At 40.0% G+C, this 62,664-nt stretch overlaps 2 protein-coding genes across 2 annotated transcripts; one reads left to right on the top strand and one right to left on the bottom strand.

Moving 5' to 3' along the window:
- Positions 1–4,540: 4,540 nt before the first annotated feature.
- Positions 4,541–38,910, top strand: LOC123626719 (putative coiled-coil domain-containing protein 144C). The gene is made up of 12 exons (XM_045535952.1): positions 4,541–4,597; positions 7,066–7,135; positions 9,329–9,402; positions 12,712–12,875; positions 20,501–20,534; positions 20,810–20,882; positions 23,390–23,760; positions 29,815–30,102; positions 31,027–31,229; positions 32,239–32,488; positions 37,647–37,692; positions 38,878–38,910. The coding sequence occupies exons 1-9, from the start codon at positions 4,541–4,543 to the stop codon at positions 31,192–31,194; spliced, it is 1,299 nt and encodes a 432-aa protein (XP_045391908.1). The 3' UTR covers positions 31,195–31,229; positions 32,239–32,488; positions 37,647–37,692; positions 38,878–38,910.
- A 12,056-nt stretch (positions 38,911–50,966) lies between these two features.
- On the bottom strand, positions 50,967–54,276 carry LOC123626405 (cystatin-C-like). Its single transcript, XM_045535340.1, has 2 exons — positions 54,001–54,276; positions 50,967–51,008 (listed from the first exon to the last, which is right to left on the bottom strand). The coding sequence occupies exons 1-2, from the start codon at positions 54,233–54,235 to the stop codon at positions 50,989–50,991; spliced, it is 255 nt and encodes an 84-aa protein (XP_045391296.1). The 5' UTR covers positions 54,236–54,276; the 3' UTR covers positions 50,967–50,988.
- Between the last annotated feature and the right edge of the window lie 8,388 nt (positions 54,277–62,664).

The raw sequence follows: 62,664 nt of genomic DNA, 5'->3' as shown, positions 1-62,664 counted from the left end.
TATATTGGTTTAATGAAAAACAAACAGAAAAGTTAAGGGTGGCTATAATTAATATATTGTACATTTAAAACTAGCTATAAGAGAATAATTCAAATGATTCTGCCATAAAGAACAGATACTATTTAACATGATGCGTATCTCAAGTACACTGATAAGATTCTAGAAATGTATCAAAATTTATGTCCCTTCAAAATTTGTACATCTATTATGCTCAAATAAAAACTATGTAAAAAGGAAAAAAATGAATCCTCATTTTTAAAAAATTATTAAGGTAATACATTTAATCTAGTAAATTATTAAAGTAATATATTTAATCGAGTAAAACCTATGTTCCTGGATAATGCAAAGTGAAATATATTTCAGGCCTTATCTGATATTATGAATTATTAATTTTTGACTCTTTCATTTCTTCTTTAAGGTTTATAACTTATCTTTTGCATATCCATAACTTACTTAAATAATTTGTATGACTGTTTGGTATAATCTTGACAATCATTTTAGATCTGTTTGAAAATAGAGAAAGGAATAAACATTTTATTTGATCTTTTTAAAAATTTCAGGTTATATAAGGGAGGTTCTTAATTGGTATTCATTAAATAAGAATATAAATTTTGAGCTGCAACCCTCTTGAAGAAATAAATGCTACAATTATTTTTTTCTGGACATGTGATTTATCTTGTGCCAATAATTTCTACATATACCAGACACACATATGTATACATCACATGAATGCAATCATAATTGATTACTGTTCCCTAGAATAAACTACTTATTGTCATAGCATTATAAAGAAGAGGGGACTGTCAACAGAGCATACACATTCATCTCTGGAAGATGGTTGTTTACTTTTAAAAAATATTTCTAGCTTTGGGGACATTTTATTTTATTCTTACGAAGCTTTATTAAGTTTAGTATTCATAGTTGTTATATCTTGCACATAAATTTTTTCATCTGCAAAACTCAGAAATCCTGTAGACTTGATTTTGTAGTCCTCTCTCCACTCCTTATGTGAATATTGGGGCCTGTTTGACAATTGTGGATGTATTTGAAGATTCTTAAATCTTCAATTTGGGTAATCACAGCTTTATGTTCTTTATAGTAGATGCTCTCTCCAATTTTTAACTACTGTCCTATATGATGGAAATAGGAAATTAGAGCTATGAGTATGTTGCTTACATGGGAGTAAGAAAACAAGGTGAAATTTAATGGAGGGCTTTATGTTTCTTTCTTACATGATCACAGTACTTAGAAATGCATCATAATTCTGCATCACATAAGCATTTCTCTTCTACAGTTTAAAATTTTAAGATTAATTTTATTTTTTTTAGTGTCATTCCTTTTTTATTTTAATTTTTTAAATTCAGGATATTTTGGGGGTGCAAACATTTTGGTTACATGAAATATTGTTTGCCTCACCCTAGCTAGGGCTATAAGAGTGTCCTTCCCCCATACAGTGTACCCCATTTCCATTAACTGTGGGTTTACTCCCCTCAGTCCTCCACCCTCCACTTGACCAGCACCCAGTGAGTATTACTACCCTGTGAGCACCTTAGTGTTTATCAGTTAGTACCAATTTGATAGTGAGTATATGTGGTGCATGTTTTTTCATCCTTCTGATACCTTACTTAAAAGGATGGGCTCAATCTCTATCTAGGATCACATAAGAAGTACTAGATCACTGTTCTTTTTTGTAGTTGAGTATTATTCCACAGTATACATGTATCACATTTTATTAATCCACTCATGTAGTCATGGGCACTTGGGTTGTTTCCACAGCTTAGGAAAAGTGAATTGTGCTGCTATAAACATTTGATTGCAAATGTCTTTGTTCTCTTCCTTTCAATAGATGCCTAGTAGTGGGATTGTGGGATCAAATGGTATCTCTATTTTTAGCTCTTTGAGGTATCTCCAAATTACTTTCCACATGGGTTGTACTAATTTGCAGTCCCACCAGCAGAATAAGAGTGTCGCAATCTCTCGTATCCATGCCAGCATTTGTTATTTTGGGCCTTTTTATTAGAGGCCATTCTCACTGGAGTTAGGTGATGTCACATTGTAGTTCTGATTTGCATTTCCCTAATGATTAGAGATGTTGAGCACTTTTTTATATGTTTGCTGGCCATTAATCGTTGAGCACTTTTTTATATGTTTGCTGGCCATTAATCTGTCTTCTTTTGAAAAGTTGCTGTTCATGTCCTTTGTACATTTATTGATGGGGCTATTTGATTTTTTTCTTGTTGATTTTCTTAAGTTCTATATAGATTCTTGTTATCAGCCCTTTATCAGATGTGTAGAAAGCAAATATTTTCTCCCATTCTGTAGTTTGTCTGTTTGCTGTAATGATAGTTTCCTTGGCTGTGCAGAAGCTTTGTAATTTGATCAGGTCCCATTTGTTTATTTTTGTTGCTGCTGTGATTGCTTTGGGGGTCTTCTTCATAAATTCTTTGCCTAGGTGGATGTCTAAAAGACTCTTCCCAACATTTTCTTTCAGAATGCTTAAGGTTTCGTGCCTCAGGTTTGAGTCCATTATCCATCCTGTGTTGATTTTTGTAAGAGGTGAGAGGTGGGGATGCAGTTTAAATCTTCTGCACATGGACATCCAGTGTTCCCAGCACAACTTGTGGAATAGAGATTCTTTTCCCATATGTATGCTTTTGTCTGCTTTGTTGAAGATTTCATGACAATATGAGGATGGTTTTATGTCTGGGATCTCTGTCCTATTCCAAAATTCTATATCTGTGTTCTTGTGCCTATACCATGGTGTTTTGGTTACTATAGCCTTGTAGTAAAGTTTGAAGATACTTTCAGACCCAAGGTCAAGGGCTGGAAAACAAACTTCCAAGCAAATGGAAACCAAAAGAGAGAGGCCATAGAGATTCTGATTTCAGACAGCATAAATTTTAAAATAGCAAGACTAAAGAAAGACAAAGATGGTCACAAAATCATGGTGAAAGGAAAAGTCCAACAAGAAGGATTAACAATTCTTAATATCTATGCATTGAACACAAGAGCACCCAGATACATAAAGCAAACCCTGTTTTATCTAAATAGCATGATAGACAGTAATGCCATATTAGGGGGGGATTTCAGCACCCCACTGACTCAATTGGACAGATCCCCAAACAAAAAGTAAGCAAAGAAATAATGGACTTAAACAAAGCTCTAGAACAAATGAGTATAACACACATCTACAGAATATTCCACCCAAATAAAGCTGAATATACATTCCTCTCATCATCTCATGGAACTTTCTCCAAAATTGATCGAATGCTAGGCCACAAATCAGACCTCAACAAATTTAAAAACATAGAAATTGTACCATGTATCTTGTCAGATCATAGTGGTATAAAACTAGAGATCAATTCCAACAGAAACACTGCTTCACAAGGTCATGGAAATTAATCTCTTGCTGAATGATTACTGGGTCAAAGGAGAGATCCAGATGGAACTTAAGATTAATTTAAAAAATAGTCTTCTTGCAGCATCTTTAATTGGTACTTTAGAATTAAATCTTTTTATTCAATTTAAAAATGTATGTTATGATAATATTCCAGAAATAAATATTTTCTTATATTAGTACTATTATATCTCACATTCTTCAAATTTTTAAAGGTATAGTTGAAACAATTGAACCATATTTTTCCTCCTCTTGTTCTCATTTTCAAAATTTCTGAGTTCTGTATAGAATTTCATTATTAAATTCTACCATTTTCATATACTTTACAAATACTCATCCTTTTTCTCACATTTCCCTGTCTTGAAATGCTTCACACCCATTCTCAGCACTTTTTCTATCTTTCATAATGTGGCCATATATCTTTGCAGTATTTCCTGACCTTCCCAGGCAGAACTCACTGCTCTCTCCTTTGTGACCTTACTGCCCTTTATTCACTTTAATTGTAGAAGCAGTGAATTATTCTTTTCCATCTTTCTTTCATACATCTCATACTCCTCTTGAATCTAGGGCAAAATCCATCCTTTTTTTATATTATCAGCTTCTGCCAGAATAGTGCCTGTGCTTTGATAGACAGAGTAATGTTCATTGTCTTATAGACTAATTGAGTGAGTGAGTGAGGGAATAAATGCAATGTTTTCTGAAGTTGGGATTTTTTTTTTTAATAGGAAGGAGCAACAAAGCCAGCATCTGGACAAAAGGAAAATGGTATTGGTATTATTGAACATGCTCCATGAGAGCAAAAAGTAATGTCAATTTTATTTATGTGCACAAAAATAACAGAAGTGGTAAGTTAGCGAATATCTATGATACTCTTTAATCCTTAAATTCCATCACAAAAAAAGACATTTAAAGTATGCAGACCCAAATATATTATCCATTTCTTTTAAATATATTTCTTTTGCTGTCTTTCTTCATACTGTCTACTTTTTTCTTCCTAAAACTGGTTCAACCTTGAAATTATTTTTGCTATTAGTTTTATTTTATTGAAATAAAAATGAATGGTGATAGACTTGTATATGTATTTAAAATGTATGATAAAAATGTTCTCATGAATGTATCTGTGAATACCATTTTATAGACAAGATGTCTGCATTAGAGTCTGGAAAAAATGAAGATGCAGAATCACCTCAGGATTTGGAGGTACTGTCTATTGTTGTTGTTATTTTAAAATATAAGTATCAAATGATGTTAGAACCTAAAAGGAAATGTTTAGACTTTATGTTCTCAGCTCTGTTTATGCCCGTAAAGAGTTATTTTCTTGTATTTTCAGCTCACAATTAACAAATTGGTTATTATTGCATAGTACAATTCTTCTCACCTGTGGGATTCATTTAAGAAGCTACTATAGTATAGTGCAACAAAATAAAGCTTAGAAAAGGAATCAGTTTGGGTTCCCAAGTTAGGTTTTTCTACAACAAAAGAATTATTCCAGGTCAACTTATGATCAAATGAATCATTCTATGTTATATGTGGGTGTGTAAAAGTCCTAATGATAATCAGAGAGAAACTGTTTGAACGATTGTCTTTTCCAACGTGGAACTTAAAAAGATAATATCTGCAACTTGAAGGTGTTCGTATAATTGGTTTGTTAAGTATAGATCTGCAAACAACATTTCCAGAGAAGGAAAAGTGTGGGAACAGTAAATATGCAGGACTATAGTAACAACAGTTCAGTTTAGTGGAGTTTTAATAAGTAGAATTCATTTTTAAAAATAGAACACATTGGATATTTTTGTGGCATCCATGTTTGTACTAGTGTCAGCATAATATAATGACAGTGTACATTGAAGTGACAACTGTGGAAAGATATGGGAAGGGTCTGATGATAGAACAGCTGCTGCACAGTGGTACCAGCACTGAGTGGAAGCCAGAAGACATGTTAGTGTCCTGGTGCTGTCGCTTAGTAGCCATGCAATCTTGAAAAAAATGAATGATGTATCCTATTCAGATATCAGTGACCTTCTTCATAAATATGGTACTAACATCTATTCCTTAAGTACACGCAATGAACAAATGTGGTAAGAAACATAAAAACATTTTGTAAACTGGAGAGAGTGTTTATACCAATGAAGGACCAAATGATTACACTGATATTCACTGACTTAATAAACGCTGAAAGTACTTTTTGCAAACCAGAAGGCAGTAGTCCTAAGAAAAGAATGGAAGTTATAGCAAGCATATGGATTCCTAATTTTGGTTATGTTAAGTTTCCCAGCAGACTATTACCAGAGATGTCCTGTAGGAATATAGTGATTTGATGCTTGAGACCTTCCTGATGGGATTTTAAATGTTTTGACGTTGATTAAATGTCTGTTATTGAGTACCAACTACATGCTGGGAAGTAAGACACTGAATATACAAGATGAGGGAATATTCTATAGGGGTAGGAAGAGAAAAATAAATAAACAACAAAGACCTATAGGTCATTATAAGTTCTGCATATAAAGAAAACCGAGACTGGTTAGAAAATATTGAGGTAGTTTGTAGTTAGGATGGGGATGGAAATGTGAATAGAATTCTGTAGTCAGAGAAGATCTTTCTGAGAGTGACATTTACATCACCGACTTTCACATGACTAGGAATGAGCAAGCCACGTGAAAGTCTAGGAGGAGGACATTCTGGACGGAGAGATGAGTGGATCACATCTCTTCATTTTACCCTTAACATCCTGGAATGACCAGGAAGCAGGAAATGGGACAACCACCATCCTACTCAATTATTATTAAGTATAGAAAAAATGTACAAATAAGTGTCCAGCACCGTTTAGATGCTTTGTGAATAAATATTCTTATTATTCTCTCTTCATTAAGGTTTGCTATTCTTTTTTGCAGTTTTCTTTTTAATTGGGAAAGAGTTACATGTACATTACTTTGTGTATCTCTAATATTTGTTTGCTTTACCTTGTACATGTGTAACATTTCCTTGGTTTTATTGAAATATGACATAAAAATATGTTTTCTTACTACTCCATCATTTTATTCATCCGTTTATACTATCAGTAAAAATTTTATTAAAAAATATTTAGATATTTGCAAGCCCTTGTTTCCAAAATGATGCAGCTTGTTAAATGTGCTGTTCTTCCTGAACTTGACATACTCTGATGTTTGTTATCATGCTAGGTATCTTATTTTAACACTAAACATTTGTAAAGTTAAAATTATTCTAAATATTTAATTATGTAATTATTATAGTAGGTGTATTGTATGTATGTATATATATTAAATACTCTTCTTATTTTTGGTGGGGATTGTAAAGTACAATCAGGTATTTTGAAGTTACTTCCTTGTTGAAATGTGCATACCCATTAATATTTTGTCTGTGACCATATTGCCTTTTTCCTCCATTCTTGGTTTTCAGAGTCAATAGCCAGAAATAGATAAAAGGTAACCTTGAGCTGGATAACATATGTGAAGTTCCCTGTACAAATGTTTTGGTTTTTCAATACATACTTCTCTTATTTTTCAGTCTAATTGCCTTTACAATAGGAAATTCAGGTAGTTTTAAGAATATGATTGGAAAATTTTGATGGAATTCATTATTTTCATTTTTTAATTGAAACTTATTATTGATATTAATTTTAACAGAGTGTCTCCACGAATCTCCCACAGAAGTATGGTGGTGATTTACGGTGGGCTGCAGTTCACAAACAAGAATACACCATAAATGGACAAGTAGAAGGTAAGAACCATATTTTATTAAAAGAAAATCATTTAACAGACTGTTTATTTAAAAACATGTACACTGATACATTCTAAAATCCAAAGAATATCATCAAGCCTCAAGAAGCAGGCATATGTAATGGAGGGTGGTCAAATAAAATAATTCTTCAGAAAAAGGAAGAGCAGAGTGTTTGAAATGTGGGAAGCATATAAAGTGAGCTTCCAATACCAGAGTGTGTCAGAGAAGTATAGCAAACATTTCTCACTCTTCTTACCTCCCTCATGTTGGGAAGGCACTAAGGATTGAGGCACCTAAACCTGCAGCACTATCTTTTCTATACCATAGAGGAATAGAAGCATATGTGGTCAGCTGTACACATGCATAATTTAATGTGGTTTGAAATGTTCTTACTTCATAGGGTAGAATTAGTACTGCTCAAGATAAAAACTTTAGAAAGAAGAAGAGAATAGGGTCAGTTATGGAGAGATGAGGGAAGATAGAGGCTGATAAGCAGCCCATTAGAAACATTATGACTTGTAATACAATTTCATTTGTAGGGACATGATAGGGAGGAACATGAGGCTAGATTCCAAAAGGGTCAGTTCAGGTAGAGGAATGTGGAAGTACACTCAGTGTAGACCAGAGCATCTCAAACTTTCATCAATCAGCTGTGTTAAAAATGCACATTCTGAGTCAGCAGCTCTGGGATTCTGCATTTCTAGTAACTTCTCAGCTGATGCTCCTGCTGGTGGGCCTTGGGTATAGACTTCTTTTTAGAGAAATCTGGAAGAAGAGCCATTGGATAACAGTTTAAGACATTACAGGATCAGGGGAAAACATTATTTTGTTATCATTTCTGAGCATGTTTGTAGCCAGAGGGGAAGGAGCCAAGTGATGAGGAAGGAGAAATTAGAGATGTGAGGTACTACTGCTAAAGGAAGAGAAAAGATGTGGTGGGAATAATAAATCAAAGATGTTGAAGGAGGAGAATAAGGGGCACAGATCTCTACATGACTGCTGTAAAGGAAGAAAGATTGTGAGGGGTGAAGGAAGGAGGAATGAAAGAAGTTAGGAAGGTGATTTTGGAGTTGATGAGGAAACTTGGGAGGACTTCAGATGACTTCATTATATTTACACTCAAACACAAGCTTAGATTCTTGCTGCTTTAAAGGTTAGTAGAAGCAGGAGGGAGTGCTAGAATTCGGGTGAACAATACTAGTTTATTTTTCCTCCCCATAGCTGTCAGACAGCAAATATACATGTTGCATTAATATTAGTTAATCAAATGAGATTAATTTGAATATAGAAGCATCAGCTGCTTTTTTAAGATAGCTAAATTTTTGGTAAGGTAATTGTTTCATAAAAGTCTTTTAAAGACTACTTGGTAACCAAACTAATTTTAAAAAGAAAAAAAATTACAGAGTTCATTCCTTGAATACTAAATTTGTTATTTCAATATAGAAAATTTATTATACATTGTTTCTTAGATGTGGTGTTAAGGCTTTTTGTATGTGTGTGTATCAAGAAAGTTTAAGATGACTAACCCAGTGGATACAAGAAACGTAGGCATACCAATGGCCATATAACTAATGAAAAAGGTGAATATTTTCATTAACTAGCATTCTGCAAATGAATCCAAGCTGATCAGATCAGAATAGTTTTTCTGATGAAAGATGAATTATGCTCTCAACTGCATTGCAGCTGAGTACTTCTAAATCGTGGGACAAATTGAAGAACATGATAACTAATTATAGTATAATGGTACAAATGATTCTGCTGGGTTGTGTTACAGATATGCTGTAGCATTCTCCCATCAGCTTTGATGGTTACCCCCTCAGGGTCATGACTTTCTCCGCTGATTAATGATCCCTTTTCCCCTCATCAATCAGCATGTTCACACAGATCTATGGCCACTTTTCTGTTCAGTTAACAGACATAGCTAATAGTTAATAGAATTTGTGAGTGAATCTTTGAGATGTTGTATGCCTTGGACCAGGTGTCTCCCCAAGTGGTTTCTTGAAGTTTGGGTTTTTTTTCTTTTTTTAATTAGAAGTATTTCTTAAAGAAGTAAGTATTTCATCATAGATTTAGCTTCATTTAAACTCTAAATTTATACAATGAAAATTTTATTTTCTATCTATTTCTATAATGACTGTCTTTTACCTCACTCTTCTAACTAATCCAATTTAATTCAATGTATGGATTTTTTAGCAGAAGAAGACCTAGAAGTGACATCAGAGAATGAGCAAGAGAGTCCTGAAGGAAGTGAAAATAACCAGCCACCGGTATGTAAAGATTTAAATTTAAATTTCTGGTTTAACATAATTTTCTTCATTTTAATAACATCATTTTGCACTAACCTGTTAGAGTAAATAATCATTTACTATTTTATAATTTTATTTATTTATATTTTTATTTTTCCAATTTATTTCTTTATTTATTTTCATTTTTCAAAAAAATTTCAGAATATTGTAGGTCTACAAACATTTTGGTTATGTGTAATGCCTTTGCATTGCCCAAGCCAGAGCTACAAGTGTGCCCATCCCCCATACAGTGTGCTGTGCGCTCATTAGTTATGAGTTTACCTACCCCCATTTATAGTAGTTATGCAACTGAAAATATTCTTACAATCTCTAGTAATTTATTGCTGATGTTTACCTTGGAGTTGAGGCATATGTTTTTCCAAATTTTGTTTACTCTTCCATTTTTACAACTTCCTTACATGATAAAGAGTGTGACATCAAATATCGAATTATAAGCAATAGAAATTATGAGTAATTTAAGAGTGATGACCACTGAGTTGTATTCATGTCAAAGGAATAACCATTGCCAGTGGTTCAGAATTTTCAGTTTTATGTTATCAGTCATTAATGGCACGGTTAAAGCTTTCTTCTGCCTTGTGGTCTGTAAGTGACTTCATCGTCTATGTCCAGGGTGAGAATAGGGTCATAAAGTCATCTGTACTGTCTGTTAAGGGACTCATATCTTTAAGAAGGGGTCCTTTGGTGTTAGGGTACAAACAACTTTCTAACTTGTTTTAATGTGGGAAATCATGAAATGTTATTATATTTTTAAATTCACTGTCATTAGGAGACTTTAGACTGTTAGTGGCCTCTGAATGGAGGTTTTTTCCAAGTTTTTGGTGTTAATCAGGAAAAGAATTTTAGGATGGACCATGAAAGTCAAGCAGGAAGCTTTATATTGAATGATTGAAAGCCACAGTGCACTCTCTCAAGAGTAAGAGAGTGGGCAGGCTTTGAAAAGAGCATCTGCATCAGGAGGAAGAGGTTTTTGGTGTTTTGAAGTCTTATTAATCGAGGGGAGGAGTATTTATGAGTAAGGGGCTGACTTTTGCTATGAATTTGGGTAGTAATTCCTAAAATTGGGTTTGCTCTCATTTTAATACTGTATATGGCTGTCTTTGAGCCATCATGGTGATTTCAAGGGTGGAGCAATTGTAAAACTCCAGTAATAATTGGCCTAAGTTCATGTAAAATGAGAGAAATCATAATGACAAGCCAGCTGAAGCTGGTTCTTGCCTATGGTTAACAGCCCCTCTAGTCAGCTCCTGTCTAAGGGTTATTTACTTTAACATCTGCTCCCACTTTGCAAGTCCCCACATGTGATCTCAGCCCTGTCTCTGAAACTTCTCTTCTAACAAGACTATATTAGAACTAGTCTTAAGCAGATTGTCCATCTAGATTCGTGACATTATCATCTTATGGTATATCATTTGAATTAACATTTAAGAAATTCCTTGTCTTTCTAATTGGTGTGTTGATTTTGGATCCTAATAATTAAAAGTGTGACACTCTCCAGTTAGCAATCTTTAGAAAAAGTACTTAAGTGCTACCCTTTCTACTTTCTCTTCATCAATTGCCTGATCCATTCTGATTTTCTACTTATAAAAGTTCATGGGTAAGATGGAGTTATCTAAAGATATAATTGTATATAGAAATAGATTTTATCTGTTATCTAAATGATAGGAGTTCAGAATATTTTTTTCGTAATCATTATTCCTTAATCAACCTGTTTCTCCATCACCAGTCTTCCAAGTGGCCTAAGGACTGGGAAGCTAATTCATTCACATGCCATATCATCTGAACAAGAATAAATGTAAAATAAGTTAATAAAAGTATGTAGTAAGGTCTAGGATTTTTTCACCCCCTAGTGACTTAAACATGAATTGCATTTATTTGAACAATAAAATGAAAATACAGTGGGAAGGAAGCAGTGACTGAGAAGAGATAAATATGTGTCTAACCTTGAGAGTTGCAACAAATATGCCCAGCCAAGTGAATCTGTTTAATGTGCTTTTATGTGTGCAAGGTTCATCTATTTGATTCAAACTGTTGGAATTTGAAATTCCATCATGACCACTTTAAATATTATTGACCAGAAACATATATAGTTCCACATAGCTTTTAAAATTGCCACTCTCAAATGTTTGTGAAATCAGAATTTACATTATGTTGCAAATACGGTATAAGATTTGACAAGTATGATTTGATCATATGAGTAGAAAAATCCCCAGCCAAAAATACAGTGTTTGACTCCAAAATGGAAAGGTGAGTTCTGTACGTTGAGTTTTAAAGCTATACAAAAATCTAGAGATACTCTTTTTTAAATGTCAATGTAGATGAGGCCTGCCCCCCAATTAAGGCATTTAGTTATTTTGCCAAAGTCACACAGTTAATTTATCTGACTAGTTTTTGAGTAGTTTAATCTCGTAATTTACCTGATTCAGCATGATGCAATTCCACTATCTCTCTTTTTTTTTTTTGTCACAAATTGCTAGGTAATGCCACTTTAGGAGCTTTGAATGAATCATTTAATCTTTCTCGGTTTTACTCCAGTTATCAGTAGGTGAAGGAGCTAAAGTAGATAATTACTTTATACTGTACATCCTCCAGCTGTAAAATTGTATGGCTATTGAATGTGAAATTTGGGAAGCATCTCATTTTTCAGGACTCCACACCAGCAACTGAGCAGTTGCACTCTGCTCCTTGTGTGGTGACAAACTTGGTTCATATACATTTGTGTGTATCTTCATCTTTTGATATTTCTCTATCCAAATGAAAAAAGAATGATAAATGGCAGTGACAAAAGATTAACTTGGTGCAGAAAAGGGAAAGCTTTTTCTCTGTTCCTGAAGCCTTACAATATTGCATCCTCTAAATCTGGCCATTTAACGTAAAATCCAGGTGATAAGACAGAAGAAGACGTGATTTATGTCTTTGTCTTTTTCTTTCTGTCTCTGCCAGTCAAATGGGGGCCGAAATTCCTATTATCCAGAGAAGAATGGATGTGAATAACAGCAAAAAATCAAGAAGGGCCCTTTTAGAAATTTGGGAAAATTCTGTTTCATTCACTCAAACAGAAATGAAGTACACTTTATAAAAATTTCAATAATACCATAATAATTATAATTATATGATAATTATGTACAATAATATTCAAGAAGTACAAAATATTTAATGATTAAAAATATGACAGTTAAGGTGAGTCAAGGGATAAAATCAATGAAAAGAGAAAAAGTTATTCTTATTGATAAGGTAATAACAATTATTCGTACTATCAAACTTTCATTAAAGGTTGAAGAAAAGGAGAAGCACAAAAGCAATAAAATGGCAGCATCAGAAAACCTATGTGATGGTGCTGGTGATGACAGTGACGATGATGCATTACTTCAAGAAAGAAAGAGTAGAAAAACTGACAGTCGGCAATTTCCTAGGATGGAGAATGAAGTGTGTGATAGGTAAGCCAGTAGCAATATTTAACAGTAGATAATTTTACTGTACTATACAATTAATTCTAATTGGACTAATATTCATGATTAACAAATTTTATGCTTTTCATAGGTATATTCAGCCTTGCTCGGTGATCAGAAAAATGCACATTTATGATGTAACATATTTTCCAATCATACTGGGATTTTATTAAAAGATTAGCAGTGTTGGCAAATGTGAGGAAAATGCATTTTGATACACTGTTGGTAAATAAAATTGACAAATCCTTTTTGAAGTGTAATTTAGTAGCATGTATCAACACTTCAAATATGTCACTCCTTTGGCCTACCAGGAACTTAGGATCTGGGACTAGATGCTGCAGGAAAACATGACTTGTAGAAACACACGTAAACACATACGAGTTAAGGACATTTATTCTATATTATATATAACGTACAAGAAGCCAATATATTCATAAAATAGATAGCCTATGTATGTCAAAGATCTATAATATATGTGTGTTCAGCATATTTATACAAGTGTGTTACGTGCATACATGTATATGCATGTTAAAGATAGTTACTGTAACATCATCATCTCAAAAACTTCGAGGTAGTCTAAATACCAATCAAGAAGGAAATAGTTACATTGTCATGTCCATATAATAATGTCATATGCAACCATTTAAACAACAAAGTTAGATCTGTAGTGTACTGATTACTTCACAATTGATGGATATTTAAAGCATATAGTTTGATGACACATCTTAAGCAAATTATGTTAGAATTCTTGTAATATCTGCTGAGGTTCAAAAGGATGCTGCATGCTACACTGCAGCTCTACCTTGTTCCCAACAGAATTGCTAATTATTGATTTGTTGGGGTTTTGTTCTCAATGCATGAGTGCTCACCTGATGGATCCTCACATTAATCCAGATATTGCCAAGGGATTGCATATCCATATCCCATATAAACATTTTCATATTTTGGGTAAAACTTACTAAAATACATCAAAGGATCTTTAATCTCCTAACCAGGTATTGGCCACCTCATTCTGTAGAAAGCCAGATAGTAAATGATTTAGGCTTTGTGAACCACAGGGCCTCTGTTCATTGTAGTCCACAAACCGTGATAGACAGTAAATAAATAGACACGGTGGTGTCCCAATTAAACTTTACTTATGAAAACAGGCAGCGGGCTTGACTTGGCCCCAAGACACTAATTTGCTGACCCCCGTGCCAACACCAAGGTGCTGCTAATGTGGTGAATCTTCTTTGTAAAGATAGCCTGAATTCATGGTATTAACCTTCCTTTTAAATATACGTCAGTATGCATCATACCGTATTTTCTACAGTGACTTTATATGTTACAAACCTTCAGTTTAAAAATGAGCTTATTTTCTGCATTTACCCCTTTTATTCCTGTCCTTGAATCAATATTTTAGTATGAGTGATTGCTTTGTATATTTGATGAGTATAAAATATCCTGCAATTGGATGATGTTTCTAAAGGCAAAAATACTACTTTTGAATGTTTTGGTGTTTCTGTGGTCTTTTTTATAAGTATGGGCAAAAGTATAAGCAAAAATCAGCTTATATGATCTAGAAATGTTCATAGGATCTTGTAATTCTATAATTTTTGTGAATTTATTCTTTAATACCTTGGTCTGGCGTTTTTTAAAATGCCATATGTATATAATTTGGAAACCTTTAAAGTGTGAAAATATACTATATAATTATTGTATAGTGATTGAAATATATAGCTAAACAAGAAGAACATTAGAGCGTCCATGATCATGCCACTTAGGTATGATGGCCTTGAAAAAACTGCCTAGTGTCTGCACATGGACTTGAATTTCTTTGCCATTCACTCTTGAACTCATTCCAGCAATTTTCACTCCCAACTCTAGTGCAAAATTGGTTTTCTCAAAGTTCCCACTGATTTTCACTTTAATAAATCTAGATATAATTTCTGAGACCTCATTTTACTGAATCTGTCAGCAATCTTTTCCCCAGTGAAAAACTCTTTCTTCCATAATCCCTTTTACCCTTGACTTTCAGGATATCACTCACTCACCTGGTTCATCCATCTTAGTCTGTTTTGTGTGTTCATCCTCACACCCCACCTTCCACACATTGAAGTGTCCCAGGGCTCAGTCCTCAGGCTTCTTTCTCATGAATTTTACTACCTTGTGTGTGCTAATGATTTTCTTAATTCCAGACCTATAGACAAAACTGCCTACTTGACCCCCATCTTTGGTTAGCTATTAGGTATCACAGCTTACGAGGTCCAAAATTGAGCTATTGATGTTCTTTCTTATACCTCACCCTCATCATGGAGTCTTTCCTACTGGAGTTAATGGGAACCCTTTCAGTTAGTCTGGCAAAAACTTTTGTGTAATCCTTGACATCTCTCTCTCTCTCATTCTCTCTTTTTTTCTCACTCTCTGTCTCTGACATCTCATACCAAATCTGTCAGCAAATCTTGTCAGGTCTTCCTTCAAAATAAATGCAGAAACCATTCACAGATTCCTTGTCTAAGCCACCACCATCTGCTGTCTAGATGAGTGTAATGCACTGCTAAATGGTCTTTTTTTCTAGTCCTCTTTCCATCAATGCTTAACCCAGTGCTCATATTAAAACAAGTCAGAGGATGTCATTCCTCTGCTCAGAAGATCCCAATTGCCTCCCATTTCAGTTAGAGTATATGTCACCATTCTTCTTAATACCTAAAAGGTAGCACATGATCTGATCTTTAGTCCCTCTGCCTTAATTTTCCATTTTTTTTTTATCCCTTTAGCTCTGCTACTGCCTCATTGAACTTCTCACTATTCCTTAAACTCTACAGGCACACCTCTGTACTTGGCAGTTCTGTCTATTTTAAATGGTTTCCCTCAGAAATCTTTCTGGCCTCTTTTTGTCTATTTCTTCAGTTCTTTCCTTAACAACTGTTTTCTCAGCAAGGCTTTTTCTAGACATGCTAATATTTCCACCATGCCTCTCTACAGGCACACCTCTGTACTTGGCAGTTCTGTCTATTTTAAATGGTTTCCCTCAGAAATCTTTCTGGCCTCTTTTTGTCTATTTCTTCAGTTCTTTCCTTAACAACTGTTTTCTCAGCAAGGCTTTTTCTAGACATGCTAATATTTCCACCATGCCTCTTCTCTGACACATAAAAATTTCATTATCCTGCTTTACCTTTTCTCCTCTAACATATGATGTAGTTTGGCCATCTGTTCTGTTTACTGTCACTGTGTGTTTCCTTCACTCTCATGATAGGACTTTTGCGTGTTCGCTGCCATACCCCTGTGCCTAGAAAACAGCTTAGCATGTAATGTCGTAAGGACCTACTCTATACACTTGTATTAACTGAGTGTATGGAGTTTACCCTGTGGGTATTGTTTTAATCATTAGACTAAATCTCACTTAAAAGTGTGACATGGGTTCATTGTGACAACTTTACCTAGCGATTATGCATTTTTGAATTCTTATGTACACTTTAATAAGCTATATTCTGTATATTTATTTGTTTCCATTTAGGGAGAAAAGCCCAATAATGTGTTTACTCAGTATTTACTCTTTTACTGTAATGGTGATTGTTTTACATATGGTAAGACAGATCAAAGGAATTGCAAACTTCATTTGTGTTTATTAAGAAAAGTAAAATATAAGCGAGGTAAATTTAATGGACTTAACAATTCTTTCCAAAGAATGGTGAGCCTTCAATATCTGAAATAAGAAGATGAAGTTGGAATTTATTGCTTTCTGTAGTAAGAGAGCTATGCTGGTGAGGCAGTTTCTTCTGACAGAGCAGTTGCTGATCTTACACAGGGTTTTGGGAAGAGTGGCATTGAAGGACTGGCGGCCTTTCAGAGGAATACATGGGTTGACATCATCTGTACTAGCACGGTTATTTGAGTGACACAGTGGTTGAGTGCTGGGCACTCCCAGGCATGTTTATTGGAATGAGTTTGTGTCTGACTGGCTGTCTCTCAGAAGCAAGTGGCTGATATTGATTGGTGAATGAGGCCAGTGGTCACTGATGGATTGACTAGATTTAAAACTACTTGGGGGTGGCTATTTGTTACCATGGCTACAGATCAGTCATTTTCTAAGTGTGAGGACCAGACATTTTGTGTTGAAATCAGCCTTCTATCAACTATGTTCAAAATGAAAACTATTTGTTATTCTAGAATCGTAGACTTTTTTTGCAGTTTGAGTCAAGAGCAGTTGTTTGATAATTGCTCTCAGGAAGATATCTCCCCAACCCCCTTTTCTTTCTGGCCTGCTTAGTCTTAAACAGAACAGTTATCTACATGATTCATTTTATAACTGTTACTTTTGTTTTTGTTTTTGATATATTTAAAGGCTCATGCTCAACTCCTAATATAATCTCTTGTGGGAAATTTTGGTTTCTTTGTAAATTCATATACGTATATGATAGTGATTTTCTTACACATGTGTTTATTCCAGAAAAAAGTAAATACACTTTTCTGTTGGTAAACCTTACTATTTACATTAGAATTAGCTAGGCTAAAAGTATACAAAAGTCAAAAAATTATTTTATTTTCAAACAAAATTATAATTCATCACAATATTACCATTTATAAATCCTATATAGAATGATATATAGGTATTCTAAAAGTAAGGATTTCCCCCAAGATATTTGCCGATTTCTTACATTCATGTTATGTGTGCTTCATGCTATTTTATAACTTTTGAAGTGAAACATTGTCATATTTAAACAGAAAACCAAAAATATAGCACAAATCTAATTATTGCTCCTATGCCTAAGAATCATTTCTTGTAGGCAGTGAGCTCCCGGCTTTCAGTGTAGCATTCAAGGTCAGTGTGGCATTCACCTCTCAGCATTTGCTTCTGTGTATTTTACACTTTTCCTTTCAAGTTCCTAAGAAACACCTAGCAACCCTGTGCCTCATCTTGGTACTCACATTCTTTCTTTAAGTTGGTTGGCTTTCTCCTACTTTTTGCCTGGTGAGCTTCTTTTATGTATTTTGTCTGTTCTGTGAAACCTTCCTTGGGCTCATGTAGAACTTTTCAAAAAGATTCAGTCTTGTGTATCACATTGTATCATAATTGCATTTGACCTTTTTTTTGAAGCAAGGAATATGTATTTCTTTGCATATTGTTGGTGCTTCATAATATTTTTTTAAATTAATAAGTGAATTGAAATGGAGAAGATGTAGAAGTTTATAAAAAATTCCCTTTTATATATTGTCAATAGAATTATTAGAAAACATTATCTCTTTTATGTGTTTTTTTTAAAGTACTGGTCCTGCATTGCATATAAGGGAAGTAAAGAAAAATGAAAATGAAAAACAGACCTCAAACGAATCTGTGATGAGCAGTGTATGAGAAGGCCAGTTTAGTACCTGGAGGTGTGAATGATGACAGCGGCTGAAGTGAAATAGAATGAAGGAACATAAAATCTCTAAGTCCTTTATGTCCTTGTGAAAGAATGTCAGCAGTGATTACTTTTACTGGAAATATAATAGTGTTGTCTGCCAAAACTAGAGAATGCTCAACTGTATCCATGCTGTGAAATGATTGATTAAGATGAGGACAAGTGAACTTGGACAAGGAGTAGAGCAGTAGTTTCTTTTTTTTTTTTTTTTTGTATTTTAAGATAAGTATTATTATTTTTCATTTCAAAATATTAAGAGAGTACAAATGTTTTTGTTACATGGGTGGGTTTTGTAAAACTTGAGTCAGGGCTGTGAGTGTGCCCGTATCCTCTGAGCAGTGTTCAGTATACCCTTCAGGGCGGTCTGTGCCCCTTTCCCTATTTCCCCCTGCTTGATTTCCAATGACTTTCAGTTCCCTGTGTGTCTGTGTGTGCTCCTTAGCTAGTTGTAATTTATTATAGAGTGGATGGAACTAGAGACCATTGTCCTAAGTGAAGTAGCTCAAGAAAGGAGCAGTTTCAATAAATGGTTACCATGGAACCCTGACTGTAGTGGACAGCATGGACAGCTCTTGAGTGACATTTTCCTGGGAAAGGCAATGGAGAAATGGGTAATAACTGAAGAACAATGTGGGATTCAAGGGAGTTTTATTTCTTTATTTTAAATTAGAAGCTTTTAGAGAATATATTTGAATGCTGTTGGGAATGACCAAGTAGAGAAGGAAATATATTTGAGATTTAATTTTGTTTACATGTCTGAGCACTAGAAACCTTCATACATTATGTTTTAAGCATTTGTAGTAAACTAATTGTCCTTAGAAGTTCTATTCATGTATGATTTTATAGTAGGATGTTATTTCTTCAGAACTGGTTCAGAAATGAAATTGTCTAATTGAATTAAAGATGCCAATGATGACTTAAAAATTAAACTGTAATAGATAGGATTTTTAAAAAGTGTAGTAAAAACACACAGACACTTAAGGCATATTTATTACAGTTTAAACATTCCTTTTTGACCATGTATATATTACAGTACCTTTGCCAGTAGCATAATGAATACCTATGATTTGGTAAGGTGCTCTAAAGTATCAGGTGTATGTGTCAACTTTATAATTATTTAGATTGTGGGGAGGGCTTTCTTCATGTACAATAAAAAAGCAAACTATTATGATCTACCACAGATTATTACTTCTGGATTATAAAGTTCTAAAGTATAAAATAAAGTTTCATTGTACCAACAATGTCATTCACATGTATTATATGCTGAATAAGTATTTGTTGAATGCATGAATGAACAGTTGAATAGATAAACGAATGCTTGCTGATGACTTTCTGTAGAAAAAATAAATGTTTAGTTTATTAAAATAGGTTTCCAAAATTGGTTGGTTATAAAACCTTTTAAGAAAACATTTGTAAGGTTCAGAAATTATTATGTATGATTTTGGAAAGAAATGGAATGATAATATGGTTTCCTCTGCTATCATCTCACTTAAAACACTTAGAAATAAATGTTACTTTCACATCACATGGTGAAACCCATGCTTTGGAGTCAGAAACCCGGGTTTGAATGCTGGGTCTGCTATGGACAAGCTTTATGGGCTTGAGCAAGTTCTGTGGCCTTTCTGTGCTTAGCTTATTCCTTTATAAAATACCTAATGTGTCACCTACCTCACAGGATTATGGTGAGGACAAAAATGAGTTGACCACATGCACAGTGCTTAAAATAATGCATAGTATCTGCATAATAAGTTCTGAATGAGCTAGCTAATACCATCATGAGAAAAATGTTTCCCTCATATAAGGACATAAGTATGATTTCCCAAACAGGTTTCAGTGCCAGTAAAAGCTTGTTTTTAGTGAAAAGGAGAATAATCACAATAAAAATACCCTGATAGATTTCTTTCTATCAAATAATGTAGCTAAGATGTGTTTCCTTTTGCTTTGAATGTCAGAAAGCTTGATCTAAATTTAATTCTTTGTTATGATATTATTAATATATTTTCTGTATCTCTTCATATTACTTTCTATCATTTAAACTTCCTTGTAAAAATTATTATATTTTATATTGCCTGTAAATATAATTACCTGTAACATTTTGAAGAGGAGAAATAAATTTACATATGAATTTTATCATATAAAAATTAGACATTTTATATATACAAAAGTTTTAGCTATTCTTTGTATTTCACATATTTATTATTTGTCTGAAAGAAATTGTTTGTGTTTTTCCAGGCCTGCAAAGAAAACACCTAATGAAAAGAACAAGGTATTTAAAAATAAATTATCAAAAATATTGTTAGAATATGTATTATACAACATAAAATAAGAAAATAGTGAACATTTTGTTGTAAAGTCATTTGCTTTGAAAAAGTGGTAAGAAGCAGTAGGCATTGATAAAGGTATCCTTCGAACAAAAATCCATTTCTTTTAGAAGAACCTATGATTTTATTCATATAAAAGTTGGATAACTAGCACTTCTGTACATTTTTTTATGCTATGAGTATTTGGAGACATATTGAAGCAGTGTTATTTATTTTGTAGGTGAAAGAACAAATACAGTCTATGGGTGACCATGATGACTTAACTTGGTCATCTGCAACGGCCCCAGAGGATTGTGAGTTGCCTTCCTCTTACTATCAGCATTTTATCTTGCTTGTTGAACAGCTTGGAATGTATTGTAAAGGTAGAACCATTGTATAAATGTAAGGCCTTCTTACATATCCTAAGTAACATATATGTACCCATTGCTTAGCACGGCACCATACAGCACTGATGTGCTATAGTCACGAGTTCATCCCAGAAATATACTTTATGTTAATGTAGAATTAGACCTAATGTATATTGTGCACTCTCAGCTGAAGAGTTATGATAATTCCCCTGTGCTTTTCTCTGTGTGAATGGCATGCCCAGTCTTTTTGTTGACTCTGCTTCTCCTCCTACCTATAGCCAAGGGCAGGTTGCCATTAACTCCCACCTAGAATATTGGAATACACTTAAAACTGTTCTCCCTTCTACCCTAGCTGCCCAAACTGTCGTCTACTCTTCAACCATAATTATATATTTTGAAAACTCCAGATGTCATCATGGTCCTCCCTTGCTTAAAACGCAGCTATCACCTTTCATTGCTATAAGGTTAAAGATCTCAATTCTCCAGCATTATACTGCATAATTTTCTACCCTTCTTTCTCTCTGTGTTCCAGCCACCATCTTAGATGCTTGTCGCTCTAATCAATGGCTTTCATGAAGTATAATTAATATATGATAAAGACATAGATAAAATATACAATTTGATAATTTTGGACGCATATGGAGACATTAAACCATCACCACTGTCAAGATAGTTAACATCCATCACTCACAAAAGTCTCCTCATGCCCCTTTATATTCCTTTATTAAGAAACTACTCAATTGTTTTCCAAAGTATTTGTACAGTTTTTTATTGCCACCAGCAGTATCTGACAGTTCTGGTTGCGCTGTATTGCCACAAACACCATGTTGTGCCATTTTTTAGAATTTTTAATTTTTAGGCATTCTGGTGGGTGTGTATTGTGCATATCATAATGGTTTCAATTTACATTATCCTAATAACTAATAACCTTGAGCATCTTCCCATATGCTTACTTGCCATCTGTATGACTTCTTTGTGAACTATCTTTTAGGAGGTTTTTTAAAATACATTTTGGATACTTTTACTTTATTAACAATGTTTTTTTTTTTTTTTTCTGCAAGGACTTTGTCCCAGTTTGTGGTTTAACTTTTCTTTCTGTTGGTAGTATCTTATAAAGAGAAAAAGTTTATAGTTTTAATGAAGTCCAATTTATCTATTTGTTCAATTATGGATTTTGATTTTCATAGCATGTCTAAAATGTCTTTGCCCAGCATAAGATCACAAAGACTTTCTCCTGTGCTTTCTTCTGGAAGTTTTCTAGTTTTAGGGCTTATATTAATATTTGGATCTATGGTTCCATTTTGAGTTCATTTTTGGTTATTGATATTCAACTGTTCTGGCACCAGAGGGTATCGTTCCAATTATGTAATTGAATTTAATTATTTCAGTGATATTGTACAGTTTTCAGTGTATAGGTTTTCTTGATTTTAGCAGTTTTATCTGTATTTCATTGTTTGATGAAGTTGTAAATAGTTTTAAATTTTTAATTTGCTTATTTATTGCTAGTATGATTTTTTTTGCAGCCTGGCTCAGGGGAATGGCCACTCTTCCTGGCTCTGTGTGAACACCAGGCATGGTTTCCTCTATTTCTTTTAACTGTTTTTCCCCCCTTGGTCTTAGGTAGTTTCCTAGCACACATGCACTGTTCATTACTCTGCTAAATACCCCACGGGGGATCTCTGCAGATCTCCCAGTTTCTTTCCCTGTGCTGCTCTCTCCTCTCCAGTGTTTTGTCCCGTGATCTCTGTCTGCCTTGGTTTTACCAGACTGTCAGTTTCATCAACTCAACTCAGGGAGTGTGGGAGGCTGTACCTGAGGTTTTTCCTCCCTTACTCATGGCCTGGACTGTGGGTCAAGGCAGAGAGCTGGGGCATTCATAAGGCTTACTTCACTTGTTTCCTTTCTTTCAAGGATCCTGGTCTCCATTGCCTGAAGGTCCACTGTCTTGAAAATCCTTGTTTAATGTACCTTACCTGTTTGGTTTTGGTTCTTTCAGGTAATAAGGACAGCCAGCACTTGTTACTCTAAGTTGGCTGGAACAAGATTGCAGCGGAGCTTCACCACAGTCCATAGAATGTTTTCCTTCTCTCATTTTGATCGCTTCTTTTCCATCCTTCCTTTCTCAGGGTAGCCACTTCTTGCTCAGAGAAAGCTTCCCTGGGCCCAGTGTAGATCAGTTTTTCTTATGTGATCATAGAACTCAGTTTTCTTACAGTATCTGTCTGAGTTTATAATTGTCACTTACTTTGTCTTTGTTCTTCACCACACTGGAAGCATTTAAATAAGAACAGATGTCTGTTTTATCTGCAGAGCTGAGCATAATGTCTTCCACTTTGTAGGCACTCAATATATGTTTGTTCAGTGTATGAATGGGTGAATGTTAAGCATACAGTGCTTCATATGCAAAAAGTACTCATATCGTTTATGTCTATCTTGTTTTCTCCCTAATACAGATACAGATTCTGCTAGCGTCTTGAGAATGCAAGATGTGGTTCTTTCAAGTGCTAGAGAAATAGAACTTAAAAATGTTCTGTGTGAAAGACTTACAGGAAAAAGGAAAAAGATGGCAAACATGGTTAGAGTACCACAAGAGGAAAATGAAAACATGTTGCTTGGTCAGCAACTGGAAGGTGCTGAAAACAAAGCTAACAATAAGGACAAGGCAGTCATTAATGTGCAAGACCAATTGTATGATAAAGTGAAAAATCTTCAAGCTCAGAGTGGAAACCAAAGTCTTCCAGTAGAAGAAAGATTAAATGTCTTAATCAATGAATTCAATCAAGTAAAAGAAAGACTGTATCAACATTCAAAATGGGAAGCAGAAGTAAGTATCAAGAAAGATACATACTTTTCAAACTTCTAGAAAGAAAATTTAAAGCAATATATTTGGTTATGGCCACCTTGAATCTAGTTGAATATAAAAATATCTAGGTGATAAATGTATTTGCAATACCATCCTGGAAATGCACCTTGTTTCCAGCTAATAAAAGTTAGAGCTGAGACATGCTTTACTTTGAATAAAGACATTGTGTCACCTGTGAGATTTTTATGGGTTAATTTACAATTTTTCAGTAGATATAAACTAATATTAATAATGGAGACTTATAGTGCTGAAAATACCATTTTAATATCTTTATGTTGCTACATTTTAAGACCATGAAGAAGGAGATAAATGGAAATGTTCCTATCTGAAATGAGGATTTTGAAGTTAAGATTCCATTATGTGGGCTATTTCGACAGTTGAGTCCAGGTTTTAGAGATGAACTGCTCCCCCTTGTCTCTGCACCTTCCCCTTCCTGGGAAAGCATTGTGTACTTTTTGTCTGCATAGATTTGCCTGTTCTGAACATTTCATTAAAATAGTCATACAATATATTACTTTAGTATGGGCTTCCTTCACTTCGGATAATGTTTCAGGGATCATCTGTGCTGTAGCATGTGCCAACACTTCATTTCTCTTTATTGTTGATTAATATTCTACTGTATGGCTATACCACTTACCCATTCATTAGCTGGTGGACCTTTAGGTTGCTTCCACTCTTTGGCTATTATGAGTAATGTGAAAATGAATGAATATTAATTTCCAAGTTACTGTGTGGACGCATGTTGTTACTTGCCTGCCATTGGAGTTTATCCTCACAGTTAATTGGGCTGATTGCAACATCTCTCCACCATACTCACGCTGTCCTTTTGGCTTTTCAGTTTCTGTTCATCTGGCTTCATTTATTCAGACTTGGCACACAATTTTCCTCTTCTTCGTGAAGCTTTCTCCCTGACCTTGCACTTCAGCACTGGTCTAGCCTATGCAGAACAACATAGCCCTAAATATTCCATTGGTTTTATTTCCTCTCACACTCTTCTGGCTGCTCCCTAAATTACACTTGGGCTTGGGGAGGTTCAAGGTGCTCTCCCATGGCCTGGATTATGTGATTCCCCACTGGGAACGTGGACCACAGGAAGAAACTCGGTCACCTTCTCCTGCATCCTGGATTCACTCCCAGTTTTCAGCTGGCCCCGGGCCTATGGGCTGCTTAGGTTCCCTGTGCTTCCCAGAATGTTTAATTTCCTTTCACTTTTCTGTTGAACTCCTGTGTTTCCTCTTGCATAATATATTCAAAGTGTGATTGTCTACACACGATTTTGGTTCTTCTATGAGGATAAGTGGTGTTAGAAATGCTTCTAGTCAGCCACCTGCAAAAACGTAACAGTGCTTACTGTCTTATTACTGAGTAATGCTTCGTTGCATGGATATTCCAAACATTTTATTGATCTTTTCATCAGTTGATGGACCTTTGCATTATTTCCACTTTTTGGCTATTATTAATAATGCTGCCGTGAACTTTCATATACAGTTTTTATGTACGCATATCTTTCCATTTCACTTAGGTATGTACTTAGGAGTCAAATTGCTGGGTCATATGAAAACTCTATTTGTAACCTTTTGTGGAGCTGCCAATATATTTTCCAAAGTGGCTGTGCCATTTTACATTCCCGTAAACATTGTACGAGGGCTCTAACTTCCCTACGTCCTTGCCAATTCTAATTTTCCATCTGTTTGATTGAAAAAAGATTCCATCCCAGTGATGTGAAATAATACCTCATTGTGGTTTTGATTAGTATTTCCCTAATGAGGAATGATGCTGAGCATTTTTTGATGTGCTTATTAGCCAGCCATGTATCTTCTCTGGGGAAATGTCTATTCACATCCTTTGCCTACTTTTAAACTGGGTTTTCTTTTTTATTTATGAATTGTAAGAGATCTTTATATATCCTGTATCCTCCCTCTCAGTGGTTTGCCTTTCCACTTTCTTAATGATGGTATGTTTTCAAGCACAGAAGTTTTCAATTTTGATGAAGCTGAGTTAATCTGTTTTTTCTTTTGGTGTTATAGCTAAGAAGTCACTGTGAAATGTAGTCACACCGAATTATGCTTCTATTTACTTCTAAAGGTTTTGTAGTTTTAGCTCTTACCTTTAGCTGTTATATTTGGAGATAAATTTTAGATTTGGTCTTTGGAGGGAGTCCAACTTTATTCTAAGGCATGTGGATATGCAGTTTTCCCAGCATCAGTTGTTGAAGAGTGTACTTTTCCCATTTAATTGGTTTGTAACCCTTTTTGAAGATCAATTGATTGTAAATGTGAGGGTTTATTTTTGGGTTAATAATTCAAATCATTGATCTATGTCTATCCTTATGCCAACACCAAATCAAATTTTACAAGAGCTCTTTTCTTAATCATGTTGCATATTTCCAGTTGTCTTACAGTAAGAAGTCAATGTAGTGGAAAGTCTTTAACTTCATTTTTTGCTTTTTAAAGGAGCGTGTGGCCAGCTTATACCTTGCTGACTCCGTGACATGACGGCAAGTCAGGCTTACAAGGGCAGAGTCTGTTCTTTTTTTTGACTTTTCATTCAAACTTTAGTCTGTGGCCTAGAGACTCCCTCTTGACTCCCATTTCCATAAAATCTGGATCACAGGCTCCACTGACTGAGTCTGCTATTCACTGCATTATGTTTTATTCAGTCATTATAATTTATAGAATCATTTATACTTTTTTGCTGTCTATGAAAGAGAAGGTTAGATCTGAGCTTCAGCTTTCCTCGTTGCAAACTGAGATAATCCATCACCTTTCAGTTCACAGTAGATGTTCCTCTGACCTGGTACCTGGTTCTTCTCTATAGCACTAAGAACTGATTTTTAGGACACACACCGCAGTGGCATAGGTATGTGTTAGTGGTGGCAGGGCGCTGATCTTTGGGCCTCCTTGTGGTGTACTGCAAACCAGTGATGGCAGTAGTGGGCTCCTGGGTGGCAATTGTATCACCAATTTTACGATAGCAGTGCTTGGCCTGTCCCTGGGCCCCTGGGTGGTACATTTGTGGGGACACTTATGGCAGTGTGGTGGGCAGCTGTCAGCAGTGTCCAGCTTGACAGAGTTGTCCCTAGGCTCCTGAATTGTGTGCTGGACAGTAGGATTGTCCTCGGGCTCCTGGACAGTGTCTGTGGGCACTGAAAGCAGCATGTAGGGTGGCCAATCCTCAGGCCCCGAGGCTGCGGGTGCCACAGCAGTGGTGACACATGGCATAGGCCCACCCTCAGGCCCAGAATGTGTGCTAGCCTAGGAGGGATGAACTGATCCTCAGGGCCCTGGAAGGTGTTTGTGGGTGCAGCTGGAGGAGCAGCAAAGGCAGTTTAGTTGCCCTTGTGTTCAGGCTTTCATATGGTACATGCAGGTGCTGGCCACAGCAGGTTAGGTAGGCTGGTTCTCAGGCTCCTTGATGGTATATATGAACTAGCCTGTCCTGGGGCCCCCTGAAAGTGTGCACAAGTGCACCATGGCCCTGCCTCTGGAGGAGGCAGAGTCGCTTTCATAGTCAGTGGCCTCAGTCAAGTGGCCCCCTAGCTCTGGTGCACATGCACCCTTTGTCCTTGGGCAGCTTCTCTCCTGGGCCAGACCCCCTAATTCTCAGGGTTTTAGGGTGGTGTGTGATGTAAAGTTTGGAGCCCATCTGCACTGCTGGGTTCAGCAGGTACACGATGTTGTAACCCTCTACGGGAACATAGTGGGATGTCAGTGGGGTGCCAGGGAGGACATGTGGCGGCTGTTGAGCCCCAGGGCAGGATGTAGCCCAGTGAGGATTTGGATCTTAACATGGCATTGTACTGCACCCTCTCAGAGGGTACGTGGGACTCGGCGTGAATTGCCTCTCAGGAGCTCCCTATGCTCAGTTCAGGGCCTGTGAGGGCTGAGGGGTCCCCTGTGGCTTGGATTGCAGGTGTCCTCGGGGGAATGTGGATCACTGGGGTTCATTCCCTTCCCTTTTCCCCACAATAGGAAGTCTGGCCTGGCTCTGAGCTGATCCCAGCTGGAGTGGCTTCTTCCCTTTCTTTTGCTTCCATGGTTCCATGGGTTCCTATTACTTCCCTGCTGAATTCCAGAGCTCTCTCTTAGAGGCTTTGTTCAAGGTGTGGTCATCTAATTGTTTTGGTTCTTCTCTGTGGAGGATACAAGTTCTGGTTGCCTCCCTCAGCTCTGTCGATGATGTCTCTGTCTATGGCATGAATATGAAAGAATGAATGGAAAAATGTTTTAAAACCAGCACAAGCTACCCTCTGGTTACATTTTTTGTTTATATTCCTCCTACTTCAAAAATACATCAATTCCAGCTCAATAACCAGCCACAAGTGTCCTTTAATATGGCATCAGGCTCAGGCTTAAAGTGCAGGACCCACCACCATTCCAGATGGGTGTACTCAATGTATAACATTTTTGCACCATTTTAAAGTCACGAAATTGTGATCTGTACCGTCGTAAGTCAGGGATGATCTGTGTTTGGTAAATCGACATGTGGAGAGGCTGCAAATGGGAAACAGGTATTTGAATCCAGAGAGTCCTGGATCCTTGATATTTAATTTTCTTTAGCTTATCTCCTGCATTGATTTTACTTTCACCCGCTGTGGAGCAGCAGTGCAGTTTCCTCCAGGTTTTAGTATCATTTTCTCCACTGTCCTTGAAAGCCTTCCTGTGAGTCTCTTCAAGGGCCATCACGCTTCCACTGACAGTCTCCTTGGAGGCCTTTTGGTTTTCATTCTTATTCATGTCTAGGTCCTTTCAGCTTCCACCTTCCTCCTGGTGTAAAGGTATCTGACATGTTTTAACAGTTGTTGTTTTTAGTGGCAACACCCCATATTTAATATCAGTATCTGTATCAATTATCTATTGCTGTATAATAACCCACCTCAAAATTCAGTGTCTCAAAACATTTACTTTGTTCACAATCTTCAGTTTTAGCGAAGGCTGAGTAGGGCCAGCTCATTTCTTCTTCATGTGACAACAGCGGGGGTGACTTGAAGCTGGGGACTAGACTCATTTAAAGGCATGTTCATTCATATGTCTGGCCGTTGAAGCTTACTCTTTTGCCTGGCACTCTAGCTGGGGCAGTCAGCTGAAATGTCTATACAAGGATTCACCATGTGGATTGTGCTTCCTCACAATATTGTGGCTGGATTCGAAGGACAAGCTTACCCAGAGGGGAAAAGTCAGGTGGAAGCAGAATTACATTTTCTAACCTAACCTTATAAGTCACACAGCAGTTCTGTCACATTATAGTCACTAGAAACTGGTTACTAAAGCCAACCCATACTCTGGAGAGGGAATTTCATGGGAGTTATATCAAAAAAAATTTTAGACATGCCTTAAAAGCACTATTTCACTCACCTGTTATAAATCAAATCAGCATTCCATCTAAAGGAAAGTAATTTGTTCCAACTCAGTACCACCAAAATCCCAGCAAGTATTTTCGTTTGTTTTTGTTTGGTATGCTACCTTATTCTGTGTAAAGCAACAAAGGATTACAAGACAGTGCTGTAGAATTAAGGCATTTTTATTAAAAAGAGAGTATAGATCTTGTCATTAAACTTCTATAACGAGATATGATTGCTTTGTAACTCCAGGAATCATTGCTCCTTGGAAAGCAATTAAATTAGCGTAAAACCTTTGCAGTTCATAAAAATAGTTCAGTGTAATGTCCGTAAAATTTCTTTAGAAATTTTTTGGGAATAATGATGGAGGAACGGGTATAAGACTTCCTATTAAGCGAGTTTAAGGAAGAAAGAATTGAATTAATCATAGACAATGTCCTAAGATCAAGTGTAAATGTTGTGTGAAAGAGTAAAGTATGTATTTTGTGAATCCCAGTGGTTTAAACTTTCCTCTTGATTTTCTGAATCATTCAAATGTCCATCTTTGAAGAAACTACTACAGTATAGATAGCATTTTATTGCAGCTCAATGTATTTCAAAATGTGTTATTAGTTTTCTGATACCCTATTCTCAGCCTACTTCCTTCATTATTAAACTACATTATTTTATTCATGCAGATTGATGACATTATGGAATCTCTGGAAAATGTATGTTCAAGATGTCGCTATCTGGATGCCAAGACTCAAGTTGATCAAGAGGAATTATTCTCTATGAAAGCAACACAAGAACAATGTGAGATGCTAGAGAAAGAGAACATGAGGTTGGAAAAAGAATTTTGGGACCTCAAAAACCATATGCAACAGATGGTAGATCTTGGTGAAATTAAAATGTATAAGGACGACATTGAAGAAAGAGCAACACGGGATGTTGTAGAAAAAATAAAAGAAGTCAATCTATTTTTGCAGGTTAGTTAAGTGTGAAACGCACTTTCATTCATTTCACTGCAGATGATACTGTGATGTGTTCATTGTGTGTGTTTCCTCTACTTCCGTTATAGCAATTGGTTTTGTAGATTTCTAGAAGGAAGGTGGCATATGCTTCTCCCTTTAAATCTTTTAGTTTCTATCATCATTATAAATAAATTCATCTTTGAGAATATTGAAGCTCCTTAGACAATCATTTGATTATTAAGGCCAGTTAGCATAAAACAATACTATTAGGAAAAGAAAAAATTGTGATTTAGAAATTATACTGTACTCTCAAGTTTCTTTTTAAGTTACATTGCTGAACTTTTTAAATTTTAATTTGATTATATTATTCTTTGGATTATTAGAATTCATGAGTACTAATTTAGTAATGATTCATTTTTTTATAATTCCGATTAAATTATCAATTTAGTTGATAATTGATGTTCAATATATTAAACCTCAGCTTCTTTTGTCACATATTTAAAGTTGTTCTCGGAGAATGGGTGTCCTTCTAGCATTGTGGGTGGTCAGCCTGGGAGTATCACTTGAGACTACAAATTGGAGATAAGCCTGGGCATCGTAATAAGATACCATCTATACAAAAAGTAGTAAAATTAGCCAGGCATGGTGCTGCACATGTGTATTCCCAGCTACTGAGGAGGCAGAGGCAGGAGGATGGTTTGAGCCCAGGAATTGGGAGGCTGCAGTGAACTATGATCTGGCCACTGCACTCCAGCTGCAGTGACAGAGACACTATCTCTAAAAGTAGAAATAAATAAATAAAAGACAGACACTGTCTCTAAAAATATAAATAAACAAACAAAATAAAATAGCTCTCTGATTCAAAAGTAAAGGAAACAAATATACAGGAATTGTTCAGGTGAAAGGATACTAAAAATGTATCCTTTTTATGTGTTTTAGTCACAAGCGGCATCTGAAGAATACATAGAACAGATAAAAGAGGATCGTGTGGCTTCAATAAGGAGTCAGACAGAAGTGACAATTAAAAATCTGGAATCTGAAATCTCCAAAATGAAATTTTCTCAAGGAGAAGTGGAAAAGTATAACCCCCTGTATCAAGGAGAATGAAAAGCTGGGGAATATTTGTTGAAGAAAGCAAAAAAGTAAGTCAAAATATGGAATAGAAAATAAATTAAGATCATTAATTTGCCTTGAATGCATGCTTTTTAGTGAGATAGGTTCATGAGATTAGTGGGAAGTGAAAGCTAACTAGATAACAGAATTTTGGAAAACAATGTTAATAACTGAACTATCTTTAAAAATGGTAGTCCAGGGCAGTTTATGACTCTCCCTCTTGTTTGGTTATATATGGTTTTTCCCCCCTTAATATTCTCTTGTAGTTAACCTTACCTTATAGTCTTTCCTTGAAGTATTTTTCAAGCCTTATAACTTGGTATTGTTGTTATACAATTGCTTGTCACCATTCTGCTCATAGAAATATTACGAGTTTAACTACTTTCTGGAAGATTACAACTTAAACTGCAAAAATAAAGGAGTATGACTACTCTAGGCACATTTTGACATTCAGTAAATTAACTTCTTTACATTGGTTTACTAAATATAATTATTTCTACCTTTTTTAGGGATAATCCTTTTATGATATATATTTAAAGAGTACAACATGATGTTTGGATATATTTGTACATGGAGAAATGGCTATTATACTCAAGCAAACTAACACATTCATAATGTTCATTATCCCTTACCCTTTAAATACAAGTATTTCTAATGGAATCCTCAAGAATCTTATAAACAAGGCTATTCCAGGGGGCAGCAAGTGTTACCTGTTAAGCCATACATCATTGATAGAGATTTCTCTCCCCTCCTTGCTTTACTTGAATTACTTATTTTGTAGAAATTCTCCTATATATATATATATATATATATATATATAAGTATATATATAAACACACACATACTACATATATATACACACACACATACTTCTGTAGAACAATTGTAAAACTATAACTGCATACAGTAGGCATGCTGTGATACATTTTCACAGTTAAAACACTATTTAATGGGAAATTCCATTTACTCTTATGGTAATTTTTTTTTAAATGCCATCATTTAGGAAAAAATGAAATACTAAACATTTGTCTTTTGCAGTTTTCGCAGAACTCCTGAGCGACTAGCAGCGTCCAGTCGCAATCTTGTTGAGGAGACACAGGGGACTGGAACTTGCTTTCCCACTCGAGCTATGAAGACGGGCACCTTCTTCTATGAAGAATCACCTTCTGTTGGAACTGTTCATAATGGCTTAGGTCTTCACAGAGAGCTTTCTTCAAGAGAAAACTCAATGTTCTTTTCCTCATTCCCATGGACTTCAGATGCCAACTTGGAGACCTACTTGACTGAGGTTAGTTATATTGTCTTCTTTCCTTTGGGTTTCAGATTTCTGATATAATTCTTGTTTCTCATTTGGTGAAATACTGTGTTGTTAAAACGACCTATGCATGATAAATAAAGGTCATAATTATCTGTGTTAATAAAGAGAGGAAAGTGAAAATTTTCCATTTTCTTCAACTCCCTGCAGCTGTCATTTTCAAGAGATACCTGTATATTAACATTATTCAATATATGGAACTAAAATGACAGGTTTGAAATTTCTTTAAAAGCAGCACTTAAGTTAGATTTTAGAGACTGAATCTTATTGCCTAATAACTAAAGGCATATTGCAAGGTGCTTTGGCTTACTTTCTAGTTGATTTTAGTTTGGCTATTGTTCATAACCCTTTTAAAGTTTTTTGTACCATCTTGAATTTTCCACCCTTAATCACAAGTCAATGATTGCCATCCAAGCACTTAACCACAAATAGATGTTTATTATTAAAAGCAATCCAAGATAAATAAGTTTGAGGAATTAAATAAACCTATAGTATTTAGATTAGATTTTAAATTAAAATATTTGTCATTTTCTTCGTAAAAGTATATCTTTAATTGCTATGTTACTTACAGCATTTTTATCTTAATTACTGTAAAATTAGGCTATTGATGGGCAGTTTCACAGCACTTTTTAAATACTTAAATCAAGCAAATATTTGAATTTTTTAATTCAGGATATTATGGGGGTACAAACATTTTGGTTACATGTAATACATTTGCCTCACCCAAGTGAGGGCTACAAGCATGTCCTTCCCCTATAACGGTGTGTTCCGCTTCTGTTAGTTGTGGATTCCCCCCCAGCCCCAGTCCCCAACCTGATTGGCACCCAATGAGTATTACTTCCATGTGAACACCTTAGTGTTCCAATTCGATGGTGAGTACAGGTGGTGCATGTTTTTCCATGCTTGTGATACCTCATTTCGAAGGATGGGCTCAATCTCTATCCAGGATAGTATAAGAGGTGCCAGTTCACCATTGATTTTTGTAATTGAGTAGTATCCCATGGTATATATACACACCACATTTTATTAATCCACTCATGTGTTGATTGGCACTTGGGTTGTTTCCACTTCTTGGCAATTGCGAATTGTGCTACTATAAATATTTGAATGGAGATGTCTTTATTGTAGAATGTCTTTTGTTCCTTTGGATAGATGCTCAGTAGTGGGATTGCTGGGTCAAATGGTATTTCTATTTTTGGCTCTTTGAGGTGTCTCCAAATTACTTTCAACAGGGGTTGTACTACTTTGCAGTCCCACCAGCAGTGTATGAATGTTCTAATCTCTCCACATCCACGCCAGCATTTGTTATTTTGGGCCATTCTCACTAGAGTTAGGTGATATCTCATTGTGATTTTGATTTGCATTTCCCTAATGATTAGAGTTGTTCAGCACTTATTTTATATGTTTGCTGGCCATTAGTCTCCCTTCCTTTGAAAAGTTTCTGTTCATGTCCTTTCCTCATTTATTGATGGGGTTGTTTGATTTTTTCTTGTTGATTTTCTTAAGTTCTATATAGATTCTTCTTCTCAGCCCTCTATTGGATGTGTAGAAAGCAAATATTTTCTCCCATTGTGTAGAATGTCTGTTCATTCTAATGATAGTTTCCTTGGCTGTGCAGAAGCATTTTAATCTGATCAGGTCCCATTTGTTTATTTTTGTTGCTGCTACGATTGCTTTGGGGGTCTTCTTCATAAATTCTTTACCTAGGCTGGTGTCTAAAAGAGCCTTCCCAATATTTTCTTCAAAGATTCTTAAGGTTTCGTGTCTCAGGTTTAAGTCTGTTATCTGTCATGAGTTGATTTATGTGAGAGGTGGGGATCTAGTTTCAGTCTTCTGTATGTAGATATCCACTTTTGCCAGCACCACCTATTGAATAGAGATTCTTTTCCCCAACGTATATTTTGTCTGCTTTGTCGAAGACTAGATGACAATATGAGGATGGTTTTATATCTGGGATCTCCATCCTATTCCAAAAGTCTCTATCTCTGTTCCTGTGCCAGTACCATGCTGTTTTTGTTAGTATAGTCTTGTAATAAACTTTGAAGTCTGGCAGACTGATGCCTCCCAATTTATTTATTTATTTTTTTTTTTGCTTAAGATTGCTTTGGCTCTACGAGGTCTTCTCTGGTTCCAGAAGAAACATAGAATTATTTTTTCTAAATCTGTAAAGAATGATGGCAGAATTTTGATAGGGATTGCATTAATTCTGTAGATCACTTTAGGTAGAATGGACATTTTAACAATATTGATTCTGCCAATCCAGAAGCATGGTAGGCATTTCCATGTGTTTAGATCCTCTACAGTTTCTTTTCTCACTGTTTCGTAGTTCTCCCGATACACGTCTCTCATCTCCTTCCTTAAATATATTCTAAATATTTAACTTTCTTGGATGCTGTTGTGAAAGGTGTTGGGTCTTTGATTTGATTTTCAGCTTCACTTTTATTGGCATTTATGAATACCGCTGATTTGTGCGCAGTAATTTTGCATACTGAGACTGAATTCGTTTATCAATTCCAGGAGTCTCTTGGTTGAATCCTTGGGATTTTCTAGATATAATAGTATCTCATCAGCAAAGAGTCGGAGTTTGACGTTTTCTGCCCCCATTCAGACGCCTGTCATTCCCCTCTCCTGTCTGATAGCTCTGGCAAGGACTCCCAGCACTCTGGTGAATAGAAGTGGAGACAGTGGGCAACTTCGTCTGGTTCCTGTTCTAAGCGGGAATGCTTCAGTGTTTCCCCATTGGGTATGATATTGGCTGTGGGTTTATCATATATACCCTTAATAATTTTAAGGAATTTCCCATCTATGCCTATTTTGTTAAGGAATTTTATCATAAAAGTGTGCTGGATTTTGTCAAATGCTTTTTCTACATCTATTTGGAGAATTATGTGGTCTTTGAATACGGTTTCTATTCCCCCGTGTATATTATTGTCTGCTTTGTCAAAGATCAGATGGTTGTATGTGGATGGTATTATATCTCAGTCCTCTGTTCTGTTCCATTGGTCTGTGTCTCTGTTTTTGTGCCAATACCTTGCTGTCTTGGTTACCATAGCCTTATAGTTTGAAGTCTGATAATATGATGCCTCTGGATTTCTTCTTTTTGCTTAAGATTGTTTTGACTACTTTGGCTCTTTTCTGGTCCCAAACAAAGTGTAGAATTCTTTTTTCTAGATCTGTGAAATATGACATTGGTATTTTGATGGGGATTGCATTGAATCTGTAATCAACGTGAAATGTATGGACATTTTAACGATGATTCTACCGATCCTATGAACGTGTTATGCTTTTCCATTTTAAGTCATCTGCAATTTCTTCCCTCAGTGCTTCATAGTTCTCCTTGTAGAGATCTTTCACCTCCTTGTTTAAGTAAGTACATTTGTAGGTATTTTATTTTCTTTGTAGCTATTGCGAATGGTACTGAGTCTCTGATTTGACTCTCAGCTTGACTTGTTGCTGTATAGGAATGCTCCTGATTTGTATACATTGATTTTGTAACCTGTGACTTTGCTGAATTTAATTATCAATTCCAGGCATCTCTTGGTGGTGGAGTCTTTGGGGTTTTCTAGATACAAGATCATGCCGTCACCACAGTGGAATAAAACTAGAAATCAACTCCAAGAGAAACACTCAATTCTACACAAAGTCATGGTAATTAAACAACCTGCTACTGAACGATCATTGGGTGAATAATAAAATTAAGACTCAAGTCAAAAGATTCCTCAAACTGAATGACAAAGGGGACCCCATCTCTCAAAAACTATGAGATTCAGCAAAAGCATTCCTATGGGCAAAAGTCATAGTCTTAAATGCCTACATCAAAATGACAGAAAGATCACAAATTAACAATCTAACACCAAGCCTCAAGGAATCAGAAAATGAAAAGCAAACCAAATGCAAAGGCAGCAGAAGAAAAGAAATAACTACTGTCAGGGCAGAACTAAATAAAATGGAAAGTAAAGAAACAATGAAGTATCAATGAAACAAAAAATTGGTTCTTTGAAAAGATAAGCAAAATTGATAGCTCTCTTTCTAGATTAACCAGGAATAGAAGAGAGTGGACCCAAATAAGCTCAGTCAGAAATGAAAAAGGAGGTATTACAACGGATACCACAGAAATTTAAGGCCAAAAATGTCATCTGGAAATACTGTGAAAATTTGTATGCACATAAACTTGAAAACATAGAGGAAATGGACAAATTACTGGAAACACACAACCTCTCAAACTCAATCAGGAAGAAACAGATCTCCTGAACAGACCATTAACAAGCAACTACATTAAAGCAGTAGTAAACAATGTCACAACAACAACAGAAAGCACCGGACCAGATGGAATCACAGCTGAATTTTACTAGACCTACCAAGAAGAACAATTAATTCTACTCCATAAATTATTCCATAATTTTGAGAAGGAGGGAATCCTCCCCAACTCATTCTACAAAGCCAGTATCACCTTCATACCAAAGCCAGGAAAGGACAGAGCAAAAAAAGAAGACTACAAGCCAATAGCCCTTACGAATACAGATACAAAAATCCTCAAGAAAATACTGGAAAAAACTAAATTCACCAGCACTTCAAGAAAATAATCCTGCATGACTGAGTGGGCTTCATCCCAGGGATGCAAGGATGGTTCAATATACATAAATCAATAAATGTGATTCACCACGTAGAAGGAAAAACAAAGACTATATATGATCATCTCAAGAGATATAGAAATTTTATTTTAAGGAAAAATTCATTAAAATGAAAAACTGTTCACACTTTCATAAACAGCAGGGTTTTGCTAAGAATTACAAAATAACAGATTCATGTGAAAATATAACTTGAATTGCCTAACCCTTGTACTAATAAGAGAAAGTGTCACCCTTCTGAAATGATGCATACTCAATATACCAATTATTAATTTTACTTTTTATGAGATTAATCTAAGCAGCATTACACATATACTCTATTAACTAAATGTAAAATAAGTAGGGTTTTTTTATTTATGTGATTATTTTTCTATTTAAGCAATTGTGAAGTTAAGTCTAGTTTCCACAAATATTTAAAGCCACATTATGTAAGTGATATATGATTCCCATGAAAATGTCTGTGGTTTACTTAAACATTGTAAATAATATTTGACTGATTTCAGATGACACACAAGTTGGAACAAAATATAAGTATGGAACTACAAGAAGGTATGCTGTGAAAATGTATGAATTAAATTGGCATTAATGACTTGATTTCTGAAATCGACCATAAATACGGAGTGGCAATCTTTTCTATTGTTTGGTTAATAGATACTACACTTCCTCTTACACACATGTAATGAAAGATGTGAAAACATTAACATTCATACTGAACAGTATTCTTATGCCACATTAATTCCACATGGCTTTAAAAAATCTCATGAACTTTATGTATTTTTTTTTTCTGTCTCTACACTTTATTCACTGCTGCCATCACTATGATACTGTCAGTCAGCACATGAAACAATTCTCTGAAAACCAAGGCATCATCAGCTTCCTGGGATTACGTTAGTGATTTAAGGCCAAAAGACCCCAGGCTCGTGTAGTAACATTTAGCCAAGTAGTGACAGTTCATAAGCAGTCACTTGACTGGTGACATTTTAAATCAATCATTTACTTTGTCATTAGTGTACTTTCTCCCTGAGGAAAAGTTCCATATTCCTTAACATGGGAAAAACACCCATATCAACTTGGTTCTTGTCAATTTATTCAACTTCATCTCTTGCCACATACCTTAGTCTGCCCCTTTGCTCTAGCATCTCACAAACTACACTACTTAGAATTCCACAGTGTTCCTCCTTATTGCCCTGCTTCCTCCTCCCTTTACCTGGTATGCTTTTTCCTTGCTCTTCAGCTATCAACTTGCATATCACCTCTACCAAAAAGTCTACAATATTGACACAAAACTTGGACAGATGGGCCTCCTGTGTGTTCCAGTAGTGCCCTGTTTTATACTTGTTGTGGTCTCTATGACTCTGCATGGAAGTGGCCTGTTTGTCTGTTTTTTCATGTTATATTATTGTTGAGGACAATCATATATGGACTGTATCAACCCCACCTCATAATTCCAGTGCTTGTCATAGTACCTCAGCATATGGTTGTTGAATAGGGAATGAAGAATGAGAAAAAACCAGAATCTCTGATACTTACCCACAATGATAATTACTAATTCAGTGGGCAACTGCGGGCAAATTATATTTAACAGTAATTTTGTATTGTCATTGTACATACATATTTCTCATTCTTTTTGATAATGATAAAGTTTCCAACTGTTTTTTACTGACTTACACTTAGTGCCTATGAAATCTTTCAGCTAAAGAATAGAATTCTTTTCCTTTTTCTTTTTCTTTTCAGGTCTTGCTGAATTAGAATCTGGATGCTCTTCTCCAGAAAAGCTTCTCCTCTAGGATCCACTGATGAGGGAGATATAAATCAAGATATGCTTTGGACAGCATCATCACAATATGTACCATTTTTGAAAAATTCTATGATCTGAAAGACTTTTAAGTGGATCTTGCAAATAAAAAGCAGTTTTACCTCCTTAGACTATAGAAATATCAGGTATTTATTTTTTATTCTTATTTTTATTTTTTTTGTTATTTATTTATTTACTTATTTATTTATTGAGACACAGACTCACTCTGTTGCTGGGGCTAGAGTGCTGTGGCATCAGCCTAGCTCACAGCAACCTCAAACTCCTTGGCTTCAGTCATCCTCCTGCCTCAGCCTCCCAAGTAGCTGGGACTATAGGCATTCACCACCATGTCTGGCCAATTTTTTCTATTTTCAGTTGTCTGGTTAATTTTTTATTTTTCTATTTTTAGTACGATGGGGTCTCACTCTTGCTCAGGCTGGTCTCAGACTCCTGAGCTCAAGCGATTCTTCTGCCTCGGCCTCCCAGAGTGCTAGGATTACAGACGTGAGCCACCATGCCTGGCCTGTCAGGTGTTTAAACAGCCAAACAACCAAATTTTCACCAATACTTGGTTGGAGTAAATTGATGGCCGATTTTTTAAATTTAATTCAGGATATTATGGGGGTACAAACATTTTGGTTACATGTTATGACTTGGCCACACCCAAACCATAATTTGAGGCATACCTATTCCCCTGTACAATGCCTACCATGTCCATTAGTTGTGAGTTTACCCACCCCCAAGCTCCCAATCCCGGAAGAATATTAATACCATGTGAGCACCATAGTGTTGATCACTCAGTGCCAATTTGATAGCGAGTACATGTGGTGCCTATTTGTCTGTTCTTCTGATGCCTCAATTCAGAGGATGGGCTCAATTTGTATCCAGGAAAATATAAGAGGTGCTAGATCACCATCGTTTCTTATAATTGAGTAATATTTTATTGTATACATATACCAAATTTTAATAATCCGCTCATGAATTGACAGGCACTTGGGTTGTTTCCACATCCTTCCAATAGTGAATTGAGCTGCCATAAACATTCGAGTGCAGATGTCTTTATTATAGAATGTCTTTTGTTCTTTTGGGTAGATGCCTAATAGTGCTATTGCTGGAGCAAAGGGTATTTCTATTTTTAGCTCTTTGAGGTATCTCCAAATTCTTTTCCACAGAGGTTGCACTAATTTGCAGTCCCACCAGCAGTGTTGTATGAGTGTTCCTATCTCTCCACATCCTGGCCAGCATTTGTTGCTTCGGGATTTTTTGATAACAGCGATGGCCAACTTTTATTTTACAATTTTTATCACTATGCAGACAGATATTTCACTATACTAGACAGATACAATGATACCTGTCTAAAGCTAGTGATTGACAGATTTAGCTTTAAGGCCAGGCATGGTGGCTCACGCCTATAATCCTAGCACTCTGGGAGGCCACGGTGGTAGAATTGCTTAAGCTCGGGAGTTGAAGGCCAGCCTGAGTGAGAGACCCCACCTCTACTAAAAATAGAAAAACTTAGATGGGTGTGGTGGCACACACCAGTAGTCCCAGCTACTTGGGAGACTGAGGCAGGAGGATCACTTGAGCTCAGGAGTTTGAGGTCGCTGTGAGCTAGGCTGACACCCCTGGGCAACAGAGCGAGACTGTCTCAAAAAAAAAATGTAGCTTTAGACAGATATCATTTTGTATGCTGGTACTGTGGTCATTGTCAATGTTTGGAGGTATTACAATTGTTATAGTGCCATTAAACTTATATAATTTTAATTTTAAGCACTGATTTATATGGCTATTTTTTCCTGGAGAAATAAAGTTTACCTAATAAGTCTTTTCACTTTTTCTGTTCATTTGTCCATTCATTTGTATATTTTTAATTAACTTGTTGAAACAGTCTTAAAATTAGAGAAAAGTGCAAGTTTTAGTACAAAGAACATTTTCTCCTGCATCATTTCAGAGAAAATTGCTGATGTTATGCCATCACCCCAATAATCTTAGTGAGTATTCTTACAAGTCAAGACATTCTGCATAACTACAATACAACCTTCATGATCAGAAAGTTAACATGAATACATTCTATCATGTAATCCTCAGATTCTTTTCCAGTTTTATTACTTGTCTGCAATGTCCTTTATAGCAAACAGATCCCATTTGGATGCATGGATGCATTTAGTTGTACTGTCTCTGAAAACCCTTTCAGTCTGGAACAGTTCCTCAGTCTTTCCTTGACCTTCATGACTTGGAATCCTTTGAAAGTAAAGTCCAGTAGTGCAGAATGTCCCTACATTGTTTTTTTGTGATGTTTCATTATCAATTAGATTTAGATGATGTGTTTTTTTAAGAGAGTGTCACAGAAGTGATCCTGTGGTCTTCTCTTTGTATCCTAGCATATGACGTACTACCTAATTTGTTGTGCTACTGGTGATGTTAGCATTGATCACTAACAGTGGCTGGTTTTGAGTTTTGAATTGCTGAATCAGCCAAGCATGATATCTTAAATAAATCTCACTTCGTCTTGTGTGTAATTCTTTTAATATACTTGGTGTATTCAATTTGCTGACATTTGGGGATGCAGATTTTATTTCCAAGTTCATGAGCGATATTGGTCTGTTGATTTGTTTTTTTTTTGTTTTTTTGTTTTTTTGTTTTTACTATCTTTATCTGGTTTTGATGTCAGAATGATACTGGCTTCATAAAACTATTTGGGAAGTGACCTTATTCTTCTATTTTCTAGAAGAGTCCATGTAATGTTGATGTTAATTTCTTGAGTGTTTGGTAAAAATTTCCAGTGAAACCATCTAGGCCTAGAGATTTTGGGGGAGAGGGAAGTGTTTCATTACAAATTCTATTTATTTCTTTTATAGTTACAGAGCTACTGCGGCTCTCTATTTCATATTGGCTCAGTTTGGGTAATTTGTGGTTCTTCAGAAATTGTTCCATTTGTTTTTTATTTATTTTATTTTTTTTATTTCAGCTTATGATGGGGATACAAAAGCTCCGGTTATATATATTGTCCATGTCCCGCCCATCCCCCTGAGTCAGAGCCTCAAGCATGTCCATTCCCCAGACAGTGTGTCTGGCACTCACCATGTAGTCATACCTCCGTCCCCTCCCCCCACCCCCCACCTCCCCGAGTTAGCACCTTCATATATGGCCATTCCCCAGACAGTGTGCAACGCACTCATCATGTAGGCATACACCCATCCCCTCCCCCCTCCCCACCACCTCAGTCTGATATCCAGTTGGTATCATTCCCCAATGTGCATTTAGGTGATGATCAGGGAAACCAATTTTCTGGTGAGTACATCTGATGCTTGTTTTTCCATTCTTGGGATGCTTCACTTAATGGGTTCCGACTCTCTCCAGGAGAACTGAAGAGATGTCATATCACCGTTATTTCTTATAGCTGAGTAATACTCCATGGTATACATATACCACAATTTACTAATCCATTCGTGAATTGATGCCATTTGATCCAGCAATCCCATTATTGGGCATCTACCCAGAAGAACAAAAGTCATTCTATAGAAAAGATACCTGCACTCAAATGTTTATAGCAGCACAATTCACAATTGCAAAGATGTGGAAACAACCCATTTGTTATACCTAGTTCAGTTGATGAGCATCACATTTTTTAGTAGTATTCACAAATTATTAAAAGGGTCTGCTGTGATATTTAGTGTTTATCTCTGATATTAGTGATCCCTTTTTTCTCTCTTTTAATCTTTCTCATTCTTGCTAGAAGTTTGTTGATTTGATTTGTTTATAATTTTTGAAGAACTAACTTCCAGTTTTACTAATTTTCCTTATTTCTTTCCTGTTTTTTCATGTCATTGTTAACTATTCTTACATTTACTGTTTCATCCTCATTTTCAGTTTATGTTGCTCTTCTTTTTTACATTTCTGAAGATAGGAGCTAAGACTACGGATTTGAGCTTTTCCTTTTTTTATAATGTAAAGTACTTAGTGCTACAAATATCCTACTGAGCACTAGTTAAGTGGCATTCACATAATTTCATATGTTATATTTTCATTTGCATTGAGTTTCATGCATTCTGTTTCCCTTTGAGCCTTCCTCTTCAGCCCATGGCTTGCTTGGATGAGGATTGCTTAATTCTCAAGTGCTCAGAGAGTTCCCCTTGTCTTTCTCGTTAATTGCTGTGTGCATTCCACTATTTTTAGTGACTGTACTTGTATGCTTTCCATTATTTTAAATATATTAGTATGTATTTTATGACTATGGTCTATTTTGGTAAATTCATCATCAATTATTGAAAGAAAGGTTTATTCTGCTGGTATTGAGTGGACTGTTCTATAACTATCAAGTAGTGTGGGTTGATTGCATTATTCACTTCTACTCCTGTGTTGATCTGCTGTCTAGGAGATTACTAGAGTGGGGTGGTGAAGTCCTCAGCTAAAATTGTGTTTTTATCTATTTCTCTTTTCAGTTCTATCAGTTTCTGCTTCTTGTATTTAAAGTCCATGTTTGGTGTATCCATTTAAAAACATAATGTTATGTTTTCCTTATTTGTGGTCCTTTTCATTTTTATGTAATGTCCCTGTTTATCTCTAGTAATTGTGTTTTGCTCTGAAGTCTACTTGATCTAATATTAACCTACAGTTTGCTCCTTTTTATTGCGGGTAGTATTCCATGTTATCGATAGAACTGTTTGTTTATCTATCCCCGTGTTGAATGAAATCTTTATTGGTTGATTTCAGGTATTAGTAATTACGGATAAATCTGCTGAAATGGTTGCCTACGGCATTTTATGTGAATTTTTTTCTTTATGTTTTGGTAAATACGTAGGAGTGTAATGGTTGAACCTTAAGATAGAAATATGTTTTACTTTGTAAAATGCTGCTAAATTGCCTTGTAAGTGGCCATATCACTTTGCATTCCCACCAGCAATGAATGAGAATCTTTGTCGCTCTACATCCTCCAAGCATTCAATATTTACAGGGTTTTTACTGTAATATAGGGTATAATGGTATCCCACTGTGGCTATAATTTGCATTTCCTTATTAATAAATAATACTGAAAGTGTTTTCATGTGTTTTTTCCCATTTATCTATTTTATTTTGAGGTATATATGCTCGCAAATTTGCTGATTTTAAGGTGGATTGCTTGTTATATATTGTTGAGTTTTAAGGACTTTTAAAAATATATTTTGGACAAAAACCTTTATAACACATGTGACGTTCTCATATTTTCCCAGTTTGTCTTAGTTTTTGTTTTCGTGACAGTATCTATTCTAGTGTGAACATTTTAAAATTTGATAACATCTGCTTTTTCAATGTATTTTTTATGGCTCATGCTTTTGGTGTTTTAGCTAAAAAAGTCACCAACAAACTTAAAGTAATGTCTATTTTCCCCTATAATATATTACATGATTTTATAATTTTGTATTGTACACTTAGGTCTGTGGTCTGAGTCCATTTTTGTAAAAGGTGTAAAATGTGTATCAAGGTTCACTTTCCTGTATAGGGAGATCAGATTAATGTAGTGCCACTTATTGAAGACTTGGTTGTTCTTTCTCCTTGAATTGTCTTTTCACCTTTATCAAGTCAGTTGAATGTATTTCTTTGAGTTTGTTTAGGGAATCTCTATTAATTCCATTGGTCTGTGTGTCCAGACTTTTCCCAAAACCACACTATGTTGAATACTGTAGCTTAATAGCAAGCCTTGTAATCAGGTAATTTGTGTCTTCTAACTTTGTTCTATTTCAGAAGTGTCTTGGCTCTTGTAGTTCTTTTGCCTTTATATAGTTTAGAGTTAGCTTGATGATAGAAATCTGCTAGGATTTTCATCTGTGGTGCAGTGAATCTGCAAATAGAAATGGGAGTGCTGGCTTCCTAGCAATTTTGAGACTCTGAATCCATGGGTATTTTGTGCCCCTCTTTTTACTTAACTCTTATTTCTTTCCTCCACATTTTGCAGTTTATAGCATACAGATTGTGCACTTCTTTTGTTAGAGTTATTCCTAAGTACTGAACTCTTCTCTTATTTCTTTCCTCCACATTTTGCAGTTTATAGCATACAGATCCTGTACTTCTTTTGTTAGAGTTATTCCTAAGTACTTCATTTTTTGATTTAATTTCAAATAGTAATTTAAACATTTTAGCTGTTTATTTATGATACATTATTTTATAATTGCATATTGCATATGTTGTAATTGTATATTGGCCTTTGATACTAAAACATTGTTAATTTTAATCATTAGTTATAGAGGCTTTTTGAAATATGGCAGGTTTTTGATAAAACTTTATGCTAATCACAAATAGAGTCAGTTGCATTTCTTCCTTTCTAATATGTATGCCTTTTATTTCTTATTCCTATCTTATTGCACTGTGCATGTCTTCTAATACAATACTGAATAGGAGTGACTTGATTCTAGTCTTAGGAAAAAAATGCTCAATCCTTGCTATTAAGGATGTAGATTGTAAAATGTCCTTTATCGGGTTAAGAAAATTCTCTTTTATTCCTAATTTGCTGACAGTTTTTAGCAGAACTGGATGTTGAATTTTATTGAATTCTCTTTCTGCATCTATTGAGATTTGTGAAACAGAGTAGATTACTTTGAATTTTGAATAGTGAATGAGCCTTGTTTTTCTTGTTCATAATGTGTCATCCCAGATAGAGAGACGTACAGGTAGCTCAATTCCATGTGGTAATTTTTAAAAATGTTTTCTCATCTTTGTACATAACTGATATTAATCTATAGTTTTCTTATAATACCATTTTTTAGTTTTCATATTAGTATAATTCTGGCCTCATAAAATGAGTTGGGAAGTGTTTCCTTTTATTTTTCTAAAAATATTCTGTACAACTGGAATTATCTTCAAATATTGTAGAAGTCAGCAAAACTTTTGCTGACTAGATTTTTTTTGGAAGATTTTGTTTGCAAATTCAGTGTCTTAATTGATATAGATCTATTCAAATTATCTATCTCTTCTTCAGTGAGATTTGGTAGTATGTCTTGAGTCTCTCAAGGAATTTAATTTTTATCTCCGCTATCAATTTTGTGTGTGTAGAATTGTTTATAGTATTAAATTATTATCGTTGTGATAATGGTAGAGTGTGTATGAATAACTTCTTTTTTACTTCTGCTATTGGTAGTCTACACTGTCTTTCTTTGTTATTATTCATTCTCATTGATCTTTTCATAAAATAGGTTTTTGATTTCATTGATTTTCTCTCTTTCTCTCATTTTTAATTTTGCTACTTTCTGCCCTAATTGTTTTTAGCTCTTTTCATCAGTTTCCTTTGGATTCAAATTGTTCTTCTGCCTCCAAATTCTGTAGGAAATATTTGAGGCCGCTGCTGTGAGATCATTATTCTTTTGTAATATCTACATGCAATGCTATGAATTTCCCTCTAGGCAAATTTTTTGGTGCATCCCACAAATTTTGATATGTATTATTTTAACATTCATTATGTTTAAAATAATTTTTAATTTAACTTGAGACTTTCTCTCTGACCCATTGGTTATTTACAAGTGTGTCAGTGCCTTTCCACAATTTGAGAATTTTCCAGATATGTTGGTTATGATTAATAGTTTAATTCCATCAGGCTCCATGAATGCACTTTGCATTGGCTTTTATTCCTTTCAATTAGTTACTGTTTGTTTCATGCCTCAAAATACCATCTACCTTAATGGTAATTACTCTATGTTAACTTGACTATAATGGGTTCTGCTTGTTGTGTAGAGTGTACTACACATGTTATTTAGGTCAAAATATTTGACCTTGTTATTCAAATAAACTGTTTCTTTACTGATCTTCTGCCCGCTTGCTCTGTAATGTATTAAATGAGGAGTATTTAAGTCTCTTAGAACTATGAATGCATTGATCATCTTTTACGGCATGCATTTTAAAGTTCATCTGTTAGGTGCAGAAAAATAACATTTGTTCCAGCACAACTAGGCTACCTCAACTCTGGATGAAAACTGACACAGTATTACCAAAACAAAACTAAGCACAATTGTGTGTCCAGACCTGACAGTGGCTCATTTACACACAGCCCTGGGGTGCTCTGAGTCCAGCAAAATACTGCTTCAGAGTCTCTTCCCCAGTCCTAGGATGACCCTCTTTCCCTCTGTGAGTTGCTCCCGGTCCCATGGTGTGAGCATTCCCTTACTGCAACAAGCCAGTGAACCGGAGTCTGTTGACAACAGATTTCGTTGAGCTAGCCTGATTGTGCTGGAACAGATGTTATTTTTCTGGATTTTGTGATACTTGTAGCATTTATCAGCATTTTAAAATGTGTAACGGGCTGTGATTTATTTACTCTTCCTAAATAAGCATTAACTTATGTGCCTAGTTTTGTGTTGGTAATACTGTGCTAGTTTTCATCCAGAGAGTCCCCTAAATCATGTAAGCCTCAGGCCCCACAGCACCTGGGTCCCCCTTGGGTCATTGTGTGAGTGTCACCCGCCCTGGAAAGACCACGCTGGCTGACTTCTCAGTCCTGCCATGGACTCATCCCTCCTCTGCCAGTGATTCGTCTGTGTTGCAGTGAGGGGGTTTCTAACCTCTGCAGGTTCAATCTTTTGCCACTGACTTGTGACATTATTTTTGCTAAAGGAACTCTTAAAGGGGTATAATATTTCCCAAACTTGACCTGCTCGGGATCCTCTTTTACATGACGTGACAGACCCCATAGCTTCAGGACACAGTCAGTCCCCTTGGCTTAGTCCCAGAGTTGAACCTGCTCACCCTCGTCCTCCTCTCCCCGTTACCCACCTAGGGAGCAGACACTCAGGGAGAAGATGGGGGGAGCCATGTGCACAGCCCCTGCTTCCCGAAGGAAGGGAGAATTGTATCAGAAAAAGGCCAGGTTTAGAGGAAACCACTGTGTCTGCACGGTAGTTGCCTGTGTCAAACTGAGGCAAAGCTTGAGCAGCTCCCTGACCCCCTGCCCTGGGCTTCTGAGCACCTGCTGCTCTGCCTGGGGCCCCTGGTCCCCACTAAGTCCATGAGGCCCCCGTCCACCCCGACACCCGCCCAGGGTCACGCCCAGACTCAGACCTCCCCTGCTCAGGCCTCTGGGCGGTGCTTCTCTTCCCTCACCCCACAGACTTGTTAATAAAGGCAGGGCTGAGAGCCTTTGCCTGCAAGGTGGACATGGAGGGGAAGCGCATGTTACCCCCCTTCCTGCCCAGCCTTCCCGGCGCTGCCTTTGCTGATGCAGCACGTGAGGGGCCAGGCTGGGGGCTGTTTGCTGGACTCCCCTTTCTCATTTCACCTTCAGTGTTCACAGCAGTGGCCACAAGAGACCTTGGTCCCTGCAGCTGTGAGCGTGCAAGGTATTTGCGAACCTGCCCCAGTGGGACCATCCCTGAGGGCTGCACCCCTCTGCCCTGAAACAGCCAATGGATGGACACCGTGGGGTGAGCCCTGTGTGCATCGTAGGACTGTCACCTCCTGTTCAGGGCTGGGAAACAGCCACTGTTCCAGGGAATTATGCTGACTCCCAGGTGGTGGTCTTTGTGAGCTGAAATGTACTTCTTGGAAAAAGAACCTACAGCATGTCAGTCCCATTTGTGTCTTAACTTCTCCATCCCTAATGTGAAGCTTGATGTAAGGACTTGCTTTAAATCCAAGTCCAGAGAAAGCGCTGGTGGGTGTAACTGTAAAACTTCCTAGGGCACGACCTCCCTGTGTAGGGCATGACCTCCCCGTGTAGGGCACGTCCTCCCCGTGTAGGGCACGACCTCCCCGTGTAGGGCACGACCTCCCCGTGTAGGGCACGTCCTCCCCGTGTAGGGCACGACCTCCCCGTGTAGGGCACGACCTCCCCGTGTAGGGCGCGACCTCCCCGTGTAGGGCGCGACCTCCCCGTGTAGGGCACGACCTCCCCGTGTAGGGCACGTCCTCCCCGTGTAGGGCACGACCTCCCCGTGTAGGGCACGTCCTCCCCGTGTAGGGCGCGACCTCCCCGTGTAGGGCGCGACCTCCCCGTGTAGGGCGTGACCTCCCCGTGTAGGGCACGTCCTCCCCGTGTGGGGCACGACCTCCCCGTGTGGGGCACGACCTCCCCGTGTGGGGCACGACCTCCCCGTGTAGGGCGTGACCTCCCAGCGACCTCCCCGTGTAGGGCACGACCTCCCAGTGCAGGGCACGACCTCCCCGTTTGGGGCACGACCTCCCTGTGTAGGGCACGACCTCCCTGTGTAGGGCACGACCTCCCAGTGCAGGGCACGACCTCCCCGTGTAGGGCACGTCCTCCCCGTGTAGGGCACGACCTCCCCGTGTAGGGCACGTCCTCCCCGTGTAGGGCACGACCTCCCCGTGCAGGGCTCGACCTCCCCGTGTAGGGCACGTCCTCCCTGTGTAGGGCACGACCTCCCAGTGCAGGGCACGACCTCCCCGTGTAGGGCACGTCCTCCCTGTGTAGGGCACGACCTCCCAGTGCAGGGCACGACCTCCCCGTGTGGGGCACGACCTCCCCGTGTAGGGCACGTCCTCCCCGTGTAGGGCACGACCTCCCCGTGTAGGGCACGACCTCCCCGTGCAGGGCACGTCCTCCCTGTGTAGGGCACGACCTCCCAGTGCAGGGCACGACCTCCCCGTGTGGGGCACGACCTCCCCGTGTGGGGCACGTCCTCCCCGTGTAGGGCACGACCTCCCCGTGCAGGGCTCGACCTCCCCGTGTAGGGCACGTCCTCCCTGTGTAGGGCACGACCTCCCAGTGCAGGGCACGACCTCCCCGTTTGGGGCACGACCTCCCTGTGTAGGGCACGACCTCCCAGTGCAGGGCACGACCTCCCCGTGTAGGGCACGTCCTCCCCGTGTAGGGCACGACCTCCCCGTGTAGGGCACGACCTCCCAGTGCAGGGCACGACCTCCCCGTGTAGGGCACGACCTCCCCCTGTATGGCACGACCTCCCCGTGTAGGGCACGGCGTCCCCGTGTAGGGCATGGCGTCCCCGTGTAGGGCACGACTCCCGCATTGGACCAGAGCAGGCACTGCCTTCATTCTAGGATTTTCTCCACCTTTTATTCTGGCTGGTGTTTCCCACAACCAGTTACACACACACAGAACTTTTTAGCCTTTCTTCTTATGTAGGGACCTAAATATTTCTGGGCAAAGAAGTGGACATAAATCACTATTTATTGGTCTCTAGGGAATTTGATGGGAGAAAGTCAGTCCCTGGAGTCTGAGCAACTCTGCAGACATGGCTGGGATCTACTGCCTGGCCGGCTCCGCTGAGGGCCTCCTCCCCGTCTGACGTCCTGTAAGGGAGCACCGCGGGAACAGGGCCAGCAGCCTGGGCACCCTGCTCCACGGACCCTTTCATCGGGGGCCATGGTAACCGAGCACCTGGGCTGTAGCCCTCGCTGCTCTTGTCCCTGCTCTGAGACTCAGATACCCCTGAAGTGGCTGCTCAGTCACCTGATGGGCTTATCAGCTCCCAGGTGCTGGTTATCTGTCTAGAACCAGCAGGACAAGGAGCCTTTCCCAAAGGGGCTGCTGAAACCCTCCTTCTTTTGTTTTTTCTTCCTTTTCTTTTGAAGGATCTTGCTGTGTCACCCTGGCTGGATGGCGAGCAGTGACAGGATCACAGCTCACTGTAGCCTCAATCTCTTGGGCTCAAGCGATCCTCCCACCTCAGCCTCCCAAAGCACTGGGGTTACAGCGTGAGCCACCACATGGCCCAAAACCCTCCTCATGTGCACATCCCCAGGATAGGAAAAAACTCAAGAAGGAGCCAATGCTATTTTTTTTTTTTTAATTTCAGGATTGTTAGGAGCAGAGCGTGTGCACCACGACCAGCAAATTTGAGAAGCGGTAGGGAGAGAGGAACAGGTAGAGCCACGTGGCTGTTCAACAAAGGCCTCCGAAGCCTTCTCCATTTGCCTCCCTCCCGGTGCTGGTGCACAGAGACCTGCGCCAGGGCAGGGCCTCCATCCCGGGCTAGGGAGCACTACAGGGAGGTGCTGTGAGGTGTGGGGAAGAGGGGCCGGGTGCAGCCCAGCCTGGCACAGACCCCTAGACCTTCTCACAGCTGGACCTCGCCAAGGTCATTGAATCCTCCCAGGGAACACTGTAGATCTCAAAAGAGCAGAGCTTTTCCTATGAAAGGGAAGAGAGAGGGGTAATCCGTGCAGGTTACAGTTAAAAGGGAAGATGCCCAGCCATGGGATGTCAGGGTGGGGGTGGGCAAGCTTGGGGGTGAGACACTCGGCCCCCACCCACCCCCGCCGAGTCCCAGGACATGCAGCCTGACTGTGCAGTGACTGCTCTTTGGTCCTCCAGGGCTCCAAGAGCACCAGCTGGCGTCGTGTCCCCCACCTGGTGCACAGGACCCCCCAGTGTGCTGCCCCAGCACAGCCCTGGAAGGAGCAGCCTGTGCAAGGCCACAGGAGCCCAGAGGGTGGGGGGGAGGCAGCTTGCTGCCCCCAGGCTCCCTCCACCTCCAGCCTCTGGGCCAGCACTGAGAGGGCCAAGGGGGAAGACCCCAGAAGAAGGGAACTTCCATGAAAGAGCTGGGGCATGGGAAGTGGGTGACACGGGGAGTGTGGCTCTCCCCAGGGCAGAGACCTCACAAGAACCAGCCAAGTCCTCGCATCCGCTAATGTTGGGTGAGTGGGGTCAGCCTCGGAGGGCTTGGGCCACTTACAGGCCTCTGATTCCCTCTAATCTGCTCAGGGTGGCTGTGGCTGAGGGCAGGTGGCTGAGGCTGGCACTGAAAAAAGCCCTTCTCCCTCCCCTGCACCCACCTTGGAGGCTGATTCCTCCAGCACAGCAGGCAACACCCCAGAACAGGCAGGGCTGTGCTCTCAGCAGCCCCATTCCCAAGCTAATGCCCTCGGAGCAATTCAAACTAGCCATGTGCACACACACCCCACTCCTCCCCGTATGCACACAGGTGTGCATCTATGTAAACTCACACGCACCCCTCACCCACAGGCATCTGTGCATGAGCCCCCACACTCCCCCCACACACTCCCATGCACCTCTCCCCACACACCCCGACGTGTGCACATGGACACGCGTGCATTTCCCCACACTCCCTGTGCTGGCAAACACTCATGTACACACTCACCTCCGTGTGTACACACACACCCTCCTGAACACGTGCGAGATCTCAGGAACACACACATCCACCTCTGCAGGGCATTACTGGCCTCTGACCCGCATCAGGCACATACCCTCTTCAGATGCGGCTGCTCCTGGAAGGGACAGTTGTCCAAGTTGGGCTGGGACTTGGTACATGTGGTCCGGCCTATCTCCATGCACAAGGAGTAGAGCGACCCAGCCACGAGCTACACGTGTGCAAGAGCAGGATTCCCCTGCAGCACTGCCGTCAGTTTCACACACACGCTGGTAGTTCGCTGTTGCTGGGTTACTGCGTGTGCCCAGGGGCTTCATGCCTGCACTCCTGAGCTGCCACACTGTCACTTGCAGGCCGTACAAGCCACCTGCTCCTCCCAGCTGGCGGGGGTGCTGTACCCCAGGTGTTCCCTTCTAACTTATCTCCTCTGAGCAACTCCACCGAGGTGTCACATGCAGCAGGAGAGTGGACGGTGGAAGCCAGGCCTAACGCCCTCACTGCATTCAGGAATGGCAGGCGCGGCTCTGGGCAGCCAGCCCGGGTGCGGCCAGTAATCAGCGCGTGGTCTAAGCACTAGTGAGGCCTCCGTGCCCGAGCAAGGATTCATCACACCCTGCTCACTGCGGCCCAGAGGCGGGGAGCGCTGATCCATGCTAGGAGGGCTGTCATCCGACGATGCAGTCTCAGCTGGCTTCCAGCCACCGGCGCACAGCCCGACAGAATCCCACCCTCTCTGTTTTCCCCAGATCTGTGTATTCCCTCGCTTGTCAGTCGGAAATGAGATGCTTCACACACACGGAGGTTTTAGGCCAATAAGAGCCTGCTCTCGAATGCCCCTGTCTTAAGTGTGATTTGCTGGCAATATTTCTCAAGTGCATCAAACACCTGCGTGTCTTACATTTTAGTTACAGAATGGAACTGACCCCTGTCCCTGCGCAGGGCCTCCCCCAGACACGCCTTGTCAGAACTGTGGAGCAGCACGGCATGAGGGGCTCGGGATCAGGGCTCTAGACCTTGCCCTGTGGGTCCGTGACTCCTCCGGTATCGGTCTGCCCATCTGTCAAATGGGCTCCCAGGACCAATGAGCTACAGGGTCTTGTGCTTCACTCCAAGTTAGAGCCACCCTGGAGAGGCGCGGGCCAGTAGAGACCGCAGCCCCGGGGGGTCCAGCTCATGTTCAAGGGAGAGGACAGCAGCTGAGGGTGCAGGAGGGGAAGCGGGGCTGTCTGGACTCACTGAATTTTTGAGAGTAGGTGGGAGGATGTCTACATGCTGGCGTGCCATGCCACCCTGTGCTGCTCTGACCCTCTGGGCAGCTGTGCAATGGGTGCAGGGCAAGCTCAGGCCCAGCAGCCCTCCCTGATGCCCCCTGCTGACCCCTTCTCCACGCTGACTGCCCTCCTCTGCCACCGTCTAGCTGCGCCCAGGCTGCGGCTGGCAGAGGCAGGGTTCAGGCGTGGTGCTCTGCACCCCAGCAGGGACTCAGCTGCCTGTGGCTGTGGGTGGTGGTCTGCCGGGCTCAGGGTGAAGGACGCTCACCCTAGAGGCTGCTCCCAAGGCCATGACTTTTGGAGGGAGCATGTACCCTCAGGACCAGGAGGCCAGGCTCCCCGAGTGGCACCTGCTGCGGGCACTCAGGGAGGAGGACATGCCTCCTCTGTGCTCACAGTATGACCTGAATCTAACCTTGAGGGGGCAGCAGGTTCAGCAACTGTCTCTAGACCACAAGTGGCCGGACGCCAGGAAAATGCCAAGGACAGGAAACAGACTGGCTGCTGAAACGTCAGGGCGGCTGCAGGTTAGAGGAGGCTGAGGACACAGGGCAGGGGCTGTGATGAGAGCCTGGGTGTGTCCCCGGGTATAAAGGCCATCAGTGGGACAGTCAGGGAAGTCTGAATAAGTCTGAGCATGAGATAGTTGAATGTGCCCGTGCTGACTTGCTGGTAATGCTCTCTGTGGGGGCAAAGCCAGCCGGGACTCAGGACCCCGTGGGGAGGGGGCAGCACGCACCTGCTGGCGGGCACGCACACCTGCCGCACTCGGCTGTAGTACACGTCATTGCTCTCCTCGTTGTCTTTGCTGATGGCAAGTCCAGCGCCTGCTGCACTTCCTCATCACTGACATCTGCTTCCTCGATGCCGCCCGAACGTTTGGAGCTCTTGGCCACGGTCTTGGCCAGGGTCACGGCCAGGGTCACGGCCAGGATGGCCAGCAGGAGCAGTGGGGCACACAGAGGGCTGGCCATGGTCTGCTCAGATGCACAGCGAGGAGCCGGGGCTGCAGAGGAGCTGCCAGTGTGACCCTGAGGCCTCAGCGCCTTCCTGCAGGCTGCAGTGCTTCTACCCTGCCGGGGCCTCCCCACCCACCTGCCCCCTGGCCCGCTCCTCCTCTTCCTCCTCCATCTCCCCTCCTTCCTGCTCCTGCCCCCACTCCTGCCACTCCCCCAGTCCGCCCCTCCTCCCCAGTGCTCCCAAGCTAGTGGCACCCTGGTCTGCAGAGAGGTGACAGTGAAAGCAACATGACCTTCTCACTGTTTCCCCAGAAAAGGGTGAAAGAGAAGTCTTGGCCTCCCGGAGTTCTCCAAGGTCAGGGTTATCTCTGAGCACTTGGTCAAGGTGTGGGAATCCTAAGGGCAACGTGTGATTTCAGAGGCTCCCGGGACACCCAGTCCACACCCTGCTCTGAACTTGTTTGCCAAACATACGGAAAGTAACCTTTGGGAAAAGGTCTCTGGGTTCATCTTTCAAGCCCGTTATTATTCAATAAACACACCTTTTACCAGCTTCTTGTCGGTCCAGACGGTCCAGGATCTGGAGACTGAGCCTGGCTTACTGAGCCACGGACTTGACACTGCAGAGCTGCTGCCCAGTAGAGAGGTGACACGCGCCCAGGAACGGTTTTCAATTCTCTAGTAGACAGAGTCAGAAAGTGAAAAGAACAGGCGAAAGTAATTTGCTAATATTTTTATTTAACCTAAGATATCCAAAATATTATTTCCAATTACAGGAACAATTGCTACTAAGATAATTAACATTCTTCTGGGCGTCTGCACTATGTCTTTGGAATTTCGCGTATATTTTTTACACTTAGAGCATGTGTCAGTTTGGACTGGCCCCGTTTCAAGCACCCCACGGCGACATGTTTCCAGCGGCTGTGGTATTGCTCAGCCCAACCTTAGGGTGGGGGTGGGGGGATGGGGACAATGAGTAATCCTTAAGATCAGAGAGTTATAGATGCTCTGTTGGAAGTGAAATACAAGAGGCAGAGAGACATGGTGCCCCTGGACACTGGCCAGGGAGGGAAGACCTGGAAGGACAAGAGTCCTGCCTGGACCAGGGAAACAGAGCTCCAGGCAGAGGGAACAGCCAGTGCAAAGGCCTCTTCTGGAAGGCGGGCATGTCCTGGAACTGCACAGAACACTGTGGGTGGGGGCTGGGCTGGAAGGGTGCAGGGAGACCTCCCCCAGCAGGCAGTGGGGGGCAGTGAAGGGAGCCCGCAGCCCAGGGATGAGCACACGGGCCGCTCTCGCTTCTCCCCTCTGGGTGCCAGGCTGCCAGCCCTCGTCCTCTGTGCACTGCTTGGGAAACTCACCTGTATTTAAAAAAATCACCTTGTATTAGGTATGATTTATGTACAATAAAAGGCCTCATGTTATGTGTCCAGACTGGGGAATTTTAGTAAATGCCTACACTGGTGTTACCACTCTGCCAAGATCTAGAAACTGTGCGTTGCCCCAGTGTTCGCCTGCCCCTGCAGTCGAGCCTCGTGCCCACCCCGGCCCTGGCAACCCACCCTTGCCGCCCTGTAGACCTGTTTCCTTGCCTGTCCCTGGACTTCCATGAGTGGAATCCTGCAGTGTGAGCGCAGGTGGGTCTGGCCTCCGCTGCTCAGCGTGGCTTTTGAGCTTCTCCCGGTGGTTCCATGAACATGTTCGCTGGTTCTCTCTCCCCAGACTGAGAGGACCTGCTCAGCTGGGCACCCTGTGGGCTAACAAAGCCCCCAGCTCAGGATGGTGCGGTTGGGTTTGAATATGGCCCCAGGAGTGGAGAGGGTGGAAGGGTGTTCTGAGCAGAGAGCTGGCTCCTTTGGTCCCTCAACCCCGCATTGAGGTGACCCTGTGGCAGCGACCACCTGGTGGAGGCAGCAGACGTTGCCGGAAACACTGGGCCCGTGAACAGCAGCCAGAAGGACTCCCCTGGGGGTGGAGGGAGCGATGGCCGGGCAGTGTGAGCCCAGCCCTGCTGTGGTCGTGGGGTCAGAGGATGAGTGGGGCTGGAACAGCGGGAATCCGGCAGGCAGGAGCCACAGTTACTGATGACTGTTCACGTTCAGCATTAGGAGAGGGGACCCTGTGGTCCAAGGCCTGGGGACCATCTAACTCACTGTGAGTCGGGAGCCCCACTGGATACACCAGGAGTCCAGGGATGGCGTTTGCTGCTCCCTGAGGGAGAGGAGGCCTTCACACAGGCTGCACCCGGTGCCTTCCTAGTTAGCAGACAGATCGAGATCCACAGAGCACGGAAAGAGAGGGTGGCCCCCGGCCGGACGCTTCTCAGCAGACTGGTCACCTCCTAAGAGTGGGGTTCTCCACTGTGGCCCCACCTTCCCTGGGCTCTTGGCGTTTTAGTCTTAGGAAGGAATGTTGTGCAGATGACAAGTTGAAATGCTAGGAGTCCTCCTGTGTTTTGTCATTAAGAAGGAAGGTTCAGGTCACCCAAATAGCTGGAGCACAGGGTGTGTGTGAGTGTGCTGGGAGGGGTGGCTGGCATGCTAACACATGCTTCTGTGTGTGACGAATCTGCCTGTCATCATGATTTGTTAGGATGCTGGCACATGCTGCAGGAAGGATCATCTCTCTGGATATAGCAACATCTCTAATCCCTGTGGAATAAATACCAGTGTAGGACACTCCCAGGAGCTACCAGAGCCACATCCACTGTGGTATGATCAGAAGTGTAAGGTTAGGATAGGCTGGACAGCTGCTCCTGCTGCTTGGGTGGCTTTGGGCAAGTGTTTTGTTTCTCTGCATGGAACACATCTGGAGAGGTGGCTGCTTGCTAAACAGCAGTGTCTGGGGTCACAACCAGCAGAGATGAGCGGGCTTCAGCAGTGATGTTCATGCATGGTTACAAATGACGGAGCAGCCTGTTCCCTGAGTCCTGTAGCCTGCAGCTTCAAGGACAAGATGGCAGGGACCCAGAGAGCAACAGTGAACCCAGAACAGAGTCTGGGGCCTCTAACACCCATGCACCCTGGAGGACCCAGCTTCCCCGGAGGGGAGTGTGTTTCTCTTCTGGTGGGTAAAGACAGAGAAAACCATGTTCTCTGGGCTGTGTGTGTGACTATTGGTCTCGTGATCTAAAATAGTAGTGAGAAATTAGGTGAGGGAGTGACAGAAGTTCTCTAAAATAAACAAGCAGTAATAAGTGAATACTAAACAATACCGTAATAAATACATGACCAAGCACATAAAACATCACCTGAAGTTGAAAATGGCCAGATCATGTTAAGATTCTGAGCATTCTGGTTTTGAGCAATTAATACTTGTGGTGTCCTATAGTAGTAACTTAGACTGAGCAAGTCTTGGGTCTTGGTGGCATCTGAAAAGGGAAAAGTGCCTCCTTTTATGGAATGCCTGGAGTTCCCTGGGGAACTCTGCAGTCCCTTACACACGCCCTCCCACCTTCTCCACTTCTCCCCGCTCCCTACCCCCCACCATGGGAACACGGGGGTGATTCTAGACCATGTGCCAATGTTGGTAAAGCATTTGGGCTCTGGTAGGGGTTGGGGCCATATCATCATGGCTTCGCTGTGATCCTTGCAATGAAACCTGTTGGCAGCCCATGTAGGAAGGGTCAAGAGAATGCAGCACCCAGTATCTGAGATCTGATTGTTCTCCACTTCATGGGGGGAATGAGAACCCTTTTGGAAGTTTCCGCTCAGGGTCCACCATGAAAACAGCCCTCATTGGTCTGTATTGCAAGTTACCATTTATTTTCTCAAACAGTACATTTAGCAGAGCAGGGCCACTGACAAAACAAGCACAGCCTAGTGGAAGGGACAGGGAGAGGCCTTCCAGGGACATGGCCGGCTGCCTGTCTCCCTGGGCCTCAGCTGCAGGAGCCCTGGCCACGAGGAAACAGGTGGCTCTGACTGGGGTTGAGCAACGCCCTTGGCATCTCTGGGTGGTCAGACTTTCCTTTCCAAGTGCATGTTGTGGTCACTGCTGTGGCTTCCCTTTCAGTATTTGTGCAACCTTAGATTTCAGTTCCTTTAGCAAAGTGCAGGGACTGGGAGAGTGATTCCTGCTCCTGCCTGGGACCACACTAAACTGATTCACTGAATACAGGAGCTGGAGCCCAAGGCCATCGGGACACCCCTGCCCTCTCATGTGGCCCTGCCTCGCCCCCCTTCCAGGCCCAGAGAAGCAGGATCCAGTGGCAAATCCTGTCCTTGACTGAACCTTAGTCAGACTCCTCTGAGCCCTTTACTGCACCAGGCCACAGCCTTGGCCCCTGTCCTGTCCTTGCCAGGGCTGCTGAGTTGCCCAGTTTTAGGAGAAAATCCTGCTAAGTCAGTGTAGCCGGACTCTGCCCACCCTTGATAGTACATCACGCTCTTTGTCTCGTCAAGTTCCTCATTCTCCACCTTTGATGCCTGTGTCCCTATCCTGCCTTTAGCAAGAATCCTGTCAGGTCAGTTTAGCCAGCACCCCTTATGCTTGATGTCTGCTTAGTAATTTTCCATCCACCAAGCCCACCCTGTTCCTTGACTATAAATTCCTTCTTGTCCCTGTTGGATTTGGAGTTGAGCTCAGACTCTCTCCTCTTACAATTGTGTTGGCCCCTATTGCGATGGTCTTGAATCAAGTCTTCCTTACTGTTTTAACAAGTGTCCAAATATTTCTTTAATAGGAGTCATCCAGGCCAGTACTCTGCCCTACCCCAAGTTTTGCCTGGAACATGGTGACAATCCTATTACCAAGTAGGAATCAAGGGGCCTGGGAGAATTGGGGGGTGGGGAGTTGCATTTTCCCCTGACAGTTTATTATGAAAAATTTCAAACCTACAGCAAAGTTAGAGCAATTTTATAGCAAACTCCTATCTACCCACCACCTGGATTCTATCATTAATACTGCACTTACTTTCTTACCTGTCTACTCATCTGTCCCTTTCTATCTCTCCTCAATCCATCTTTTCTGATGCATTTTAAAGTAGGTTGCAGACATCAGTATAGCCAACCCTAGATGCTTAAGCACGCCTGTGGGGTAACTAGTGCTCAATACTTATTTACAGCTTTTTCATTTGTTGTCAGATCCACCCATAGTGAAATGCACAAATCAAACATGTACATTCACTGAGTTTTAACCAAGGCCCACCCCTGTGTAACCCACACCCCATCAGACACAGAGCATGACCAACACCCCAGAAAGAGCCCTGTTCCCCTTTTCCAGTCAATTTGGAGCCTTCCCCCCGAGGCAGCCACTGCACTATAGTCACTATAGATGAGTCGTGTCCATTCTAGAAGTGCGCGTGGAATTCTACGGTACGTAGACTTTTATGTTTGGCTTTTTCACTCAGCGTGATGTTTCTGAAATTTATCCATGTTAAGTTGTATATTTATGAGTCTTTGATTGCCACACGCGAGTCTCCTTGCAGAGACTCTGGGATGTCTCAGGCCGGATTTCTGACAGCACTTGCCATACGAGGAGGGCAGCTCCTGATGACTCGGAATTTTTGCTGCTGTTGCTGCTTCTACCTTCTTTTTAACATGAATAAACTTCCCTCCCCTCTCTCCCCCTGCCCTGCCTGTTCCCCCTTTTTCATCTCTCTCTCCCTCTCCTGAAGTTAGTATTACTTTTTGCTCCAAGCAAAATCTAGAGGGGCAAAAATGGTGCCACCATCAATGGAGCAAAACCTGATTTTATGAGACAGAGAATAGATTTTTCCAATTCTTCCCTTGTTTGAAAATAAAAGTTCTTGCTTTTTAAAACTCAAATTAGTACATGTTCATTATAAAAACAAATAAGACAATAAAAAATGTATCAAGAAGATAAATTATGCACATGCACGTGAACTTGTGTGTGTTTATCTGCACATGCCTTCACATGTACACGTGTGTGTTTTTTACCATACTGAGGTCATGTGATGATTACAATTTCATGTTGTGTTTTTTGGTCATGACTGTCATTATGTCATGAACAAAATCATGTTAGTCTCTGAAAGCTCTGTTTCGTTTCCTATTCTGGGTATTCCATAGTTTAATTTTTTCTCTAATGCTAGACTTTAAGGCTGTTATTAATTTTTTGTTTTTTGGGTTTTTTTTCCTGGAATGAATAATACTGCGGCAAAACACACTATTGTAGAATAGAATCTTGGTGCATATTTTAGACTGTTTTTTTTTTCCTAGAATTGAAATTTTTGGGTCAGAGACTACAAAGATTTTCTTTTTTAAGTGTCTTGATAACAGGTTGCCAAATAGTTCGTCAGAGCACATACCTGACTCAACCAGGTCCAACCAGCCAAGAGAAAGTCTTCATGGTCAAAAGCAGCGTTTTGTACTTTATGTGTGAATATTCGTGAGCGCGATTGTCTTGCTGGGCCTGAGACCCTGGGGGTTGCCACCTAGTGCGTTGAATCATCCTATTAGTCCTTTATACTTGAATCCCATCCTGGTAGACCTATCTAGTACTTACTGATTCTTCACAAACAGCCTTCTGATTCCAAGTCTGTGCTATTGATTATTTCATGTATCGGCTTAATAAATATTCATCAAACACATATGTGTAAGGTTTTTTGGATTGGCCGGCGCCAGAGAAAGAAAGATGAGCAGAGTTGAAAGGGATAAGTAAAGAGGCTTTATTGGGGCGCTCCTGGGTGAGGGTAACGAGTCCCAAGAGAGGGACCTGGGTGAGATTTTGGGGTCCCGCGAAAGAGAGAGAGACCCAAAAAGTCACATCACCCGGAAATCTGAGTGGGGTTATATATGTCTTTAGGGATGGGGGTAGGGGTTTCTTTGTCAGGAAGATTTATGGTGGGGGAGAGCAAGGAATTTTCTGTTGCAGTTTTAGGGCGGGTATTGAGAAATAGGAGGGGCTGGTGGTATGTGTGGACTCTAGGAACCGAGACTCTTATCAGGGTAACCATCCAGGTGTGGTCGTCCTTTAACTTAGCTGGGCCTTGCAGGCACTGTCCTTGGCAGGTCTCGTGGGCTTCTTCTTCCATTAGGGAGGGGAGGGGTGCCCACCACCAGCCTTACAATATGATGTGAGATTCTGACTTTAAAGAGACCTAAAGACCTTGCAGTGGCCCACAAAGCCCTGCAAGATCTGCCTGCTATCCTCTGACCTCCTCTCCCACTGTTCTCCTTGCCGCTCCTGGAAGATGCTAAGCACACTCCTGCCTCAGGGCCTTTGCACCAGCCGATTCCCCACTCCTGCAGATCTGTGCTCTCTCCCTCACCTCCTTCAAATCTTTGCAGAAAGCTCTGCCTCTCAGTGAGCCCTTCCCTGACCTCACTATTTAAAGTGCTAATAGATGCCCCTTTCGCACTCTCCCATCCTCCATTCTTATTCTACCTTCTGATTTTCTATATGTATATTTTTCTTATTTTCTGTCTCTACCCACCAAAATATAAGCTTGATATTTTTGTCTGTTCTGTTCACCACTATTCCCAGTGCTTGGTCTATAACAAATACCAGTATTTTCTGAATGGATGAATGAACTGTGTTAGTGCTCTTAAGCTTAAGGTCATTTTGTTTGTTTTTGAGGAAACGATGTCAACATTTCCTCCCATTATGGCTGGGGTCTCATGGAATTAGAGTTAATTTCCTTCATTAAAAGAGGGAAGGGGGAATCCCCAAGGGAAATTTGCAAAAAAAGAAGTAAAATGGAAAACAACAATACATTTTAGCATCTGCTTTTAATATCTCAGAAATTATAGGAAATGAAACCTACAGAGACTGAGTTTATAGGACTGAGGGGCCCAGTCACTGGGGTAAGTCACAGTCTGAAGGCGCTTGTTTGGAAACAGTTGGCAATTAAAGTGCCAGCAATTAAGAGAGGTAACTCCACTCTTCTCTAGTTCTCACGCTGCCTCTGCAGAAGCATGTTTTCTGGACCTGAGGAACTTCACTAGAATAAGGCTGCTTCTCCTCAAGCTACTCTTATTCAGCCCAGAGTTGAAGGTTGAAGGCTGCAGGCAAATGACCCTCAGGAGAGAAGGTGACAGGAATAGGGAAATGGAGTTCCAGTGGAAGTGGAAGTAGCACTGGACATTTCCAAGGTCAGGCAGGCAATTATTGATTTATGTCTAATTTATCCAAAAAGGGCTTTTTTTTTTTTTTTTTTTTTTTGCAAAAAAGAATGTGTGTTAGCCTGAGTCCCCTCCCAGATCCTGAGTCTTTGCCTGTGGAGGTCATAAGTGAGGCCCAAGCATCCTTGGGCACAACGGTGTGACATCTGCGTGCTTACAGCTGGGCAGCTGTGCCCGTGGGCCTGAGTATAAAACGCTCATGGCAGTGCCCAGGGTGGAAGAGGAATAAACACAGAAAGGCCATTTTGACTCTTAGGAGCAGAACTGAGTTTCCCTGCAGAGGAAGAAACTGTGACTGTGGACAGTAGCTTCAAAAAGGTGGGTATCTGTGGGTCCTGTTTCAGTCTTCTACATGTGGCT

Source organism: Lemur catta, chromosome 22 (assembly GCF_020740605.2).
Source record: "Lemur catta isolate mLemCat1 chromosome 22, mLemCat1.pri, whole genome shotgun sequence".
In the NCBI taxonomy this organism is placed as follows: domain Eukaryota; kingdom Metazoa; phylum Chordata; class Mammalia; order Primates; family Lemuridae; genus Lemur; species Lemur catta.
The sequence above is the reverse complement of the archived record's forward strand: the minus strand, read 5'-3'. Positions and strand labels throughout refer to the sequence as shown.

Coding starts and splice junctions, on each gene's coding strand:
- LOC123626719 (XM_045535952.1), top strand. CDS start 4,541: ATGTCTGCATTAGAGTCTGGAAAAAATGAAGATGCAGAATCACCTCAG. Junction 7,136..9,328: donor CATAAATGGACAAGTAGAAG/GTAAGAACCATA, acceptor TGGATTTTTTAG/CAGAAGAAGACCTAGAAGTG. Junction 20,535..20,809: donor CACCTAATGAAAAGAACAAG/GTATTTAAAAAT, acceptor TTTATTTTGTAG/GTGAAAGAACAAATACAGTC.
- LOC123626405 (XM_045535340.1), bottom strand. CDS start 54,235: ATGGCCAGCCCTCTGTGTGCCCCACTGCTCCTGCTGGCCATCCTGGCC. Junction 51,009..54,000: donor GTGTGCGTGCCCGCCAGCAG/GTGCGTGCTGCC, acceptor TCCCTTTCATAG/GAAAAGCTCTGCTCTTTTGA.